At 36.4% G+C, this 72,089-nt stretch overlaps 6 protein-coding genes across 7 annotated transcripts; 3 read left to right on the top strand and 3 right to left on the bottom strand.

The window, feature by feature from the left end:
- Positions 1 to 29,333: 29,333 nt before the first annotated feature.
- LOC137245594 (probable E3 ubiquitin-protein ligase HERC3) lies at positions 29,334 to 31,502 on the bottom strand. 2 transcript variants are annotated; one of them, XM_067776520.1, is made up of 5 exons: positions 31,323 to 31,502; positions 30,728 to 31,263; positions 30,124 to 30,634; positions 29,975 to 30,050; positions 29,334 to 29,919 (listed from the first exon to the last, which is right to left on the bottom strand). In XM_067776520.1, the coding sequence occupies exons 2-5, from the start codon at positions 30,855 to 30,857 to the stop codon at positions 29,461 to 29,463; spliced, it is 1,176 nt and encodes a 391-aa protein (XP_067632621.1). In that variant the 5' UTR covers positions 30,858 to 31,263; positions 31,323 to 31,502; the 3' UTR covers positions 29,334 to 29,460. The 2 variants fall into 2 exon arrangements, with proteins under 2 accessions (XP_067632621.1, XP_067632613.1); XM_067776512.1 differs by having other exon boundaries at positions 30,124 to 30,646; positions 31,323 to 31,501.
- LOC137245603 (ADP-ribosylation factor-like protein 3) lies at positions 31,136 to 35,347 on the top strand. Its single transcript, XM_067776533.1, has 5 exons — positions 31,136 to 31,277; positions 34,292 to 34,420; positions 34,510 to 34,641; positions 34,728 to 34,964; positions 35,042 to 35,347. Exons 1-5 carry the CDS (start codon positions 31,275 to 31,277, stop codon positions 35,078 to 35,080), a joined length of 540 nt encoding a protein of 179 aa, XP_067632634.1. The 5' UTR covers positions 31,136 to 31,274; the 3' UTR covers positions 35,081 to 35,347.
- Positions 35,348 to 36,792: 1,445 nt separating this feature from the next.
- LOC137245590 (uncharacterized) lies at positions 36,793 to 44,091 on the bottom strand. Its single transcript, XM_067776498.1, has 5 exons — positions 42,891 to 44,091; positions 42,676 to 42,824; positions 38,164 to 38,443; positions 37,377 to 37,631; positions 36,793 to 37,164 (listed from the first exon to the last, which is right to left on the bottom strand). Exons 1-5 carry the CDS (start codon positions 43,764 to 43,766, stop codon positions 37,084 to 37,086), a joined length of 1,641 nt encoding a protein of 546 aa, XP_067632599.1. The 5' UTR covers positions 43,767 to 44,091; the 3' UTR covers positions 36,793 to 37,083.
- A 1,693-nt stretch (positions 44,092 to 45,784) lies between these two features.
- St2 (Sulfotransferase 2) lies at positions 45,785 to 50,895 on the top strand. The gene is made up of 4 exons (XM_067776485.1): positions 45,785 to 45,889; positions 47,525 to 48,252; positions 48,321 to 48,435; positions 49,778 to 50,895. Exons 2-4 carry the CDS (start codon positions 47,918 to 47,920, stop codon positions 50,321 to 50,323), a joined length of 996 nt encoding a protein of 331 aa, XP_067632586.1. The 5' UTR covers positions 45,785 to 45,889; positions 47,525 to 47,917; the 3' UTR covers positions 50,324 to 50,895.
- Positions 50,896 to 56,702: 5,807 nt separating this feature from the next.
- Drice (Death related ICE-like caspase) lies at positions 56,703 to 60,680 on the top strand. Its single transcript, XM_067763460.1, has one exon. It carries the CDS (start codon positions 56,967 to 56,969, stop codon positions 57,954 to 57,956), a length of 990 nt encoding a protein of 329 aa, XP_067619561.1. The 5' UTR covers positions 56,703 to 56,966; the 3' UTR covers positions 57,957 to 60,680.
- Positions 60,028 to 61,290, bottom strand: Etfb (Electron transfer flavoprotein beta subunit). The gene is made up of 2 exons (XM_067763461.1): positions 61,124 to 61,290; positions 60,028 to 60,973 (listed from the first exon to the last, which is right to left on the bottom strand). The coding sequence occupies exons 1-2, from the start codon at positions 61,172 to 61,174 to the stop codon at positions 60,263 to 60,265; spliced, it is 762 nt and encodes a 253-aa protein (XP_067619562.1). The 5' UTR covers positions 61,175 to 61,290; the 3' UTR covers positions 60,028 to 60,262.
- Between the last annotated feature and the right edge of the window lie 10,799 nt (positions 61,291 to 72,089).

The following is a 72,089-nucleotide window of genomic DNA, read 5'->3' as shown; positions in this document are numbered from 1 at the left end:
AAAAAATTATGTAATGAGAAAGAAGGCAGAGTTTACTAAAAAAATGTTTAATTAAAGAAAAAAAATTAAGTACTTAAATTGAGAAAAAATTAAGTGAAGTGGACAAACAGTTCCATATAAAAACGCAATAAGTGCACTTAGACTTTTTTCCAGGTTTTAATGTAATCATTGTGGAAATATGAAGATTCTAATGTTCGGATATTTAATGTTGGGACTGCCCTTGAGATCTATGTACGTAATTAATTTGTATTAAATTTGTAAACACTCCATTTCATGAATATATATGACCATATCTACCATAAAATATCGTCTGTGAACAATATAATACTAAGATATAACAAAGCAGAATAAATTAGAAAGAAAAGAAACACAAACAAACACATTGAAGTTATTCACGCAAACATATTTACTAAAATAAAATTAATTTCATAACTTTAAGCGACATAAATTAGGGTTATGGGATCCAAGCATCCGATTAATGGATATATAATCCAACAAAGTTAGCCTAATAATAAATATAGTGGTGGGTAATATACTGCCTATGCAATACGGCCACTATGATGCCGGTTGCCGCTTTGACCAAAAATCAAAAACCTTTTTGGGACGTTTTTTTGTTTCGTTTAATATACAACGTGAAACTTTCCGATTCAGTCAAGTTGCATTTACATAATAATAAACCAATTTGAAATAAGAGAATATATAATAAAATAAAATAAGAAATAAAATAAATTAGCTTAAAAGGCTATATAAAAAATTTAATGTTATATTTTTGTAACTTTTTTTTTTCAGTATAAGACGTACTTTATCTAAAATGAGGCTTAAATCTGCAAATGCAAAAACATTTTCCGGCAAATTTGCCATTAATTGTTATAAATAAATTTAGTTAGTTTCAACAAAAGTTAACTCATTATTTGTGATTTCATGTTTTTTTGAAAACAGCTAAAATAAAAAAAAAAAACAAAGAATCTGTTAAATAAAGACTTATGTATTTACGTGTAAGTGAAATTTGCCACAAAAAATTGGCCGGTCAAAAATTAATTCTATTTAAGATTTTTTGGTACGCTACAAATTATTTTCGAACAATTTTTTAGGATTTTGGTAGAGGCTATTATAGGTAAGTGGCAACAATGTTTTTATCTTTCACCGTGTAGCGCGTACGCTTATGTAGGTTTGTGTCTTAGAGCACTTACATAATTGGTCCAAAGATGGCGCGCTTTTGTGCAAGAAAGTAAATATCGATATTTGGAGAGCTTGTTGGATTTACAAAAAACTTTTTCTTCTAATTATAAACAAATAGAGTAATATTTGTTAACCAAAATAGGCCTATGCACTGCGGCTGATCCATACGAATCGATTCATATAACTTTTATATGATTTTACGTATGCTAAGTATGCGAAACAGCCTGTCAATTGATTGTATGGAAATTTTGTTAGCGTATTAATATATAGATATCTGTGTGACACATAAAAAGGCCCTCTAGTTTTCTTAAAGCCCTCAGTAATTGAATCTGAATCCGGAGAACTTTTAAATTGGTTCTGGTGTTCGAGATATGTATTTGTACTCGAAAACGCCAAAAATAGTATTTTCTGCTATATTTACTGTTTTTTCGCACGAAATAAAAATAAGTAAAAAAGCCTGATTCGATATTCAGATTAAGCGAATCGAAGACCTTTCGGAAAGTATTAGCTCATTTCGAAGTCTCGACTTCTTTAGCTCATTTCGAAGATAATGGCTACCTTATTTTCCAAACCGATTTAATATTAAAATTTCAATACTTTGCTTTGAATGTCTCTGTGCGATATCCTTAAATAACTTTTTAGCATTTAAAGGATTTCAATTTTCATATTAGTTCAAAGAACATATATTTTTTTTTTTTTTTTCAAATCACAATTGCTTCCACCTCTTCAGTATGAAAAAGAATACAAATAATTTTAATGAAAACAATAATAAGTACAGCACACCCAGTTGCTATAGGACGGGTAATATAGTTCGCGAATCTCACGCAAAACATAAAAAAAACGGATATATGCATAATAATGAGAAAGAGTTGTCAGTTACAAAATTTAATACGCATTTACTATCATATAACAAGTCACAAATCAATAAGAAGGATGTACCTTTGGTATTCAAAACAACTCCTGGGTCATTAGTCAATATGGCATCCTTTGTGCTTGATCGCATGAAATTGCCTACGGTTTTTGAATGGTCAAATCATGAGGTTTGTAAATGGATACGTGAATATGGATACCCACAATATCAGGTTAGTACCGAAAATTTTTTAAAATACTATAAAACAATTTTCATACTCTTCTAGAACACTTTCCGGGTAAATAATATCACAGGACTCAAATTGATATTAATTGGAGCGCAGCAATTATGTGCTATGAATATAAAAAATTATGATGACATCAAACACATATCTTATGGCATACGTCAGCTCTATGGCTATCAGCTGGTTAAATTTCAACGAAATAAATCTCTACCACCGGAAAATTATTACGAGCTTTATAAACTTTATCTTACCCAGTCTGGTCCTAGCTACAAATCCATACGTCCAAGTGATCTATGGCGCGAAATGCAGCTTGTACGTCCCAATTCGAAACATCTTCAGCACTGGCAGCTACTTGATATGCGCATGCATCCGAAGAACCTACCAGAACTGTTTGCTGACGCAAGACACAGAACATTGTATAGCTGTAAGAAACCACCACACGTTGCAGTTGCTAAAAAAGTCGAAAGAAATTGTTGCCAATGCTCTATGAACTGTGAATGCCTGCACATGGCAATGGAACCCTTGCCAAATATTGCAAAAGGTTTTACATTTCTAGGTGGCCGTAAATCGAGCTCCAATCGCTGCTTACCGTCATGCACAGAACACTGGCCATTGGAGAAGTTCGAACATGCTTATAAGCATAGTTTTGAAGTACGATCCGTAGCAGGAGCTGCAAAGTTCTTATGACTGTTAGAAAATGTTGCTAATAGTTAATAAAACTTTTTTTATTTTAATATATGTGCATACCTATATAAACATAAAAATATATGGAAATAAAACAAAAAGGTCCGCTGTATTAAATTGGTAGTGCCAATGTGAACAAGTTGAACGCGCCAAATTCCAAAATGCCCTATCTATAACGCTTTGTTTGCAAGAACGGGCTATTGCAGAATCGCTTTCAAATACAGCCAATCTCAGAATGTCTTCTTCAATTAATTCTGATGTCTAAAATTGTCTTAAAGTTTAAATATAATGAACCCAATCGGGCTTGAAAAACGCATTTTTTTTTTTTTTACTTATCAAACACCTTTCAAAGGAGCCAATAAATAACTTTTCATTCAGTTGAAATAATTCACTATTTTTACAATTGAATTTAAATTCAACTTCCGCCATAAATCTTGCACTAAATTTGTGCTTCCGTTTGAAGTTTCTTAAAAGTCGTGCGTACGAATGCATACTAGCATACATAAATACATGTGCATTAGACCGTATCAAATTACCAGATTTTCTTCGTACATATAATTTTGAAAGGGTGCTCGTCAACCCTTGTTGGCAAATTTATTATAATTTTGTTTGGATAACAATTGTATGTAGTAGCATAAAGAATCAAAACTATCAGCATCGTAAACGATATGGATTGGTTCATGTCCGTCCGTCCCTTAACACGTTAACTTAAGCAAAAATTGATATATCCTTACAAAATTTGGTAAACTGGCTTATGTGGACTAGATTGACAATGGAAATGGACGAAGCAGAACTATTCGAAAATTGGAAAAACTGCGATTTTTGGTATCGAAAGCCCGATAATGAAACTTGATATTTGGGTTGATTTTATGACGTACAAGTAAGAAAGTCTAAGTCCAGCTGTGCACTTTAAATGTTATTATTTTTTGCTTTGTGTGGTTAAAAATGTTATAAGGCTGTGCAATAATACATATGTATAAGGTTCTATTCTGAACTCATTTTCGTTCAAAGAAGTAAAAAGTATGCAGAGGCTTCCACTAATGAATTCGAGCGGATAAAAATGCAGTTTGACAGTTGTAGCTATGAAAGAAATGTTTATACCAAATTTCGTTCGGATTGGAAGATTTTTGTTCAACTTATGGCATTAAAAGAATTTTGGAAAGAGTAACAAAAACAAGGGTGGGTCACGCCCATTTTCAAAATTTGTTTAAGTTTTGTTCTTAGCTCAACCATACCACTACTGAAGTAGAATATCAGTCAAATGTAGTAAAATACCATAGAGTTATTGCAAACTTTGTTAAGGTTAGACCTTTAGGAAAAGTGGGCGTGGTCTTTAACCGATTTTGAATATCTTCGCTCAGTTTATACAGTTTGGCAAGAATAGTGTTTCTGCTAAATTTCAACGTTGTATCTTTTACGGCTTTTGATTAACGGCTTGTTAAACTTCTTAACTGCTTAATTTTATAGGGCATAATAGAAATTTGGTACCATTTTGGAAAATCCACGTGAAAACGAGAGAAGGGGAAATTTAAATGTTTCGCAAGTGCTACATCAGAAGCCGTTACAATCACACCATTGCTCAGTTTTGCAGAATTATGGCTCACGGTTTTACATTTACATCTTAGCGAAATTCATTGAAGACTTTTTTAAAAAAAGTTGCTTAAGTTTTAACCATAATTAAATTTGCATAGTACGCAAATAAAAAAAAATTAAGTGGTCGTGGTCCGCTCCTTTTGGTTAAGCTCTTCACAAAACTTTTAATACCAAAGTCGAATAAAAGCGACCAATTTACCGATATTTGATAAAAACATTGTTTCTATGACAGTAGATTCTACAGGAAGATGATATTTTAGCTTTCATATTAGTCAATGTTCATAACATTTCTCTTTAAATGACTCCTCAATACAAATAAGAGAGCACACAACTGGGTATATAATGTTCGGTTTCATCCGAACTTGGACTTTCTTACTTGTTCTTTTATTTCGTTCTGATAAAATTTTAGCATTTTTCATTACCTCACGGTACCGTTGTCATTTTAATCAAAATGGCTCGTCATAAGACAATAAATGTGTTTGTAGTCCATTTTATACGCCAAGTGACAACTAAGTAACATTTAAATGAAACGGCAGTGGACTGCCAGTGCGGAAGAATTTACATCCCAACTTGATTTGCCAACAAAACTGTATAATGCCATGCCCCATAGTACAGGTCTACAAGTAGGATATGCAGCAGCACGCACAAACACAGCCACGCTCACCTGATAAAATGCTTGTTCTTGTTCTTGTTTTTTTGTGGATGCTATTTGGCACCGTTGTACTTCTTGGGTCCAAGAAAAGTTCAGTAGCTGCTAATGAAAACTGGGAAAAATTTTTATTGTAAAATTACAAAGAAATTTCCTTATTTACTTTCAAACGATCACTTAATTACATCTCTCTTTAAAATCCATATGTTTTGGACAATGTTAATTAACAAATTGTGATACTTTATTACCGGGATCGATTGCTAAAACATGACCAAACCGTTGGGGGAAGTATTAATAGACGCGTTTTTGCCTCGCCTCGCTTCCAATAATTCGAATAATTATTCAGCTAAAAATCAAGTTTGATAATTTTCAGAGTATTTTTTTATATACGGTCTATTAATTAAGTAATATTAGCGAATAGAGAACATCTAAAAAAAACGAAAATGCAATAAATTAATTTGCATGTAAACCAATACTTCAGTATGTATTTGTGCGTATCAAAATCATACGAACTTACCTTGGTCTACGCAAAACGCACCAAAAAATACAAACTTCCGCTTCATCATAAGACGGAGCTACGCACTACGGGGTTTGCCACGAATCGCTTGGCACCTGTTCGTACTTACAAAGATTCAAACGCTGAGTTTGTATAAATTCGTACGCATTGCAAAGCTTGTGATATTTTCATTACGCACCAACAACGAGGCGAGTCAATTGCGGAATATAAATTTCACTGGTGAAAACTGCGTTGCACTACAAATACGCATGCAATTACAAATCCACACATTTGTGCATACGAATTTATATATCACACACACGTTTATACATCTCTCCTAGCAGATCCTTCAGCACAACACTTCGTTTTTGAACTGAATTCCGTTATGTGTTGGCGCACAAAACACTTTACTTTTGGCTCGCCAATTCTAGTTAATGTACGGTTGTAGCACCATGAAACCGAAAAGAGAGAACCGTCCCCTTTCAAAATGTTACGGGTTAACTCAAGACCCAGTTTAAGCAAAACTCTTTACAAGATTAAAGGAACCCAGATATGGTTTCAAGAGAGCCTATATTTCCTCCAAAGCCGGCGAACCCCGTTTCTAAAATATTCCAAAGGTATTACTCGGAAAACCCACTTGGGATTGGGTTTGACAGATCCGTCTCCTTAGTATTTCAAAACCTCACATCACTATTTTTATGTGCGTAAAACATTAAGGTGGAACGTCTGCGTAGCGAAAAAATTTTTTCTAATGCGCTCACAAACTCCTAATTCAAAATTTAAAACGGTGAAATTTTTGATACAGACCTGAGATCCGGCAAATGTGGTTCTAACAGGCCCTGCCTTTTGCTGAATTATTTAAAACAGAATTAAAAAATGTCTACCGCTCCCTCATCCACTTTCCATCCTCTTTTCTTTTACAACTTCCACTCCCACTCCCTCCTTCTCATATTTTCGATATTTCTTCTTTATTTGAATGGCTAAAACGTGACAATGTTTCGATTTTTCGCTCATCTGTTCTGGAATATTTTCTCAAAAATGTACAAAGGGGGTTGTTGTATATAAGATTCCTTTCAATCGATTGCTTGCGCTATCTCTGCTATAAGTTCGATAACACCCTTACTCAGAGCTTTCTTGAAGAAAATCCTACTTCAGTTCTATTGAATTTTTGTAAAAAAAAACTTTTTATTAGAACTTTCTTTAGAGAAATCTTACAACAGGGTTTAGAAGGACTGCCAATAAATTAGGTGTCTAAACCATTTTAAGTTGGTCGGTAATATCACAGACTATTCAGAAATTATAATTTAACGTTCACTTTGCTACGAAAGTTTCAAAAACTAGGGATTATAGTTTAGCTACATTCAAAGCATGGTATAAAAAAGAAAGTAGTTCCACTCAAAATTTGTTGACGTTTTTGGGGACTTTTGAAGTTTCATAATGTTTGTTCTTTTGCTATAAGCGTTGCCATACCGTTACTGTTTAAGACGAAATTGTGGTTTTTCGGGACGGAAATGTCCTTCAGGATAAGAGAATACAGTTAAGCATGCAATTTTGTTGAAAAATGATGGATAATGACTCATACATTGGGTAATGACTCATATCTTTATGGCGGCTTGACAGATAAAAAAATACACTAAAAATCCTGTTGTTTTAGCATGCCTCTACAGTGAATATTTCTCAAGGCATGGTATTTAATTTGTTACGTTTATAAAGGCCACATCCATGTCAATTCTAAAACGGCACAGAATGTGTATAGGCCGGGCTTGTGATCCCTGGTAGGGCTTGTGATCCCAAACAAACTCTCATAACTAGTGGCTAACCTGCAGAGAAACAGGGCAATGTTCTCCCTCCTCAAGAGCTACGCTTGAATAATACAATAGATAAAAAATGTAGACTTATAGCCAATTTATGACCATTCAATTTCAAAAAATTGCGTTAAGTATGCTAACCTCTTTAGAAACTTCGGTATCGGTTTATGAGGACCTCCTTTGGGCAATCGATTGAAAACGTGTATGTTTGGTCAACATGTTCTGAGCAAACGTACGAACACTTATTCCCCCTCTTTGTATACTTTGATCCATGTTTTTTCCACCAAAGCAATTTTCGGGAGCTCTAAAAACTTACTAAAAACCTTCTTTTCTAGGCTGGTATTTCGTATTAAATTATTTACAACGCATGCGGTTCTTTTTTTTCTTTTTTATTTAAAATAATTATGAAAGTAATTTCGTCGTATCCGTTAATATGAAATCCATCAAAATTAGAAAAATTCGTAACATTTTTCAATCTGGTAGCTTGTTTTTGGTGAAATTGTCATTGTCCCGCAAACGTCAAGTGGCTAACGTCACACTAAATGGAACTACCTCCATTTTTTGTATCATGATTCAAAGTAAGTTTGAGAGGAATATTGTATATATCACGGATAATATATGGCGACAGACCCCAGTTTATTATTAAAACGTCTGACCCTCCTTAATAGCCACACACGTTTTTAAACCGCACGCACTTTCGAGTGCCCTTAAATTTGTAATGAAATGTTCTGCCACTCAGCACAAACTCACAAAGATTTTTTCCACATACACGCATACTTATACATACATAGGTTGTACATACACACATCTTAGCAATTTTATAAGCATACAAATATAAGTGTTAGGAAATTTTCGATAAAAATCGCATAAAATTTAGTCAGTTTCCCTTTCCTGAGATTGCGTGCAAGTGTGAATGCGAAATTTACACCCTTTCCAAGTATTAATGTGCAACTCAAAAATATGTTGATAAAAATTTACACCAAAATGCAACAACGAATCTATCCAGCGCAATGCGTACACCGGAACAGGAAATCAGAGTAGTTAAGTTCTGTAATTTGTTACATTTTTACTCTTACACATTCGTTTGAACTTCAATGCAAGTGCTGATATATAAATATGTGCTATATATATTTACTAAGTTTTTGAAGGATTATAGCTGCTAAGAAAGTTTTTTTGTGTTTGAGTAAAACTCATGTTGTGGCGTTTAAGTGGTCAACTAATAAACCGCAACCAAGCACACATCACATCGTCAGTTACGATTCGTTAGCTTAGTGATTAAATCACTCCAATTTGTATGGGATTCAATTATTTTTCATGATAGAAAGCTAATCAGAAAAGGTGATGGTCTTCGAAAAGTAGTTTTCGTTTATCAGAATGCTACGGAGCAGTTTTCTATTGCCATGAAAAGATTCTCAGCAAATTCATCTGCGTTGACTGAGTCGGAGTCGGAATAGAAAATGTCGGTCCCGCACCACCAATTCGTGGAGATAATAAAAAGTAGCATGAAGCAAAATGGAAGACACGGTCGGCCTAAAGGTATGGCGAATTGCATCTATATATATAAAAATGAATGTCCGTTTATTTTTATTTTTTATTTTTATAGAATCAAGAACTATCCGGTCGATTTTGTTCAAACTTTCACATAAGTTGCGTATACCTCACGCAGTGATTTGCACATAGGTTTGGTTGCGATCGACGCACAGGGTCTCGAGATATATGCCAAAACGTGGACCCGGGTACCCCTAGAATGTGTTTACACAATATGGATAACAAATGAAAGCTGTTGATGAGTGCTTTAGTAGAGGGTATTTTCATACCACGGGGTGACTAGGGTCTCGAGATATAGGCCAAAACATGGACCCGGATACCCCTAGAATGTGTGTGTATTATGGATATCAAAAGAAAGCTGTTGCTGAGAGCTTTGAAGTAATTTTCATTGTGATATTCGATTTAGTCGCATCAACCTTGCAAAACTGATAAATATGCATGTGAAGCCGAAATAAAGACATGAATTAATAATACCCACATACCTATTTACATACGTCCTATTCAATTTGCCTGAAATTTGGTATATAAATTTCCCTATATTATTATTTACGATGTTTTTTTCCGGGAAGTACACAGGGACGAACCGGGACTGGGATTACGACTAGGGCTGGGACTGAGACCGAGACTCGGAGTGGGACTGGGACTGAGACTCGGGATGCGACTGGAACAAAATACATACCACCCTCTGAGACTGGCAATAACAGATGAAGAAGAATGAGAAAAACTTGAGAAAAGAGAAAAGTGAGAAGGAGAAGGAGACGGAAAAAGAGATAGAATGAGACAAAGATGGAGAGAGATGAAGCGAAAAAGACGGAAGGAGGAGTGAATACAAAGAGGAGGGAGGGCAGAGTTAGACGGAAAAAGCTTATTAAAATGTATGCAGATAGACCAAAGTTAGGACAGAACAACGTCTGCCGGGTCTGCTAGTACCAAAAAAAATAAAATGTTTTTACGTCGTACTTCTTTAAAAATATTTCTTAGTATTTCCACCTAACCTTATTATATACATATATATTATAAGTCAAAGTCGAACATTTTGGACACTACCGAATATAACTATTATTTCTTTAAAAAAAAACTTACATTTACGTCATTATTCCGTCATTACACGGCTTTCAGGCCTAGAAGCAGCAAGTGGCATAGGTCAAATCTTCTAGTATTTGCAAATTAGACGAAGTTATTTTATAACATAAATCCTGGTTTTTGATAATGTTTTTCAGGTTGGTCTTATACAAACTTCTGGTAATACCACGGACTCATTCAGTCCGGTCGGTTCTGACAAATGATTAATCTAGCTCCCAAATACCCCGACTTACCAAATTTCATGAAGATATCTCAAAAGTTGAGGAACTAATTTGCATGCATTCAAACAGAGATACGTACAGATAAACTGGCGTGGCTAAATCAACTCAGCTTCTCATCGTGATTATTTCAATGTACTTGTTGGTGGATATATCTTTTTTCCTTTAAGGACTGACAATTTAGGGCCAAACTAAATATACCATTTCATTTGCATTAACTATAACCACGCCTAGTTTTCCAAAAAATGGGATAATCAATTAACCAAGAATGATAAACTGATTAAATTTGAATAATAAATGGATGATTTGACGGCAGTAACGTTAGGTTAGGTTGAACTGATAACTTTGGAAACACCTTCGGCATTGTTTTGATAATCATTTCAAAATTATTTTCGCGATTTTGGGCAATTTTAGGTTCACATCCCAAAGCTAGAGCCTCTGTTTTTTCAACGACAAGTTGTATTTAAAAATGTTTATATCTTTTTGTTAGAAGAAAAAGCTATACAAATCGCCCCGATCTGTACTTTATTACGACATATCAAAACCACACCATAGATTAACACTAAATTCGCCTTTGATTAAAAATAAAATATCCATCGAAAAGTTACAAATTTGTTTATAACAAAATTAAATAAGGGCATAAGAAATTAAATAAGGACACGGAGAAAGAACTTTTAACTCCACCGAGACTTGATCATTTGGTGCGACTACAAGTCAATTTAAACATGTGAATATCAACGACAAGTTGTACGCTGGGCCGGCCCGGGACGCGCCACCTCAAAACCTCTTTAATTTAAAATATTTAAAAAAAAATAAGCAAACTTCGGAGATGACAACCACCCCCTTTTCCTACGGTAAATGAGGACAAGATAAATTATTTGCTTTTATCAAAGACAAAATCGGAGCAATCACAACTTGGCAGCCATATCACTCCTGACGGATATAAATTTGAAACTGTTAAGGCATTCCATCTGCAGTGGTTTGGCAAAGAGCTTCCCAGTAAAAATCCATTTACCTTGCGCTATGGCTTGGAGTATGCAAAAAACTTATAAGTACCGTCCTGGAAAATTTTAGAAAAAAATTTAAAAAAATTTAAAAGTAGTACGGTAGAGTTCGAAAGAAAGGCACGGCCTAAAAAAAAATTGTGTCAGGCTACAAAGCTGGGAGGTAAGACCCTTATGGAGGTAGACCTTCACTCGGTTGGTTAAAGAAAACTGTCTGTACCAACTGGAAATCGGTAAAATCTTTTTTCCTGTGTGATAAACATTTTTGTATGTATTTATGTATATATGTAAGCATTTCACAACTTTAGCTGCAAAATTTTCATGGGTACAAGGATTTGCCATATAAAGGTTCGATTACCTTATTCTCACGCTTTTGGTTCAAATACGCACTTTAACATTCACTGTACTCCGTTTGCGTCCTTCGCTAGTGAATATGAACCACCTAGTTTTGGTTGGCCGTATTTTAAACTCATCGATGGCATACACATCCGGTGCCTCTCCCTAACATCGCTTATTCCACTTCTTTATAATGAAAATGAACAATTTTTTGTGGCGGAGGGTGCGAAATTGCGCTGATTTCGTTATTGAGTTTGTTGTGTGGCAAAGTTACTTTTTTTGTTGCATATTTTGTGGGGCACATCGAGCCGAGTTAACAATAAAAAGGCCTCACGCATAGTACAAATGTTATGTAATAAACGCGTGTTTTTAGAATGAGATACGGCAACGCACTCCATTTGTGGGCATATTTTATTGTTTGCCCATATTTATTTGCGTAAGTGTGTATGTGTGTGTGTATGTTTGGGTGCGTGTGTGTGAATGCACCTTCGAGGCTCTTTTCACGCCACATTGAAAATTTTCCACAAGAACACCCTTTTGCACAATTGTATGTCAATGCAATTTTCATGCATTCAAACACAAACTCATTCCACGCACTTTCCAGCTAAACTAATTCGCATTACGCCACATACACATGCACACATACAAAGCACACACATATAAATTCCTTAAATGGATTTATACGCTCAAAGAGAAGTTTTCTTTATAAATAAATAAATAAATAATGCGTAAATTGTTGTAATTATAGAAGAGATTATTTTTAAAATATCGGCACGCAAGCACCATGAATTAAATTCACTTGCGTGTATGTGTGTGTGTGTGTGTGTGTGTGTAGGTTTGAGTGCTCACAATATTTGCGTATGAAATACAAATTACTTTAAATTTTATTGACACTAAAAATATGACTAACGCATTCACCACAAATTCCTTAATTTCATCAGCGTGTTCTGCATGGTGGTAATGATAAAGTGAAAGGGGGATGAGGTGTGATTATTGTTTACGCAGTCCTTTATAGTGGGACATACATATCTATAAGTATTAGGCCGAGTCGATATGTGGGGAGGATAAAATCGCACATTGCTCTGTGAAAATCATATTCTAGGGATCAAAATAAGAAACTTTGCCGAAGGAACCATACCTCTAAAACGAATTCTGATGTCCCCCAATTTGGGTCGAACTTTTGGGTAGGGGCAAATTTTGAAAAACCCCACTTTGACCAATCGAGTCCAAATGTATGACCGACCCCCACTAACTTTGGAGGCCCGACCCACCGATTCCAGTGGCACACCCCCTGGAACCCCCCTGGGGGTTCACCATACAAACATTTAAAAAAATCGCCTGTTTTGCACTTTACATGAAAAAATCAGCTAAATGGCTATGTGGTAATAAGGCCAATTGACCTTATGGCCGTTGACCTTGTGTCACCACACCATTACATTAATGCATTGTCATCGGTCCTTGATACGTATGCAAAGCTTCAAATTAATCAGACTTCTAGAAACCGGTGAAAATTAAGCTCAAAAATTCCGTTACATACAGGCCAAGCTAATAAAAGCGTGCTAAAAATGAATTTAACTTAGTAATAGAAAAGAAATTAAAAAAAATTATTAGAAATTAGCGTTTTTACAACCCCCTTTTAAAACCAAGGCATCACTGTGATGCATTTGCATGTCGTAAAATTGCTTGTGTTGTTTTTTTTAAGCCACCACAAGACACAGCAGGTAGAATTGAAATTACCATTTCATTCTTATTACCTCGTCTCGTAGACCATATATAACGCAACAGTTTTTGTGAATGCATTAAGTCGTTGTGAAGAACTCAAAGTGTGAAGTGCTAATTTCAGATAAAAAAATATTTCAAAAAAAATAATAAGTGAAGTGACCATTCCAAATCAAAAAGTTTACAATGAATCCACCATCCTTTACACCGCAAGATGAAGCAACTACATCAACAACTATCGAAAATCCAATGAGTCATATACCCAAGCATGATGTTACTGTTTTTGGTGTGTCTACTGATTTAACTGATCTTAATTTACCAACCCATCTGGATATCTTGAGATATTATCTTTACTTAAGCGAACGTGCTAAAACAGAACAAAAAAAGTTTTCCCATAAATCATTCACTATTGAAGTACAAGATAAGATGATTGGAATTTGGGAAAAACTTGGTATGGAAATAATGCAGAAAAAAATTGTATTTAATAAATTGAATAAATTGCTTGACAAATATCAAGAGCAAATCAAGATAAGAAACGATAGATAAAATTGATGAGAAGTATCATATTAGGATGGTAAAAGAACCTCATCCTGTTATTTTGAGAGAACCCAATTCTGAATTGATTGGTTACGTAATACTGATCCCTTTTGATCCCTAGAATACGATTTTCACAGAGCAATGAGCGATTTTTAAATCGACCCGCCCTAATAAGTATATATGTATGTACACACATACATATATTGTTATAAATTTGAACAATTTCTTTTAAACACGCGATTTGCTTGTCAATTATTTGCTTAAACGCCGGGTAACAATTTTTCTATTGTGTCATTACCACAGTTTCAAATGTAAACAGAAATTAGGAACTTATTTTTAAATTTTAATAGGTTTTCACAACTAAGTACATATTTGCTTGTTCATCATAAATCTTTTATTAGTTGACGCTTAATCGTCTAGTAATTTTTGGCCGTCTCTCAGTAAAGCAGGCTAGAAATTTATTCTAAGCAAAAACTGACACCATATCGGAAACACAATGGGGTATCAAATTTTCTTCCACCTATTTTGCCACTTCACTTTTTTTATTGGCAAAGTCGAGTGCCAGTAAAAATAGCTTATGGACCCCGTTTATAAGGAAAGATATGATTTCTAAGTCGTCAATTTTTCAAGTATCGATAACAGTACAATTATTTGATAAGTTCAACGGGGTGGCATGGAGGAGACCGCGGGAAAGGGACGGGATACAATTTAAAGTGAAATAGCGTACCTAGGAGTCATGAGAAGGGGTAGAGGGACTATGCTGAGATTTAGCGTTTTTTTAGTTCAGTTTTAAGAAATATAATTTAAACTTCGTTGATTTATTAAGTTCAAGGGATGACAATGCAATTACTAACAAATGTATAACAATCGTGTGGTACGAGCTATTAAAACCAGGGCTAAAGAGGGCTCTTATAATGCAAAAAAAAACAAACATTTTTTAAAGCAAATCGCTAAAAAATTGCCAAAATAATATTTGAATTATATATTTTGTTCAACCATTATAGAAAGTCAAGCATCGCTAGTGGCACCTGCACTCAAAATGACTATTTTTTATTTAATCTTTTTTTTTATTATTTTATTATTTTGTGTTAATCGTCTTTCATCCATAACGAATGAAACAAAACAACTACCGAAATTGGTCAAGCTGTTTTTAAATTCCAGCAAGAGCAATTCATTTTTTTTTTTTTTTTTTATGTATGTATATAAATTGTCCCCCAAACCGTCCCGAAGTAATATTTTAATGGTACCGAAGTGATCCCGAAAGCAATATCTCTTGCGATAATTTCAAAAAAGGTCTGAAACAGTTAGTCAAAATAGTCCCGAAATGATCGCAAAAAAATTCCGGTAAATACCCGAACTGTTCACTGCTAACACAACAACAACAACAACCTAAACTGTTCCCTGAGACAACTCCGAATAATTCCAAAATGATCGCGAAGGATTTACGAAGTGATCCTTAAATAGTTTTTCATATAAACGAGGAGGACATAACCTGACATTTCCCTCCAGCACCCCAATAAAACCAGCAAGAAACCGAATTTCGCTAAGCATTGATCTTAAAAACAGTTCCGGAGCAATGCCGAAATGATAATGAAGCGATCCCAATGTAATCCCACATTGATGCCGGAAAAGTGTTTCAAAAATACGACAAAAAAAAAAAAACTTCTCAAAATGATCCCCAAGTGACATAAACGCTTCTCAAAATGATCCCCAAGTGACTCCAAAATAATTCCGAGAGCAATATGGAAATGGTCACAAATTAACAGAAATAGTCCTTGCATGGTCCCAAAAACATACCTAAGCCCGAAATTACATCTGGCGTAGGCTCAAAAGGGCTCATGGTAGATAGACTTTGCAAACTCCAACCGTATTGATATTGATAACTTTTACAATTTTCCATGGCATCGCTTCTATCTTTGGCTAAGGAATTTTGGTACTTCATACATGGTCGCCTCCGCTGTAAAAGCTTCTAATTCTACTTTCCACTCAAAACGACGGTATGATACTTGTGAAAAGGTCGATTTCGGCACATAGCGGTAAAATAAGATTATATGCTTAATACTCAGAACTGCTGAATATTTCTAAAATTAAAAGCTGCTAACTCCTCACATGCCTCGCCCCCGGCAGTGATTTGTCAAACACTCCGAGTGTATTTCTGCCATGAAAAGCTTCTCAGTGAAAATCCATCTGTCAGCATAAGAAATATAGGTCCCGTCCCGTCAATTTGTCGAGAGAAGATCGGCCTTAAATCTCTTCGGAGGCTATCGCGCTTTGCATTTATTTATTTTAGCTTCGCACATTTTCAGGTTTGAGTGCACATTTTCGTGTCTCGCTCACCCATAATACGGTTTCACCACTGGTGTAAGTGGTGTTAAAAATTTTATTATTTGTATGGTAAAAAAGTTTGACTTTAAATCATGTTTTGAAAAAAAAAAATTATACCATTTCAAACTCATTTATTTCGTGGGTAATACTGGTCCCACATTCGTGTGTTTGTAAATTATTTTTGTACTTTTATTTTCCTATATCAAGCATCAAATCCTAGAATAATGTTTTGTTTATTTAGGTTCAAATGCTGTAGAATCATATATGTGACCCGGCCTATGAAAAGCTGGTTTATGACTCAAAAAAAAAAAAGAAAACTACGAAGAAACTGAAGAAATGCATTGTTTATCTTTGACAGCGGTTTCTCGCAAGTTCTTTTTTGAGTCATAAGCCACCTTTTCATAGGCCGGGTCACATATATTGAAACTTCTTTATTGCTGTTACAGACACTCGCGAACATCAAAGGGACGATAAGTTCCTGTTAAATTGTCTTGTTTTTGTTTTCGTTAAGGGAATAAACGTTAATTTAAATTTTTTGTTATCACACTTAGGCCCACTTGCAGAGCGGCAAGTTTTTTTTTATCTCTCCGTTATTTAAAAAAATGTGTCGAAAATGTATGAGTTTAATTCTTCATGTCAGATTATCTCTGAGTTAAAAAGTGAACTTGCCGTACTGCAAGTGGGCCGTATACTGCTATAATCACAAAAATATACATAGGAGTGTTACATACATATATGTATGTGTAAAAATTGTCTTAAATGAAGTCACCAGCTTTTACGACGTGTTCACATGCTTCCAACCCCTTCAATAGGAATGTTACGTATACGCCATGTCTACCAAATCAATCGTACAGTGCTTTTTGTACAGTTACATAGTTTAAAAAGTTGTGCACATTTTAGTATTTCCTCTTTGAAATAATACAATAATGTTTGGTTAGGTTACGTGGTAGCTGCCCTGATAAGTATAGCTCACTTGGACAACACGAAGGTCCGTTGTGATACCACATACACCAAAAATAACGGTGACTTAGATCAAGCTACTTAGAGAATCTTTGGGTAGCAACGATAAAGCTCCGAATAATACCAATCTCAACTTTGGATAAAGCTTCGGGAGATCCAATGAGTCGCGACCGAAGTACTTTCGCCTAGTTGCTGGGAAATCAAGCATAAAATGATTTGATGATTCCACCTCATCATCCTCCATACAGCTGCAGCAGGATGGAGTTTCCAGTATATTGAGACGTACCGCATAGATACCCATGGGACAGTGCCCTGTCAAAACCCCAATTACCATTGATAGGTGAGCCTTAGTGAACCCAATTATTTCAGCAGACCTCCTGCCATCCGCTTTCGGCCAGACGGATCTTGCTACCCTGCAAGACGTGGTGTCCCCCCAACGTTTGCTGAGCTGACTCCAGGCCCAGCTATAGAGGAGCAATACACAGGTGGCCAGCGGAATCCCGAAATCCCTAAAGCCATCTTCATCCGGTTCAGTTGTACCGATGCGGGCTAAGAGATCCGCTTGACAGTTACCCGGGATATCACTATGGCCCGGGACCCAGATAATCTTAATTGTAAAATAATTCGATGCAATCGCAAGCGAGGTCAGGCACTCCCAGACCACCCTCGATCGCACTGTAGTTAAGCTCAAGGCCTTGATAGCCGCTTGGCTATCAGAATAGTTTTTAAATTCCCTAACCGTAGTAGCACTGGATAGCATTCCATCCACCGCATCCTTAATCGCAGCAACTTCCGCTTGGAATACACTGCAGTGATCAGCCAACTTAAACTTACGGCTTACATTTAGCTCTTGACAAAAGACCCCCCACCAACCTTTCCGTCCAGCTTCGACCCATCCGTGAACAAGTTAACCGGTCCCATGCCCAAGATAATTCCTCTTCCCCACTCCTCTCTCAATGGATTGACTGGGATAAAGGTTGTATAGGGAGCAGTTATCGGCATACAGTAGTCCGTTCTGTCCGGGATAAAGTCGAAACTGAGGCTAGAGTGTCCGCAGCCAGAAAGCCGATATCCCATATCACGAAGCCTGACCAACGACCTTGCCGCGGCCGCCTTTCCCGCAATATCTACTGGGTATATGTTCAGCATGACGTTCAGTGCCAAGGTAGGTGTTGTTCTGAGAGCGCCACTGATACCGATCAGCGCCGTCCGTTGCACGGACATTAGCATTTTGGAGGTGCTCACCGTGTCCAGTGCTTTCCACTAGACCAGCACACAATATAGCAGAATCGGTTTGACCACCATCTCATAAAGCTACTACTCCTGGCGATAGTCCCCATCTCTTTCCGATAGCCCTTCTGCAGCAGCACAAGGCAGTGGCGGCCTTCCTGGGCCGATCTTCCACATTGGGTCTCCAGGACAGTTTCTTGTCCAAAACAATCCCCAAATATTTAATCCTATCAGAAAGTACCAACGGTACCCCTCCAATCAAGGGAGTTTGAAATCGAGCATCTTATATCTCCTTGTAAACAGAACCAATTCCGTTTTTCCCGGGTTGACCGCCAATCCACATGATTCAGCCCATCTAGCCCAGTATCCAGGTAGCCCTGCAGAACATCGCGCAGGATGCCCAGAAATTTGCCTCTGACTAGGATAGCGAGATCATCTGCATAGGCAACCACCCGACAACCATTGGCTTCCAGCTCCACAAGAAGCTCGTTGACTACCACAATCCAGAGCAGAGGAGATAGGACACCCCCCTGTGGCGTGCCCCTGCACAACTTCCTCTTAATTATGGCCCCTCCCTACTCCGCTGCGACAATTCTGCTGCATAGAAGTTTGCTAATAAATTCAACCAGAGCCGCTTCGACTCCTAAACCCACCAGAACTCTTTCGATTGCCCCCGGTAAGACATTGTTAAAAGCCCCCTCGATGTCTAGAAAGCCACCCAGAGCATACGCATTGTGTTCCAGGGACCCCTCTATTTGCTTTACAATCGAATGGAGAGCCGTTTCCGTCGATCTGCCCTTGCAGTACACATGCTGTGAAGCCGATTATGTAGTCGCCCTTCAACGATCTCGTGGTTATCTATGCTACGCAGGGAGGCCACGCGAGGGTTGACGCATTACCTTATGAGTAATGCGTTCAGAGCCAGACCGGACCCGAAACGGAAAAATTTTCAACCACACCTACACCACCAACTTAACGGCGACGGAGCCGGAACGTACCTTTAGGCCCGCCACGATTTTAACGGGACGTGGGCAGGTGCAGCATTAGCCTACCAGCCATTTCGGTAGGGTTTCACCCCAAACTACTAAGGTGGCAGAATACCGCACCTACCAGCCCAAAGTCATCAAGTCAAAATTCAATGTCAATAATCAAAAGCCTTAAACAATCCAGTTCGTCACCGTTGTGTACCGATCTTGACTCTTAAAGAGTCCTCCCTCCCCTGAGCTCGGCACAATGACTCAGGGGTGCGGGTTTTATCGAGTTGTCCTCTCTAGATCCGCCATTATCAGTAGAAGCAGGGGCACCTCGAGCAGCACGTGATAACTAATCACGCGTGACATTCGTCACTATGGCCGGTCCAAGACTGATAACAGTCCCTGATCCAGAGCCTGGAACCACTTATGATATCTAAGTCAATTATCTTAGGCCTCAATACAATAAAGTACAAAGATATCCTTCTTATAAGTTTTCTTCACAGTAAGCATTCATTCAATTCAAGCCAATAAACAACGAAACAGAAACTCCGAACAGTTGGGAACCAGTTAACTCTCCAATTCTCGATATTGTTTATCATTTGAGACCCATTTTTGTACATCTTTAATATTCAATTTGTCGTTTATTTGAGAAAAACTTGAGACTTGACATTGATTGGGAAATATTTTCCCTTGAGTCGAGCCTTCAGAGTAGAGTAGAACAAGACCAAATTTTTACTGTATTTAATTAGCGAGATATGTTCATATTGCTCTATACAATTGTTTTTGCTATTTATATTAGAGAAAAATTACAAAGTTTACAAACGGCGATGGTTACTAGGACATGTTTCTGAATCAGCTTTCTTCCAGGGAGATTATAGGATTAGGAAATAAAACTTATAGAATTAGTATGTGTATTAAGCAGAAGCAACAAGAAGGCAATACTTAGAGACCAATTGCAAAGCGAGCAGCGGGGAATTCATATGGCTGAGTGGATAAAGGCTTTATGAAGGTAGTATGAAGTATGAATGTTGGAGATTTCGTGTTCAATACTGATGAAGAAGTGAAATTCAGAAACATGTCCTAGTAACCATCGCCGTTTGTAAACTTTGCAATTTTTCTCTAATATCAATAACAAGAACAAATTTTGTTTAGTCCCTTTAAAGCAAAAGAAAAGTATTTCAACGAGGCAGATATTCTATTTTTGCATCCTCACTTTATTTGGAGTGGGCTTAGTATGTAACATGGCTACCAGAGGAACCCTTCAGAAAGTACTATGATCTATTGTATGGATACTCGTAGTTATTGAAGTTCTGGAAATCCTCAAGGCAGGAGGAATGAGGGTAGCCGGTTACACCTTCAATTTGGTGCTTCTGATCACAGGTAAATTCCTACCAACGATTAGCGAGCTCATGGAAACGGTGGGTAGATCCAACAAAAACAGAACGTATCCTATTCACAAGAAAAACAAAAATTGCTCCTTTCAAAATAACCGAGGTTAAACCGCATAATGATAAATCTCTCTTGTGAAACTTCAAATTAAGCTGGAAAAGTAACGTTAAGGTGAGATTTTGGAAGGTTCCAGGGCTAGCGGGCCTGGCAATATCAGGCGCAGTGAGCAGCACACCTCAGGAAGGATTAAACGTAGTTTTTACTGATGCCTCGACAAGTCTTCGTGCAAGTATTGGCTGTGAAAGGGGCTCTACCATCATAGCGGAACCATACAAATGTAAATACAAATTCTATATATTTGGTTTTTGTAATTCGATGAACTAATCTCAAAAACGTACTGCGCAAGAAGTCGAATCAAATCATATTATAAAAGTACCAAACAGTGAATTTCAGGCCGTTAACTGATAGGTTTCGCCATGTCTAATATCGGCACGCGACCATATTAGATGCCATGACAAGGGGGCAATTTAATGTAATCATAACTGGCAGGAACTATATTGCAATTTCAATATCTCCCTTTACTCGGTCTCTGGAATGAATTTGCATATAAAATGAACAAGAGAGGTTCCGAAATGGACAAAAGTGAGGCGGACAGCTTCGTCCGATGACTTATCTCCTGAGGAAAATCGAATTATATTAGATTAAGTCGGCCAAACGGGTTCATTGCGAGATCTCAAGGTCTGGCTATAGTTGGATAGAAAAGAAACTAATTTCCTTCTCACGCTAAAAAAAAATTTGCAGTGAGAGTAATTACGGGTGCCATCATAGGTCATTGCATCAATGCCCCGACGGATCTTTCAATCCTGCTTAAGCTCATCAGAAAAAGCAAGTGGTTTGCTGAGAACTGTTAGGAGATAATCTGGTTGGACGAATTGGCGGCACCCTTCACACACTGAGGGCATACACAATTGGCAAAATGTCTGCGAGTGGCCATCGATATGTAATAACATGACACAATTATTATATAATTTACAAAATTTACAAAAAATTTTACTTACTTCAATACCATACAAGTTTTAGATTCTGTCGCTTATGTTATTTTTGCGGTTTATCCACAATATTTGGACCATGAGTTAAATCAGGTCAATGTTATTGTTTGAGAATTAGTTTTCTATTTCATTGACGCTGTTTATATACAAAACAATATATTTTCGTTTTCTAAATATTTTTGTTATATCCATAATGCTTTTATGCAAATATCCACTCACTATTCATTTCACTTTCATGCTGCACATCGAATTTATGTAGTCACAAAAATGTTTAGTACATGTATTTAGCAAATTTATTCAAATACATATATGTAATATTAATAAAATTTATAGTCCTAAATATATAATGGCGATTCAGTTAGAAATAAATATTCACTGAGCCCAACAAAATATGCATTAATTAGATTCTGCTCTATTGAAGCTCTCTGCGCACAGCATGTGAAAATTACTAATTTCGCGCCAAATTGACTTCAAATAAGACACTAAAATGTGCGTTGTACATATTCACATACTTCCACATAAACCAATATGAATTTAAAAGCAAACAGCATGTATTTTAAGTCAGCTTAGAAAACAATCATGATTCATGAATAACTAAATGCATATCACATACATACAAATTTATGCTGACATAAACTGCCACGTATGCATGTATATTACGTACAAACAGAGGTACATTCATTCATTCATACCTACATCTAAGCACATGCATACAGCATCTAACCTTAAATAAGCACACAAATCACATGCACCCAGCCATCTAAACAGCCCACCATGCGGCAACTCGGCCAACTGGCTAACGATCCTACGAGCCAAATTGCGCTAACATTACAATGACCATGAACTAAATTCCAAAGTCAATTGGAATATTTTCGTTTAGGCTTGGATACACGTCGGTCGTTGTGTGCATCATTGTTGGCGAATTTTGTGAATGAATTTTCGCGCAGCAACAACAACAAAACCGCAAACAAAAATTCACAATTGTCAGGTATGTACATAAATACATACATATGTACATGTGCCGTAGTAAATGTATATGCATATGTGTAAGTCTAAATCCAGTTATGTGCAACATTTTATACGTTTGTGCATTTGTATGTGTGTTGTTGCATACATTTAATGCTGCATAAACTAAATGCCGCCAGCATTAGCACTAAGCTTCATCTAATTCATTCATACAGCAGCAACAACAACACAACTTGCAGTCACGCGTGCATGCATTTGTGGGTGAAACTAGCAGGAGCTGCAACTACAATGCATGAAAAAGCAACTTGTTGACCAAATTTTGACTACACTCAGCAGCTGATCATTAAATGATGCAACCGATGGGAGTACGTTGCACGTTGCACATTGCTGGTATAGCACATGTGGCATGAATGTTATTGCAATTTTTGTTATTTTGTTTTTTTTTTTTTATTGATGCTAAAGTAATTTTATGTTGTCGTGCATCTGCAATTCGGCATTGGCAAACATCAGACACCGTCTGGCATCTGTTTATGTGTTGTTTGGTTGTTTTAGTTGTCAATGGTGTGGACTGGGCAAAATGTAGGTTGACTGAAAACGAAAGTGCTGCACGACACCAGCAACATAAACGGATTCAATTTGTATAAATTGATTGTTGTTGCTTGACTCAAGCGCCAAGCTGTTTTAGGGAATGGAAAAATGAAGCTTCATTCAAGGACGTGCATATGGATATGTAAGTACAAAAATACGGTGTGTATATTACTGTAAGCTTAATTCAGAAAGGGAAGTCACATTTTAAAATTTACGGGAAAAGCGAAAAACATTTAGTATTCACATAAGCAAAATAAAATCAAATAAAATAATTTAAAAAAAAAAATAAAATAAAATAAAGTTAAGTTCAATTAATAAAACAAATTAAATTAAATTAAATCAAATAAAAAAAATAAAATAAAATAGAATAATAATATTATTTTTGCGACCTTTGCTTTCAAATATATTTATTGACTGGCTCTAGGTCATAAGGAGTAAAAACACAAGCTTGAGTATCAAGCTCCACGTCAAATCAGTCAGACGTGTAAATTCATTTGCCCTTGAGTACAGTTACCGATGCGCAATCGAAAAAAACTTGTGTTTTTACTCCTTATGACCTAGAGCCAATTAATAGTCAATAAATATAAAATAGAATAAAATAAAAAATAAATAAAATAAAATAAAATAAAAACATTGAATAAAATAAAATAAAATTAAATAAATAATCCCCAACATATTAAAATATAAAATACAAAAACAAAGTAAAATGAAATAAAATTTAATATATGGTAACGAATTTACTTGCAAATCCTTTTATTTGCAATCCTCTGCTAAGTTCGAATTACTAAACTGTTGAATAAATAACTCCAATTTGTAATAATGCAAAATGGCCTTTATTAAAGTACTTCACAATAACACTCAAACTGTGCAACGAATAGCTTGCTTAATAATCAAACTGATTGATAGCTCAAATGAAACTCTACTATTCAAAATAATACTGCTCTTGCTCGCTAGATAGCGTCTTAGTCGAAACTGCTTGACAACTCAAATCAAACTGAATTCCAGCGCCTCTACAATTTATACTCTTTGATTTCAACCTTCGCATCTTCTAGGCGCTTCCAGAATCTACTAGTCCAGCAGCTCTCAAACTTCTCAGCTGTAACTACAATTGCACAATTTTATAGTTTTTCTCATTGCATACTTATAGGAGTATCTCAGATATATGCATGTGTTTGTGCATTGACTCTCCGCTGCTCGTATACGTACATGGTACATATATGTAGACGCAATTATTGTTTCGTTTATGTAGATACATAATGATTGAATTGTTGATGTGCATTCACTTCACTGCTTAGCATCGGCTTAGAGACGATAGCATCGCTCATGCTGCTAACATTCGTTACAATATTTATCTAAAATAAATTAAAGTAGTATAAAATAATGTAAAAATGTAAATAAATTAAAATAGAGTCAAACAAAAAAAAAAAAAAAACATCCCTGCGGGCATTATTTCAGTGCACCGTGCCTCCATTGTTATTAGGTTTAATACTTTCAAAGCCTTACTGGATATAAGTTTTAAATAGGAAGTACAACATGAACGGTAATGTGAAAAATCATAAAACATAATTATATGGGGCATACTTACATAAGTCCATTAGAATGCCTTGCTCTCTGTATCAACAACTTTTGATATTTTTCGAGGTAATTACATAATTTTAAGCTGATTAGAGTGATGCATACTCGGATTCAAGGCGTAAGTACCTGTTCGGGTACCATTTGTTGATATTGAAAAAAGTAAAACGCACAAACATCGAGACGAGAAGGTTAAAACGGGAGTGTAATCGGGAAGTAGGTTCAGGGTTCCGTTAACAGTGAATCACCAGCCGATGCCAAGCCGACAGGTGAAATAGGTAAACGATTAATTGGCTCTCGATACCCGTTGGAAGCGGTGAACATTGAACACATAGTTTATTGCTGAATCGAGTGGTAAATTGTGGATGGTTGGTCGGACAACAGAGCGCGGAACTATGAACGCAATGGCTGATCGATACACTACAGTATTTGACGAGGTATTATCATCCATCACCACAAATTCGTTGTCTTACCCTGCTTAGTAAAGTTTTCATCTGAAAGCCTCCGCGGCACTATATGCTTGCAAGATGCTGATAGGATCCCTAGGATGGGGCCTGTCGCCCACGCCATCTCATTGAGTTTTTACGGCAGTTGTGAAGCCCATAATTTACTATGGGTTTCTTTTTTGGTGGCCAGCCACACAAAGAGTACGTATACTAAAAAGTATGGGGTATGCAGATCATCAATTATTGAATCTGGACCTAAAAACTACTCCGACCGAGCATTGAATTCTATTCTGCACATCCCGCCTTCACAACTAACAAAAATATAGCTTTAAAATCTGCAACAAAACTCTCAGGGCAGCTTGACTGCAGCCCTACGGCAAGCGCAATCAAATATAGAACGAACAGACTACATGGACCCGTGCTTGCGCTTCGAAAGACATCTTAGGAGGGCCAAAATAAAGTTGGAACGTTGGTGCAAGGGTGGCAGAACATACTATATACGTGTATACCGATGGTTCCAAATAAATGGAAGGGGTCGGGTCCGCTGTTTACTGTGTCGATCTAGGAATAATAAAATCCTACAGGCAAGCAGATTATTGCAGAGTCGTTCAAGCGGGCATTGTAGCCGCGAAGAAAGCAACAGCAATTCTGGTTTAGCTACAGTCGCATCAATAGATATATTGATAGTAAAGAGGCACTTAAAATAATAATCTCACCCCGTACTTCATCAAGATACGCCCAGAAATGCAAACAAGCATTGGGGAGACTTCGCTTATGCGGGTCACACATCTATTTCAGGTTATAAAAGGATAGAAAGTAACGAAAAAGCCGTTGATTTGGCAAAGGAGGGTGCACCACTGGATAAGTCGAAGGTAAACATCGAAATCCGCTTGGGAGATATCAATGGCGGATGGTTCTTCTTCCCCATATTTAATGTATCGCTGACAACGTCTTTTCAGGTAAGTGGACATTCGACAAAGATGGACCACTGAGACTTTTTAACTATATTTGAAAGGAGAGAGGAAAATAGGTTCGCAAGCTAGGAAATATGACATCGCGTTGCGCGGAGCGAAAGTCAACGAGCTCTGAACCGGGAAGAAGAGTGAAAAAAGTACGAACAGAGAGATTATAGGGAGCTGTTTTACGGTAGCATTATTAGGAATTGTGCGGACGCCGTGATTGATTCCACCAACCATTAGTGGAGCCCACGATGGAGTAGATATACATATGTATGTAGGTGGGGCAAGGCAGTTCATCGATAGAAAAGTTGACACTAGCAACCCTCCTTATTGTAACTGATATAAGGAGGGAGAAGTTTCGGGCAAACTTAAGAGACAGAGACCGGCGAAAGGCGATAACCTTGCTTTAAAGAGGGGAAAAGGACCCAGTCCAGGGTCGTGAGATGGAGTAGCTGCCCCAGCAAGGCATGTACTTACGTAGCTGAAAGACAGAGATAGCCTTATATCGAGGAAGTACATAAGTACCTCGAAACTTGCAGGTCAGAAAGAGGGGAAGAAATAGTGGCAACATGCAGCAATAGGGAGGATGCATAAAGTAGATAAAATATCAAAGTAAGTACATCAAAACTCTACCTTTTTCGGAGAGGTCCAAGAGGATGAATGGCATGACCAAAACGTCCACCCCTGTAGCGCATATTTAAAGTAGCTTGAGAAAAATTCCTTGCTCATGAGCAGTATTTATCTGCACCTTAGGGCTATAACCGCCCAAAGCTGGGTAGAAGGACTTATTAAAATGAAAGGGAAAAGAGGAGGACGTAGACGTAACAACAAAGCTGTTAGGGGGGGGGGGGGGGGGGGGGGGGGATGTCAAGCTCCGACGTAGGCACTGTTGCCTCCGTTAAATAAAAAAAAGTTCAAAAATAAGTTAATTAGTGAGCAACTCCTAAACTATAAAAGCCTTTTTCACAATTTCCTATTAAACTCCATCACTTATTGCATTCTTCCCCCAAAACGAGTCTAATGTAATTCTAAGCAAAACTTCGTGTAAACAATTTCAAAACCCAAAACAGCTTAAGGTCACTTAACAGCTATTAGAGTTGCAACAACAACTTTGTGATACAATTTTGTATATCAGTTAGTCTCCACTGCATTTCAAACTGCATGGAAAATTTGATAATTTCACAAACTTTACCCTTTCTATTACAATCCCAATAACAATTCAACCATAGTGACAACAACACTATACAGTTTAGTCTAAACATGCGACTGATAGTTGAAACTGGCAGCAGAGATGTTTTTGGTTTGATGCAGCAGACGAAAAGTTTTAAACTGTTTACAAAATTTGTCAAACCACAACATTGGATTGTTGTTCTAACAACACCCAAATTAGGAATGTTAGGAATGCCTCAATTTTAGCACTGACGAATGCGAATGCATCAATTAGAAGTAAATTTACTATTTTGTAATGGACTGTCTGGACTATTTCAGAAGAGGATTAAGTTACTCGGCTGGTTAATGTCCATATTGAGTGCCATACTTTGAGCCACAGTCGGGAAACCGAATCTCGGGACTAAGTATGGTCGTCTGCATTACCTGGTTCCAGTATTGGACGATACACTCATCAACTAGGCTGTCTCCTAATCAAAAACAAAAAACCAAATTTATCACGTCGTGCTTGACGGCATGCATAGCACCAAGGGCCTTATTAAGTTACTCAATTCGGAAAAAATTTCTTTCGGATTTGAAAAAAAAAAAAACGTGTGCTGTCAAATCGCAGCTTTCGAGTGGCATTTCCTTTAGAATCGAGTTACAGAATAATGCCCCAGTATTCTAGGTCTGCGGAATCAGCCTTCTTAATATCACATATAAGGTCCTGCTAAGTGTATTGTGCGAAAGATTGAAGCCCACCGTGAATCGGCTGATTTGACCTTATCTGTGCGGCTTCAGACCATCGAACAGATTTTCAAAATGCGCCAAATCTTGAACAAAAACAAATCTGCGAAAAAAGAATCGACACACATCACCTCTTCGTCTAGTTTAAAGCCGCCCTCGACAGCAGGAAAAGGATCTGCCTATATGCCGCTATATCTGAGTTTGGTTTCCCCGCAAAACTTATATGGATGTGCAAAATGACGTTGAGCAAGACTATCAGCTCAGTCAGAATTGGGAAGGACCTCTCCGAGCCGTTCGAAATTAAACGAGGTTTCAGACAGGGTGACCACATATCGGTCGATTTCTATAATTGTTGCTGGAGAAAATGATACTAGCTGCAGAACTTAACCGCTCTTGAACAATGTTCTATAAAAGCGTGCAATTACTGACGTATGCTGATGACATTGATATCATCGGCCTGAACACCCGCGCCGTAAGTTCTGCTTACTCCAAACTGGAAAAAGAAGCAGTAAAGACGGTGAATGAGGACAAAACAAAGTGCCTGCTGTCATTGCGCAAAGAGTCCGCGCATATGCGCCTTGGCAACCACGCTACTGTTGGCAGCCATAATTTCGAAATAGAAGAGACTTCGATAATTTGGGAACCAGCATTAACACTAACAACAACATCAGCTCCGAAGTCCTGCGAAGAGGTGAAGATATGTGGTATAGGAGTTGTTGACTGTTAAATAGTAGATGGAGCCGGAAGCATTCGCTATGTCTAGGAAACGGTGTACATGTGTCCACGGATAGTAGGGATTGCAAACATATTTATTAAGTTGCACATTGTATTGCAAATACCACACAAAATATTGTGCATATTACTTTGAGCTTACATATACCTGTACTACGGACCAAAATCCAAACAACGTCTTACCACGTCTGAAATCAGGCACACCCTGTACAGAAGTTTTAAAACCGTTAAAGAATATATGAAGTTTGGATTTGTGAAGACTGAGAAAATCACCGAATCTTAGTCCGTTATCTAACTAAAAATTTGGTTTATATGTTTTACCGGTTTTATTATATTGAAAATGTAAAATTTTCATACAGATGTTATCAGTACGTTCATAAACAATTTAAGTTAAAGTTGCTGCTGTTGTTGTTGTTAGCAGTGTTAACGTCAACTCCCTTTGTATAATATAGTACACCAAGCCGAGCATATTATATTTATGTCTTTATCATTAGCCTCAATAATAGGAACATTTTCGAATTCATCACAAAATTCTACTTTACGTCCTAAACCCAATTGACCATATGCGTTCCAGCCCGCAGCATACAAAGCGCCACAACTCATTTGTAAAAGCGTATGCCGTGCACCGGCAAATACTCTTACAGGCGGACATTCTGTTTCATTTGAATCAGAACTTTTTACATCATTTCCGGATCGGCTGCATATACAAGGTGGCAGATCCACAACTTGTGGCAATGTAAATACAGTTGGCTGTTTAATATTCCCTGCCGACGTTGATTTAAATATGCGTAAGCCCATTTGGCCATTTGAATTGAAGCCCCAAGCATAAAGATCGCCAAAAGCGGAAATGGCAGCACTATGCCAACCACCAGCTGCAATGGAAGTTATCTGCAAAAATTTATATTACTTTATAAAAGATTATTCAAATTTTCTGAATGACTACTTTAATGCCCGCTAACGCATCTATAAGAAGAGGCGACTCTTCTACACGTAACACATCATGTCCCAATTGTCCGCGACTGAAAATAAAAAATTAGTCATAAATTAAGAAGTTACATTTAAAATTTTGTCTATATTGAAGAGCTTGCTTACAATCCATTGCCCCAACTGTATATATCACCATTCGTGGTAAGCAATAATGCATGTTCGAATCCGCATTGTAATTGTCGCACCCGATAATGTTTTGGAAATTGATAAACTTTACTAGACGCGTTATACACCGCATTAGTGGCACTTACAGCGACGGTGATATTAGCGCCACATGCGATCTGTACAATACGAAAGCAATCACTTTGCTTTGTTTCACCAAAAATTGAGCGCTTCTGTGGCAAAGATTGCACTTCGACATCAAACTTCACTTCCTCCAATTTCGCACTGATTTCGGGTCTAATTTTGTGCAGTTTTCCATTTTCGCACAGCACCAAACAGAATCTATCACAAGTAGATAATTGCGTAATTTTTACAGGTGTTTGTATATATGTTGCAGAGTTTGGTGTGGAGGACAGGAATCCTCGTAATAAAAGCAGATTATCTGTGGCATAAGCTGTGTAACTCCAACTCGGAGCGATAAGCAACGAATTTGGTGCAGAGATTTTAAGGTCCCCTAAAGAAAACTCTAAATAATATGGTACGAAAATACAAAAGTTAGCAAATCAATAGAGAGTGACGCAACCAAAAATACCTTAACCACACACACCTGTAAAAGCATTTCCGGCATGCTGACTAACTCCACCAAATTGGCCAAAGCCATTAAACCCACTTAATACAAATGTTGACATTATGCTCCAGACTAAATAAATCAGTCTCTTCAAAGTTAATATTAGCATAGACTCTCGCGTACGATAGCTGCTGCAATGTACACAGCTGCAAAGATTCGTAGCTTAAAATTAATAAATAGAGCGTTATTATTCTTGCAACCGTTGCTGCTTCTCCTTCGCCCTACTATCTTTTTTAATTTCAGAGTCGCGCCGTTTTCATTATCGGCTCCCTCCGTACCTTCCAGCGTTACTCCCTTGTACATATACACATGCTTAGCTATTGAGGGCATACGTCACTTGATTGGTATGATGCGTTAACCGTTGTTTGCCCTCTCGCTTAGTCGGTTAGTCAATATTCGTTTTCTTTTGGTGGCGGTTGTTATATTTCGCGTAAAACCAAGTATCTTTATAAGCTATTTTCGGCATTCATTTTGTAGTGGAAAACATAATCTAACCTTTCCCAGTGCAGGTGCATCTAAACAAAATATGGTGCGGTATTGATTCCTTCTGTTAATTTAATATTGCAATACTTACCTAGGCTGGTTAATTAGCAAAGGGTCACGATAATGAAAATTGTGAAATCATTCATCAAATTTTAATGGTGATTCGTTTATGAAGGTTGATGTTGCTACGGAAACGCTGGAGCGGAACAGTCCACCGTGGAGCAACGCTTTGTTTTTTGCTTTTGTTTCTCACAATCAGCTGTTCATGAAGTTGTCAAAATTTATAGACCGCATGTGGATTGTATTCGTGAGGTTTTATGGTCAATTTTTAAATGATTATGTTGAATTGTGAATATTTATTTAGCCGTAAACCGGAAATAAAACTTAACCCACCTCCCTGCCCCGTTAACTTTGTTGTAAAAAATGTATGAGTATAACTCCTCATGTTAGGTCAACTGTACTACACTATGAAGTACAACTGCCTAGTTATTTAATTTTTTGTCTACGCTGTTCGCCTTTGGAACCCTCTGCCCCAAAAGCTCAAAGCCATGCAAAATACGCTGCGTTTCACGATTGAGCTCATAAACTACTTACGTCACGCCTCATAAATGTATAGGAAGAATCTTTTAGATATCTCATGTCCGGGAAGTCTACTCCCTATATAAGGGAAAAAAATAATGTAAGGTGGGATAGCCTCCGAAGAGTTTTAGGCCGAGCTTCTCTTACAGTTTGCGTCGTGCTCCTTTTAATTTTTCCTACAAATTGGCGGGGCAGGTCCTACATGTTGTATGCCGACTCCGAACGCCATCTGCAAGCATCTGCCTTGTCACTGAGAAGCAAATCACTGCCGAAGGGCGACCCTGCTTAGAAAAACTTTATTGCAATTGAAAAAAACGTGTTTCTAATATTTTGATGTTGCTTTCCCCGGTGGGTGAACGCAGGATCTTCGGTGTGGTAGGCCGGAGTACGTTACCAACACACCACGATGACGAGTGGGCTTGTTGTCAACATAGCGCTTACGAAGGACGTTGGTCTCTCCGAGTATTTCTCCCAATGCAGTCGGTTCTATGTACCGGAGGGCTTAGGGATGTTTCTCCTATAAACGGTTGTCACTTCAATGTCATCTCCAGATATAGATATTGGTACTGCTGCGCCAGCCGGAAAAATATATGCTAAACACTGCAACACTGTTATCAGTGTGTCTCATTCTGGGCTAACGCCATATGCATAAGTCCCTGAAATGTTTTCAATACATTTAAGACAAACGTACTTCAGTCTGCGCCCACGTTTACCTCTGCCCGATTCAACCTCTTGAAGACACGACTCGCATGGCTCAGTCCAAACGACCAAGGCAAAGCTGCCCATCAGGCCTTAGCTGTTACTGGTGTGTTCTAGCCTTTGACTCCTGTTGCTAGGTGAACCCTGTTCGCAGAGTCCAATATCCTATTTTTGTTGAAGAAGAATCCAGACTTACCTGAGAGTCAGGCTTCAGAGTAACTTAAATCTTACTTACTTATCCAGAATCGACTCCGACTTCTTTCATGTAATGCGTTCTTAAATGAAACCTATTTTCCATTGTAATGTGTAAACATCCATCGTCAGCGCTGAGCTCAACAATTGCGTTTTCTAGCAACCGATGCTAACACTGATATCTGTCCGCCTAATCATACTTCTAATACTGGATCGACCAACCGATTTCATATTCTCCCAACGCAGAATCTTCATTATCTATAAAAAAAAGTTAATTGGGACGGCGGATTAATGCACGATCGTTAATTCCTGCTGCTTTACATGCAGCCAATCCATTCACTACAATGACTAGAGCTGTTCTCCAAGATTGGGAAACTTCGATCAGTTTGATGAAACTCTCAAAGATTGTTTTAATCAATTCTACAATCTTTCGATCTGCAGAATAATTAGTAAATTTTGGGATTTATCACCAACCCTTATGCTTTTCGCTCTTTGAAGTATTGATATTGCTTCCCATATTTTCTCTAACATCCCCTCTATATAGGACTTTCCTGAATTCGCAGTTTCGTGCAGCACTCGATATCCGTACAGCAATTTTCGATGCAAATTTCTTCGCCGTCTACTAATACATGCATACCTACAGAATTTAAATATTTTTTACATACATAACAAACAGATCCTACAGGCTGCCGGATTACTGTAGCGTTTTCCAAGCGGAAATAGTAGCCGTAACCAAAGCAGTAGAAACCCTGGAAGAAAATAGCCCAAGCTGCAATCGTGTTAACTTTTATATTGACAGTCAAGCAGCAATTAATGCAATAATCTCGCATACCACAGCATCTAAATGCGTGTTAGAGTGTAAGCAGTCCCTGGAGTGTAAACAGTCGGGACAGGGAGAAGCATATATCTTTATTGGGTCCCAGAGCATATGGGAATAGATGGGAATGAAAAAGCGGATATATTAGCTAAAAAGGGCGCATCCCTTGAAGCTTGCTCCGAAAACGTTCCAATTAGACTGGGCGAAATTAAGCGAAGGCGAGAGGTGCACATGATCGACCAAGCAGGAAAGCCGTGGGTTCAAGCGCGGGGCTGTAACGTGTCGAATATTATGTGCAGGTCTTACAACCTTAGACAAAGTTGCTTCTAACATTAAAAAGAGAGGACTGTATACTCATGACGGGTATTCTGACTGGACACTGCCTTCTGGCGTCACATGCCTTTAAATTAGGCTTGGTTAGTGATATCAGTTGTAGGAAGTGCGGGCTGTAGGAGGAAACGATCGAGCACGTTCTGTGCTCTTGTCCTGCGCTTGCCAGGCTAAAACTCCAGCTATTAGGAGTGATACAGCTGTCAGATCTAGAAGCAGCAAGTGGCTTAAATCCTAGAAAGCTTCCAGTATTTGCCAAGAGGACGGAGTTATTTTATAACAAATGTCCTGGTTTTTGATTAGGTTTTTCAGTACGGTCGTTAAAAAAACTTCTGGTAACACTACGTACTTATTCAGTCTATGTGAGGTCCTCATGGACCGGCCAGTTCAACCTAACCTAACCTACATACATAAATAATTTTTTGATTCTATTTTCATTTCAGGGTTTGTTGTCATTGTTGCGGAAACTACGTCCCAGTCCAGAGAAAGAAGCCAGAATACTGCTTCTTGGCCTCGATAATGCTGGCAAGACGACAATTTTAAAGCAATTGGCATCAGAAGAAATTTCTACGGTAGACAGTTTAATGAACGTTCATAAACAAACATAATAATTAGTATCTATTCAATTCATTTGTATGTTTGCTTGTCCTGATGTAAGTAGGTAACACCAACAGCTGGTTTCAATATCAAATCCGTAGCAGCCGATGGTTTCAAGCTCAATGTCTGGGACATTGGTGGTCAATGGAAAATACGACCCTACTGGAAAAACTACTTTGCAAACACGGATGTATTGGTACGTGTAAAAGTTGTTGCAAAAGCCAATAGCAACAAAAATCTTCAGCAAAGTCAAAAGACATTAAATGTATTCATATCTTACAGATTTACGTAATTGATTGTACCGATCGTGAACGTTTGTCAGAAACTGGTCGCGAACTCTTCGAATTGTTAATGGACAATCGGTTAAGGCAGGTGCCATTATTGGTACTCGCCAACAAACAGGATTTACCAAATTCTCTCCCCGCATCTGAGGTAGCCGAAGCATTGGAATTAGTGCGTTTAGAGGAGCGCACTTGGCAGATAATAGGCTGCTCAGCCGTCGACGGTACGGGCATCAAAGTGAGTAGCAAACAAAAAAACTAGAAATATTTATATTATATGTGTGACGCCTTTGGCATTGTTCATTATCATTGTAGGAAGGCATGGACTGGGTATGCAAGAATATGAAGAAATGAAGAAACTGATTTTTTTTTTTTAGTTTCTAAGTTGCTTTCAAGTATAAACCATACAGCGCTATTGTTCTATACAATTTAAATACTTCTAAAATTACTGTATGTATTCAAAAATATATATTTACTCAGGCGCTAATTTTTATAATAAGATTATCTCTAATTTACGGCCTCGTAGTATTTAGTGTTACCTAACACAAGTTTAAGAAACCAAAAATGTAAAACTCAAGTACTATATAAAAAAAAAAATAAAAATAGAAAATATTACTAATATTTTTATCACGCGAATCTCGATTTTTATAATAACGCGCATTGGTGTAGGGGTGGAGGTGGATTATTTTAACAAATATCCTTATACTACTAAATATAAAATCGTATTGAAAGCATATAAAGTGAGGAACTTTCATAATTTTGTTGAGGTCAGCAGATTTCATTTTCGGTGATTTTTAGCGTTTATGGACATTAAACCCACATTTTTCTTTTACCAGCAGAAACTGTCTCCATTCCATCAGTACCTCAAAGTTGTTTTGAGTGAAAGATGAACCAAGCAGCTTTTATCGCACTGTTGACGTAATGTTCTAGCTCCTAGTAATGGGAATTATCAATGAACCTTTTCGGTGTTTGTGTCATGATTTTAACTCTCATTCGAATTCACTTGATATAACGGATTCACTTTTTACTATAAGCTATAAAGAAAACTGTCCTATCTTAACTCGTAACAAAATAAAAAAAAAAATATAAAAATACAAATCTTTATATGCTAAAAGCTTTAACTTATTTAACAATTTACTATATGTATAATTTTCAACTGTTAGGTATATAATACTCAGCTGATGATTTTTATTCTGTAGCTGAGCAGTTTTAGATCTCGACGCTTAACAAACCTCCGCCTATCAACAACGCGGTAACTAGTTTTGACTAGGCTAGACCAATTTTTCTTACATCTTTTACGAATCTCGTATAGATATTGAAATAGAGAGTATGATAGCATCAAAATTTGAGAAAAAAAGTTCTATTCCGTTTTTTGTTCAATGGCAAAGCTAGTGTCTTTTTCTTAAAATAATTAGTTATGTAATTAATTTTTGTACTGTCTACCTCATAAGTATTTAAAACCATAAACTTCTTTCCTCTTTCCTCTCTCATAACTCGGGAATATTTTAAGTTTTTCGTTGGTTAACTTTATTAATGTTCCGTAAAAGGATTTCTTCCTACCTTTTACCTTTTCTCAAGGTTGTTAAATCATTTATCCCGCTTGAACTTATAAATATTTTCAGCTTCCAGCCCTGAACGGCCGGGTTTTCAGTACAGGTTCAACTCAGTTTCTCAGTTAAACTACGATTAAACGTATTTTGCAGTTTTTCTGTTTTCTTTAACTGAGCTTAATCGGCCGATCTGGGCCCATATCGTGTGTTACGATTCGTATCGAAATCAAGTTTGCACTCAAACATTAAATCAAAATAGGTCTGAAATCGTGAGTCCGAATAACGACATATGTGAGCTAGAGACTTCGTGTAGAATTTATCATAATTTGTACCAATAGTTTGGCAAATTCATATTTATAAGTTGAGTGAAGAATATATTCCTGGTTTAACTTTAGTTAGCCTATTATATGTTTGGGTTCTTGTTTGTTTTGAAAAAATTCGAACATTACTATATTGTTTAATTATGTGCAAAATGTATATTTCCTCAGACGAAAGTATTCATAGAGATAATGAGATAAACGAATCAACTTAACTAACAAAAAGCCTACCTACTAATTAAAAACTTTGCCTAAGAGATTAAAAACAAATATATATTAATATCTCATACCTATATACTGTTATTTTTACTTAAATCAACTAAACATTTATTTAAATAAAATTAAAACCTAATTTATATTAATTAAAATTAAATAGCAGCAATCATATTGCGTACCGAGTACTGCATTAAAGATCATCACATCCAACATTTATTTGCTTCCTACCCAAGAATGAGTTCACATTGCAGCTAAATACTAAATTCCTCACGTCTTACAATTCATTATGCACGTATTCAGTGGTCACTTTAGCTTCGCCCTCATGAAATCCGCTACAATCGACTGGATATTTGACCTACAATTAATGAACGAAGAGAAACAAACAGACACTCATATAAAAGAATAAATTAAAAATAAACAACTTAAAGAGAAATCATTATCAAATTAGAACAGTCAACAAAGTATGTACATACATACATATAAATATATTAAAAATTAAACTATGTCAAATTCTGCAAGTTAAGTAAGTCAGATCAGCATGTGCTAATTAATACCGGTATAACTTACCTCACAATTGTGTGGCGCATTTATCACACCAAACAATGTCCAGAACGGTGTACCAGTTTCGGTGCTAATGAATATTGCAGCTCCCATGCTACCGATCTTCACGATTTTCGGGCTAACGCCTGAGATGAGGCCACGCGCATTTCCGGCAGAATAATGTTCTGGCGAATTTAGTTGACACAACACATAACGGTCACATTGTGGCGATTTTGTGATAAATCTGTACGCGCGATGTACTTTGAGAACGGGTTCTATTACCTAAGGAGGATATACAAAATATATTATTTCTAAAAAACTGCAAAAAAGGAATCGATTTTCGGTATAAGATAAAAAAAAGAATATTTTAATTATTCATATGTGGACCCTACGCGACATGCCTTGGCCGTGACCAATCGGAACCGAAATTTCTGTTTATTATCAATTTGACCATGGTATTGGCGTTTGATGGAGAATAAAAAAAATCGTCCATTTGTTTTTTGAATGAACACTCTTATGTATAAAAAACACGTCCTAAAATTCAAAACTGTTGCCGAAATTAATAACGGCCTTTTAAGACTGATAATCTTTCAACTTTTTAAACCTCACTTATGCATGATAAACAACTTTTCTCTTCGCTTTATGTTATGCAAATTTTGTGCGGAAAGATTTAAGTAAGTGCGGCTATACATCGAACTCATCTGCCAAAGCGAAGCACTGAACAAAGCTTTCTATGAATTTCCGGTCTTAGCACGAAATTCTTAAGTTCAGTTTCGGTCACTCATAATTATATTACGTTTACTCTTTAACTCACCTCCAAATTGAGTGTATCGGTTAATTTGTCACTCAATTCTGTAGCATTGAACTGCAATAGGCCTCGCGCTTGACCCAGTTTCAGCAATTCTTTAGTATAGCCCACAGCCGGTTTTACATATTGTCGCGATTCGATTTTCACGTTGAGGTGATGTTTGGCCACATGATCACATAGATTTGAAATAGTTTCACTGGCACGACTGGGATCGAAGAAGGTATTCTTTGGATAACCTTGAGATTTGAGAAAACCATTAAACATCACCTGGGCTGTCTGGAAATATCTGTGTGTGAAATGAAGAGAAAAAACAAAAAGAATTAATAAAAGTGAGATAGAAACGAAATACTTGACAGGGAAAGGCAAATAAAAGGTGCTTAGCTATGCAAGTACCTACGTACATATATAGATACAAATCGAAACCATGCATTCGACCTTCCCGAAAAAAATTATTTTCTTCTTCAGAACAAACTAAAACCTTTTGGTAGGCTGACGATAGAGTAGAAGCGTGAAGCGTTGCTAAAATATTAAGAAAGAAAGCTATGAATATTATTTCTTACGGAAAATTTTTAAAGATGTCAGAGTTCCATAAACGCTTCAAGCTTGTAAAATATATGAAAATAAATATTGCTTCTCGCCTAGCATAGCTTATAGCGAGCACTCTGCCTTATGGCAATTTCACACAGTGGCTTAATAAACTAATTAGTCAAGTTTTCTTCATTAAAGCTCTAATTGAACTCAATCCTCCATACAAAATACAAATTCTTATTTATCTCATTATTGCTTTATTGAAAGCCTAATCGAGTGAAAAATTCAGTCGGTTTTGCTTGGTGCTTCGAATTTCATTGTCAATGTAACAAATGACAAACAAACATAAGTTATTTTCAACAATTTACGAAAAATATGTATAAAAACCTGAAAAAATTCAAAATCTAATTTTCGCTGCATTTGCTGCAAAAGATAATATGGCTTTCTCGAAAATAGGCACATATGTATTTGGTTAGGTGCAACATCTATGGGTAGTTGCGCATGCATTTTATTTTTATTTCATTTATAATTAAATGTAGATGAAAGGGAAACTTAATTATTTCAATAAACAGAATTGATTATCGATTAACTTTATGTGCGAAAACGGTATTAGACTTTCGTTAACGGTTTAACAGAATACTACTAACTCCGTTCTAGAAGATTTTTGGCAGCTTTTGTTAAATATTTTCTAATCAGCGTTCTTCTTGTTCCACTCTTACAGCAATTTCTAATTTCTTCCCTTAAAATTGGGTTTCCATAGCCAAAATATGGTAGTTAATATAGAAAGTTCATACTTTAGCATTATATTTGTTACACCCCTCTGAAACCTTTGGAATGTTTGAAAAAAAACCCAGGACAATACCTTAAAGACCTAAAACAAACACCTCCGAAGGGTGATGTCGCTTAGAAAAACTATTTCTAATTGAAATAACTTCTTTCACACCACGGCGGCTGCCCGTATGCTTACGCAAGTTTGTTCGGCACGAGTTTAAGCTGCAGTTTTTAACTTTTTACATAAATTTTACATACATGCATACATGTTTCTTTTTTTGTTTTTTTTTTAAGAAACACGCTAAAAAATTTGGGTTAGATTCGATGATAGGCCTCTTAGAAAAATTAGTTTCACATTTTCTTAATTGTATAAATATTCTAAGGGCTATTGTGGGAAACATCTTTTCACATATGTAGATATATTAAAATAATGTACGCCCTCAAAATTCAACTGTTTCAAAGAATGTAAATATTTTTTCGCAAATTCTGATTTAGTGTGTTCTTGAATAGCTGAGCTTTAGAACATACAATTTCCCCCAAAAGAATTTGTTTATCTCATTAGAATGGTAGACGAGTCAGAAGTTGTAAAATTAAATTTCTTCATACAATTTTTATGGGAAACTGATAACTCTTTTGCGAAATACTCTTATATTAATGTAAGAGGCTCCTGTTTTTAGAGGTCTATTTTGACTTCCAAACCAAACTTTTGCGAATAGTTACGAGGAATACAATTTTTTTCGAAACACCCTAATGCAAATATGTATTAGCAAAGGTGAATGTTAATGATGAAGGGAAGTTTTACCGTTCGCCGGTAACCAAAGTGAAAGTAATATTTTAAGGTATTTGGGTTTTTAATTTTTAAAATTTTTCTGTTTCCGTATTTGTTTTTTTTTTTTCAAATCTGAATAAACTCATTCCACGCAGAAGCTACTTTCTACCATTCACTAACAAAAAAGTGTCAGCATAATTAAAGTTATTATGACTTTCGTCATTACCGAAATATTTGTGTAGTTTTCCGATTTCTTTGGTATTTATGACTGCTTATTATTATCAAATGTCAAGTGGAACATAATTCAGAATATATTAGGTACTTAATCACAGCAAAATAGGTTGAAACTTTAACTAGTTATGCTCATTTTTTAATACAAGGGAATTTTATTAATCGAGCAACTAGTTTGCTAACGCGGATATGTAAACTTGCATGTGCTAGGGATGTTACGGAATAGGAATTGGCTTTTCAAATTTTCTTTATTGCTACTGATCGTCGTACGTCAAAACTTCGATTACAAACGAACGGAACCGCAGTCGGAAACCGAAGTTTATATCAATCGAGACAATAATAAACAACAAATAAAAACAACATTGGAGGAGCAATATATAGGCACTCTGATGTTTGCGAGTGTAGTAGCAATACAGGCGGCCGCCGTGGGGTGATGGTAGCGCACTACGCCCACAACACCGATGATCCTGGGTTCACGCCCCGGGCAAAGCAACATCAAAATTTTAGAAACAAGTTTTTTCAATTAGAAGAAATTTTATCTAAGCGGGGTCGCCCCCCTCCCCCCGGGCAGTATTTGGCAAGCACTCCGATTGTATTTCTGTCATGAAAAGCTTCTCAGTGAAAACTAATCTGTCTTGGAGTCGGCATTAAACAAGAATCTTCCGCTAATTTGTAGGAAGTACTAAAAAGGAGCACGACGCAAAATGGAAGAAAAGCTCGGCTCAAAATCTCTTAGGAGGTTATCACGCCTTACATTTATTTATTTATTGAATCGTATTTTTGATTCTATAGAATATATAGATACTTGAGAATCGATACCTGCAATGAATACCGTATCAATACTCAATACTTTGCATTCGATATCGTGTATATATGTACATACGTAAACTCTTCGCTATGTGGGAAAATATACAAAACAATGCGATAAGTCAATTCTTCTTTGAATAAAACTTTGAGAAATGCAGGGTGAAAAAAGGGTGATAAAAGGGCGGTGTCTATATTCTTCCGAGGATTGCCCAATATAGTTCCAGTATGATCCCTGAAGTTTTCTGACTAGTATCGAAATGAAAGTGTCTCTCTAAATGATAATTAGAACAATTTTGAAATAATCTTGATTATTAGTGCAAACAACTATGACAAAGCTCTGCAAACAATACTGAACTGAACAAATAGCATACATACTTTTTTTATTTCTCTCGCTTCTCTACAAATAGCATTTATTTTTGAGTTTCTATTCCACTATTTGCTCCGCTCTGCATAAGATACGACGTAGCTCGTAGCAGTACATGGGAAATGCTGCCACTCTTTTATGCTACGGCTCTGCTCTATGCTCTGTTCTTGTTCAGAGCCGGAGCAGGTGCAGAGCATATGTTTTCGTTGACACTGGTGGTCTGGAGTAGCAAATGCAAACACTGGGCCCGTATCATGCGTTACGATTCGTATCGAAATCCAGTTTTCACTCAAACATTAAATTAAAATAGCTCTGAAATCGCCAGTCCGAATAACAACATATGTGAACTAGAGAATTCGCGTACTAGTTAGATTTGTGATTTATCATAATTTGAATAAATAGTTTGGCAGTTCAAATTTATAAATCAAGGGAAGAATGGATTCCGATAGGAATTATAACACACCATAAGGGCCCAGGTCGTCACTCTTAGTATTTTTTTTTTTTTTTTTGAGAATATTTTTATGTTTTATTAAATTGGTTGGCTAGTAATTAGTGACAATTAATGCATAAATAAACACCTCTGAAACTAGTTCTTTCACAAAAACAAAAAAGTAAGGTAATTGGGGCTGCACAATGTCGTGCATGACAAGCAGAATGTGTCGCATTAACGCACTACGCCGGTTCTAACAGGCAACAGCCGAACAAGACGGGGAAAGGCACCCGAAAAAGTAGGTCAACGCTTTGGTAAAAGCAAATGTACATGTAAGTCAAGTGGAATATGACAAAAATAAAAGCAAGAATATCAGTAATCGAGTTTGAGTGAAGGAGTAGTATTGAATGCCACTGTTGAGAATATATGTTATTTTTACTCAAACTCAGTTTAGAGTTTTTTTGATTTTAAAGAGGCCTAAACAAAAGCGCGAAGAGTTGCAAATACTTTATGGTGCTTCTGCATAACATTTTTTAATTCAAGTCTTAGCAAAAGAATACGCTAAACTCGATCTTTTGAAACCTGATCAAAATTTGTATAAAACTTTTGAAAACTTACTTGACATAAACTTCCGGATTTGCTAAATAACTTGCCCAATCGGCTAAATAAAGTGTTGCCGACTTTATCCAACGTCTTCGGAATGACTGGTTGTTAAGCGAATCAAATAGCTTGTCGTAGTCCAATTTACCATCACGTCCCTTAAAACCCTAAAAAGTACATGGGATAGCATGTTAGATGAATTTGCGCATTTTGAAAAAGTTTATTAAATCTACCCGCAATATCTTATTCACGCCCGACTTTTCGTAAAGCGCATCGGCGAGTTCCGAGTTCGAGAAATGATCCCAAACGACATGCAAATGCTCTAAAAACGGCGGTAAAACCCATGCATGCCCTTTGTGTTTCTCTTGTGTTTGTTGTCCCTCGGGTCCTGCAAATGAGCCAACTGCTTGCATAACCAAAGGCAAAAGACTCATAAAACCACCATCATCCTCTGATTCTGTGTTAACTTCATTTTCTAGCATATTTGAGCTCTCTTGTACTGACCGTCGCTGTTGATGGTGCTGCTGCTTCTGTTGGTGTTGATTGCCACCACTGCTTTCAGCGCCATTATTTGCATTCATAAAAGCAGAAGCAATTTGAAGTATAGAATCTAAACCAATTCCGCTATCGTTACCGCCATGGTTGCGTGCGCCAGCTGACTCATCTTTCGTATCCGAGTCGCTATTCGTGAACATCTCGATAACATTGCCAATTAGAGCTGGATCGAAGCCACTACCACCCCCGTTACCAGCAGAGCGTGCACCATTCTGGCCGGCAGTAGCTAGTAAGCTACCGATTCCTGATAATATTTGCATGGCACCATTCGCTGCCGCTTTTCCTTGACCGGCGGAGCCACCGCCACCACTATTAGCCTGCATTAAAGTTCCTATGAGCGTAGCGACTCCTGCTAGGCCAGCACCTCCACTCCCACCACCCGCGCCAGCACCGTCACTACCTGCCGTTTGACTATTTAAAGCCTCTTGTATGAACATGGACGCCATGTCAAGCAATGGATTTGAGTCATCTTGCTGTGAAGTCGCTGTATATGTGAAGGATATATTCAAATAAAGCAGCGATAGCATAAATGTATTTCTTCGTAACAGCAACATGTTCGAATTTATGTTGTGAGCTTGCAGTCACTCTACGAAAAACTTTCACAAATTGCACGCTTCAGAAAGTTACTATTTCTACGAACTTACGACACGCTACAACCAATAAAACGTAATAACTTTGTAGATATGTATGTATGAATTACACTTGAGGCACACAAATCATTGGTAAACTTTAAACAAACAGCGACACAAGCGACCACGGAACAAAATCCAAAAAAGGTAGATGATCTTTAGTTATGTAGATTTGCAGAAGTTAGCACCGCGCATGCGTGGAAGTATTCGTACAGTTGGAAAGGTGACAAACAACTGATGTGCGCTGGTATCGTGTAAAGACGTTATACTTTCTTGGGAACTTTATTTCTTCACAACAGGTACGTGAATCACTTTGAGAGTTGAAGGTAGCATATAACCCACACTCAAACTCACAGATGGTGGGTCTGAATTTGAGTGAAACAGCTAGTTTAATAGCTAAATGTATTGAGAACAAAGCTGTTGCTTAACAACCGGCGAAAAGTTGTAACAACAAAGGTACACGTCAGTGCTACTCCAAGCCTCACTTCAATTGAATACAGAAATAAATGCAATCATACGGTTGTGTGCCAGTTTGTTGCAAGTAATTCTTCCAAGCGAATTAATCCAATCAATCGTAGCTCTCCAAGCAGCTCGGGTTTTTTGTTTATTTCTTTTTGGTTTACCTACTTTCTTTAAACAATTTTGCACTTTTTAAGTGTTTCTTTAATGACTTTATTTATGTAGTGTTGCTTGTATGGATTTTGTAAGCCGAAATGGTATATGGGTACGTTACGGTTTACTATGGCTACAGTTCCTAAAGACGGACAAAAGAGCATTGAGTTCACTTTTAGTTACACTCAAAAGTTTTTTGGTATTCATCTCATATTTTAAAAGCCTGAAAAAATAACGTATGCAAATCGTTGACCTACATTTTACACTTACATTGTACCCCCACACTTCAACCAACTAAAGAACTATAGAGCACAAATATCAAAACTAGCCCAAAAAGTCAGCCATTGGTCTCCTTTCGATGCAAGTAACTTGTAAGAAATGCACCAAGCTAATACTACTTACGTAACTAGCTTCGGTTTCACAATAATTTTGATACGTGAAAGAATATAGCAATGACAGAAATTTAATAAAGGGGATAGGCACAGTACATAAAAACTTCTAAAAATAAAAAACAGGCAACAAACCTCGATTGAGATCTCTTTTTGAGAAACTAGAGCCCTCCATGACATCAAAATCGCTCTTAGAAACTTTGACGTTAAAGCGGGAAAGAAAACGGTGTTTGGCCCTACATTCGGAAAATTCCATAATACTATATCTCCCAACAGTCACCGAGCTGATTGGGCCTTATCAGTGCCGCTTCAGAGCTGGTAAATCTACTACAGTTCAAATCCTGATAAAGCCATCGATAAGAGAATCATACATACCACCTTCAAGCTGACTTCAAAGCTTTTTGTACATCGCGAAAATGAGTAGATTTGTGGCTGTTATGTCAGCTGCAAAGCTTGCTGTAAATAATCAAAGAAACAATCAGCACATTAGTACCTTGACAGCCATATCACTGTTGGGGGACATTGTAAGCCACTGGTAACTGCGAAAAAAAAAATCTAACGAGGAATTACTATTGCCCCCACACGCTACTATGGTCTGAATAGGAAATCAAAATACTGGAGTTCGATTCCGACAAACAAACTGACGGTGTCGAGAGATGAAAAACTATCCGAAAGTTGTATGGCAAATGAAGTGTATCATGTTGTTAATAAACGCTTTGTTTTGTGTAACTTTTTATTTTCTTGAAAATAGTTCACACATAGGATTGAGTGTAAGTAACTTTTTTTTAAACCAAAAATTGTTCATAACTAAAATTACCGTTTTATTTTTTATTTTTAGAAGTTTTATATTACTTAGTGAGACAGACTTTCGTTGGTACGTCATTGGCAAATTTACGTTTCAAATTGCGAGTAAATGTTATGATCCAAATGAGAGATGTTTAGCTCAATATTTTCATGATACATATTCAGGGCACGTTAATTAAACAGTTATTAAATTTTTCAAGACGGCAACTACTAGACTCACATGGTTTAGTGCGATGTTCTAAGGTAAGTGAGGAAGTGATTAAGGATGGTAATAATTTTCCGGTAAGACGAGATTTCACTCTGACTCAAAGAGAATGTAGATATATCGTCCACGTAAGCTTAATCTAAAGTCTTATAAAATATGTTAGGAAGAATATTTATCTGATTAAGACAAAGGTCGAACATATATCCCTTATTCTGCGTTTGGCTGAAGAGTTTAAAAAGATCGTAATCGGTTGAGCGCCAATTTCAGAAATTAGCTAACAAGTTTTTATTTAATTGGGGCAATTCTAAATTTTTAAGAGCTGCAAGAAATTGCTTTCTCCACACCTACAGAACATTTGCGTACCTTAGTATTTATGTAGGCTGAACACGGATTTTGGCTAAAAAATACTATTTATAATAAAAAAAATGTATAGGAGATGATCACGTTTTAGTTGACAGTAAATTGCAATTAATTGCAATTGTTTGTATTTTCGTGCATACCGAGATATGCACCTACGTACGTGCAAGCAAAATATTCGTACATAATTATTCACCTCAATTTAAGGTCATCTGCGAATGCAACCGGTTTGCGGTAAAACCAATCGTAGTTGGTTCAAACGTAGCCATGGAAAATCTACACAAATTGCGGATGCGGAGTAAGTACATATCTTGCGGAAAATGTTTTTGCTTTCACCATCATTTTCATAGACTTTCCAGTAAAACACACACATTAAGTACAAACAAGTAAAGGTGTCTAAGTTCGGGTGTAACCGAACATTATATACTCAGCGTGAGCTTCAATTGTACATTTCATTTCAGATAAATTACTTTTCTACATAACACGTGGCACCGCCCGCTTAAAAAAAAATGTCTCCCCATTTCCTCTTACAGTAAAACTTGAACTGAAATTTCGTTGATTCAAAACTATTTTTTGCTAAGTTTTAGCTTATTATTCTAGTCTACGACCCTTTAAAACTTGTTTTATATCTAAGTTGCCGTGGTCTTTAGGCGATCCCGTCCATTTTTACTATAAATATTTTCTGCTATAAGGAAAATATGTGTACACAATTTTATTACGATCCGTTGATGTTTCTTCGAGTTATGGCTCCCGGAATATAGAAAGTTGCTTAGTCATAAAAGGGGCGGTGCCACGCCCATTTTTTAAATTTGAAGTTTTTCCTATTTATAGTTATAAATCCACTTGGGAAACGAAATACCATTGATATAAAGCTCTTTTCTGCAAAGATATAGCTTATTTTATTCGTCCAATTTCTTTTCGTTAATGTTTCTTCAAAACATTCCTTATAGTAAAGGCAACCTCTCTGTCGAATGTTGTTACGATAGGTTTAACAATTTTTGATTTATGATTAATAATATTTATAATAATAATATTAGAAAAAAAAAATTATTGTTCTGGCCTTGAGCTCGAATCGAACCTTGAATATTTGTAAAATTGATTTTATTACAAGTGGGCGGTGCCACGCCCATTTAAAAAAAATTTATCAAATTTTTATCAAGTCTCAATATCAGTCCATATGTCAAATTTCAACATTCTAGGTGTATTATTTACTAAACAATCAGGTTTTTTGTGTTTTCCAAAATGTTATATATAAAATTGGGCGTGGTTATCATCTGATTTCGCTCATTTTCAATATCAATCTATTCTGGGTCCAGATAAGCTCGTGTACCAAATTTGGTGAAGACATCTCAATATTTACTCAAGCTATCGTGTTAACGGACGGACGGACATGGCTCAATCAAAATTAGTTTGACACTGATGATTTTGATATATGGAAGTCTATATCTATCTCGATTCCTTTATACCCGTACAACCAACCGTTATCCAATCAAAGTTAATATACTCTGTGTGCAAAGCACCCTGAGTATAAAAAAAAGCAACAAATATATTGCTGAGCTGCAACATTTCCTGTCCACTATGCGATTCACAATGATTTCTTCCACTTCGAAGTGGAGCTGCAACCAACAATTGAAATAGTTTTTCGCAAGACTTCAACAAAATCGAATGTAGTACACAGGCTTCAGTTGTAAAAGTCAAATACATACGAAATGCAGTTGACATTTAAAGAGTTGGATAAAGATATTTCGACACAGATAGATGCGCTTTTCCCGAAGAAAGAGTGCTTTATTGAAGTCTTGCCCGGACATGTAGTACTGCCGCGCAAGTTTATGAACATAGCGGAGTCCATACGAGATCTTCCCATCTATGAGGATGATGTTTGGATGATCTCCTATCCCCGCACCGGCTCGACATGGGCTCAAGAGATGATTTGGTTGCTTGGCAATAAGCTTAATTTCGAGGGTGCCAAACAGATGCAACAAATACGTTCGCCATTGATTGAGCTGTCGGCACTATTTAGTGAGGATCATTATGAATGGGTCACGTAAGTTGAGATCATGACCATTGTGTAATCGACAGGTGCAGAATTTTTTTTATGTGTGATTTTCTTAGAAACTCAATTGGAAATACTGTTGATGTTGTGCGTAACATGTCGCGGCCACGATTCGGACGTTCGCATCTTCCATGGGATTTGCTGCCACGTGCTTTCGAGACTGTAAAACCAAAAGTAAGTAAGCAAAATTTAACTACTCTCGTTAAAGGTCACATTATTCATATTCGGAAAATTACAACCCAGCTCAGAATTACAATAAGTTCAAATTGTAGGCTTTTAAGATTTTATATTGCACGCTTAGGATTCGTTAGGTTGACCTTAACCGACTTCATTCTAAAGGGAATGTAATGAAAAGTCTCTCAAGGCGCTTATCGGCGCAAAATTTTTATTGGATAGTATGTACCAGAACTTGTGAGTAATATCAATATTGGGTGTTCAGTAACAACTTGTAAATAAATAAATAAAATAACTTTCTTCATAGTTAAATCGTGGGCATATTGCCTGCAATACTACAAATATCGGATAGAAAGTTCGTCAGAGCGACTCACGATAATATTTGAGGGGTGCTTAAGTCCCGTTTTTTTAGTTCGAATTTAAACTACAGTTAAAGCTAATTAGAGTTTAACCTTGTAACTTTGTAACATAAAAAATTGCTGCTCGTCGTAGCTTAAGCGGCCGAAGGAGCAAGGCTAAATTCTAGTAAACTTTAACTGGAGTTTAAACTTGCACTGAAAAACCGGACCTAAAACTGAACGATGTGCTGCACTCTTGGAGGACAGCTCGCCGTAGTTTCTACGGAGGGATCAGCCACTTGTACCCCAAATGACTAAAGCCTGATTAGCATATCATATATCCAGCTTAAAACCCGTCTAGGAAAATTAGCTATGTATTGATTTGCAAGAAGATTACTACTATGGTGCCTTGAAAAGGGGCACTGCGGAGTAATATCTCCTCTGAGGGAAAAAAAAGCTGACTTCTATATATTTATATTCCGTTCTCAGATTAGTGGATAAAATAGAGGCAAGAGTTGCACACGATCAACCAAGAAGGAAAGCCCTATACTTTAAACCAACAAAGTTAGTCTTATGACCAAAAAGGACATAATGTGAGCTCTTGTTGGAAGTTCTTACAGAACACTGAACTTTGACCTTACACGCAATTAGGTGTGGCCAGTGCCAACAGATGTACAAAATACCAGCTGCAGAAGGAATCGGCGAGCATATGTTGCCCTTGTGTCCTGCGCTCACCAGATGATCGACCATATTTCTGATAACAATATGAGCCCATGAAATCTATCTAGGTTTTAGATACCTACCCCTCTCTGAAGTGGAGCAAGATTTTTTTTTCTCAAATGGAAATTCTGAACTTGGATTGTAATTTTCTGAAAATGAATTGGAACTTTTTGAATTTGGTCTGAAAAATGTATATACGAACGTCCCAATATTAAAATAACTGACTTATCTTTAATGTGGCGTACTCAAATTTTAACAAATCCAAAACATTGTCCGTCTTGCAGATCATATACACTGCCCGTAATCCCAAAGATCTTTGTGTATCCTTCTATTACTACTGTAAGTTGGTGCATGGTCTGAGAGGTTCGTTCGAAGATTTTTTAGAGCTGTTTCTAAATGAGCGTTCACCTATGGGTTCATATTGGAATCACGTGTTACCATTTTGGCAACGTCACAATGAGCCGAATATATTATTTTTGAAGTACGAAGATATGAAACGAGATCTGCCAAAAGTGGTACGTAGTTGTGCTGAATTTCTTGAGGTTGATTATCAACTCACCGAAGAGGACTTGACACGAATTTGTGACCATTTGAAGTTTGATAAAATGCAGTCAAATCCTGCTGTGAATCTGGAACCATTGCTGAAAAACTTCGCAGATGGTCAGAATAATAATATCGATTTTAACAATAGCGGTGAAGAAAGTAAATTCATCAGGAAGGGTGAAATTGGCGATTGGCGAAATTATTTTTCAACAGAGTCATCAAAACGTTTCGACGAATGGATTGAACAAAATTGCAAAGAAAGTGAACTATATTTTGATTACGAATAGTACACTTAAACATATTTTGAAGCTAATAAGTTGTTTTGGCAATATATATATTTAAGTCCCTATTCTTCGACCGTATCGTGTTATACGATCCGTTATCTATATCCATTTTTAAATCACAATAGTTCTGAAATGGTGACTCCTTTGAATTACGTATATTTGCTAGTAACCGACGTAATCATGAACCAATGAACTTATTTGTTTAGGAAACGTACTCATTAGATTCATGTTTCACTACTATTTTTATAAATAAAATTGACAGATTCATACTTATCATTTGAGTGAAATCGGGTTTTCATCAGTGATCGTATAAAACTATACGGGCTCTGGTTTGCACTGACTGACAATTGTTCTAGCCCAATTGCGACTGTTGGTATTATTTTTAAATAGGGCCAAAATAACTAAGCTAAAACAATAATTAGGAGTCAAGGGTCAGAATTCGGCGGTTGATATTTAAAAAATAAAACACAACAACTAGAGGAAATATGTAGGCTCATTCCATTTTAAGACACTCGGTCCGCGCAGGACATGATTTTTGATTTCGATGAAATTTTAATATGTTGTTCTTTGGTCAAAATAATGAAAAACGTGTATTTTTTTTTTTTTGCCTCAAAAAAAATTTTTTTCGGATTTATCAGCAATTGAATTCCATAAAATGCAGTCGGTATTTTGTTCACCTATTTTTTTCAACTGTCAATAACTTTGTCAAAAATCAACCGATTCTCATGATTTTTGCTTTGAAATGTTCGTTATTATATTTACTTTTATATAACTTTATAAACAATAGCATTTAGCTTAAAAACAATTTTTGTTCAGTATTTAGTAAAAATGTATGACTTTTTTCAAAAATTAATTTCTCGTTTTTAAAAACGTTACAGAATTACAGTGATTTTGTAACAGGACATGGCAAAGGCTCTTGTGACGGCATTGTAGGTTTAGTGAAATATTTTGCCATATTCTGAAAAATAACAACAAATGAATGTTTTAATAATAAATGTGATATTTTAATTAATTTTAAGCATTTGGCATTGATCGCCTTGTATGCTGATATGTAATTAATTAATATATGGAAAAAAACAAAAAACAATAACCGTTTTTTTGAATTATTAATTTTTGAAAAAAAGTCATACACTTTTACTAAATACTAAAAAAATATTTTTTTGTAACTATATGCAATTGTTTATAAATGTATATAAAATTAAAAGTAATAACAAACATTTCAAAGGTGAAATCATGAGAATCGGTTAATTTTTGACAAAGTTATTATATGCTGTAATGCATTGCATCAATAAATGGGAGAAAAAATGTTTAATATTCAAAAATTCATATCTCGAAAACAACAAGTTTCGGCTAATAGGCATTTAGCCAAGTTGATATATGAACTGTTCACTCAATATAGAAAAAGTTTAAATGAAAAAAAGTATGGTTTTTTGAGAAATTAATTTTTGAAAAGTCATAAATTTTTTAATTTATTTAATAATTTGGGAAAAATTTAAACAACATGACATCAGGACGGACAAGGCGACAGCTGTTTCGATTATACCTTGTAAATCTCTTCAAAGCCTTTTCTCCCGGGAGTGGGATTCGAACCCGCACTCCTACGACAGTTGAAATGGTTACAAACGCATTCAGCTACGTCATGCCTTAGTTGTTGTAAAGTTTTCCCAATTGCCTTCTTTTGCATATATTAATATTCTACACATCACATACTTCGTATATAATTATGTTTTGAAGTTATGCATGTTTGTAAGGCGGTTTCAGAGAAACTGGTATTGTTGCTGATTTTGTTCTATTTATAGAACTACAACGAATTAACCAAATGTTGTTAAAAATTGTAAATTTTTACTAAATACTAAACAAAATTTTTTTTTAAACTATATGCTATTGTTTATAAAGTTATATAACATTTCAAAGAAAAAATTATGAGAATCGGTTAATTTTTGACAAAGTTATTGACAGTTGAAAAAATAGGTGAATAAAATACCGACTGCATTTTATGGAATTCAATCGCCGATAAATCCGAAAAAAAAATTATTTTGAGGCAAAAAAATATACGTGTTTCATTATTTTGATCAAAGAACAACATATTAAAATTTCATCGAAATCAAAAATCATGTCCTGCGCGGACCGGGTGTCTTAAAATGGAATGAGCCTGTAGTAATGTACAATTTTCGTGGCAGAATTAGACTGGGTCGATTTATTAACCGATATCGCGCCATCGATTTTTCGAAAGGAAAAAAAGTTCCACAATGCATACCCAAAAAAAATTATTTACGAGGCTGCGAAATTTCATTTTTTTTTTTACTTTTTTCGACTTTGATCTTTAAGGTTTTTTCATGACCTACTAAAATAATTTTCATTTGATTGTAAAATTTTTATGTATATCCTGTCCGAGCCAAAAATATTCGCTAAAAACGTTGGCGATAACAGTTTTTTATAAAATAAAAACAAAAATATTTTAATATGCATTAACATACATATGAAAATTTGTTTAGTATGTCATGAAAAAAAACCTTAAAAATCAAATTGGAAAAAAGTCAAAAAAATGAAATTTCGAAGGCTCGAAATTTATTTTTTTGGGTATGCGTAGTGGAACTTTTTTCCTGAGGCCAAATCCTCCCGAAAAATCGATGGCGCGATATCGGTTAACTTTCGTCCATACAAATCGACCCACCCGAATAGGCATATTTGTATATGTACAATAAAATCCTGGCCTCTAAATATATGAAGGGGCAAATCAAATCCACTATGGTACTTTTAAGCTGGCAAAAGTCTCGGACTGCTAGGACTCATAAGACGACTATAGGCAACTGTTGAGAACAGGAGCTTAAACTGTTATTCCTTTTATAATATAATTCCTTGCAAAACTATTAATTTTGGACTTTAAATATAAATATATTTGGATCAAGATAAAAATTATTTTCGGATTATATTTTTTTTTTACTTTTATTTTTTAAGAGCAAAATAAAAGTCCGACTTGATAACAAAGAAACGGCTTATCCGAATTAAAAATTTTTTTAATTAAATTAAAAAATAAAAGTCCGGATTTAACTTTCATTTCCGGACTTTTATTTTTAAAAGTCCGAGATTAACTAGTTCTATCGGATTCAAGAAATAAAAATACAGATTTTACTTTTATATGTGGACTTTTATGGAAAAAGTTCGAAAAATAAAAAGGATGCATGATATTGCTATAGGGATACCTGGGAACTCAAACATTTGACCAGGACTTTTCCGACTCCGAAAAAAAAATAATTATTATTTTCCGTCCCTGGATGAGAATCTACAAACGGGAGATGAGTGAAAGAAATCCTCTTGGAAAAACGTCAGTAAAGGCTTTGAATGCTTTTGAGAATTAAGGAAAGTCCTGTCTACGGGCAAAGAAGTTCATGTACTGATCAAAGAATAGGATAATGATGTTTTTTTTTTTTTTGATTATTCCTTCGCTAGGCAGAAATGCCTTGATATATCATAGATGAGTATATGAAGTCGAGCACAAATGAAAGATTGTTTTCTTCATCTGGACAGACGTACGCCAAAGGCATGTCGATAGGCATTGCTCTGTATAGGGTCCCTATATGCATAGAGAAAGCCTTGGAAGGCAAGAACTATTCATTATGGCGGATTTACATAAATACTTTTTTCGCGTTGATTTGCTTTGGCGCTTGGACAGAGCCTACGACTTCAAGACAAAACTCCACCCCAGTAAGCAACCCAGTGACAGCCTTTTTTGGAAACAAACAAAGGGGTGACTCCATGGAGTTTCGAGCGGGTGGAGGAAGACTTTATCACCCTTTGTTGTTGTTCTATTAGCAACAAAGATATTCGCCAAATGTTTTGGAGTGTTAACGATGTTGATAGTTCCTTGGCGGATATAATCCGGTACGCTCCAGTAAGGTACTTGCCTGACTACCTCGAAATAAACCATTTAGTTTGTCCTTCCGATCTTACACTTTCTCTCCAGCGGATCACCTATTAAATATGGGCTAGAACAGCTGAGCAGTTATTGCGCGCAAGCGACGCCTTGAACCCCGCTCCGGATACTGTAACAGGTTTAACCCCGACATATTTAAAATAGTTCCTGCATGCTGTGTGCCCCCACATGGCACCAACCATCTTTGCAATTGTAAAGTGGAACCAGCAGCTCTAACAGCGGCTTCCCTACGAACCAATCCTGCTGAAAACTTGTTAGTGGCGTACCTATTAGATGGATAGGATGAAGTACTATTTGCACAACAGAAACAAGCTCAACGGAGCATTCCACGTTCATGTTGGCGGATCTCATCATAGTTCCTGAAAAAATGACACCTTACTCGTCCTGGAGGCACCGCCGCTCCCTTTGGTTTGAAGAATCGAAAAACCCGCTTCACCCCGATATCAATTATCCGAAGGAGATCATTTAAACACTAAGACCTTTTGCCCCTTCGGATTATTGATACTTATTTCAAAAAACGTCTTTTGAAACCTCTCCATTTGCTTCAACTGCAAATATCTCCCGACAGATATCAAATTTTTCTTTTCCGCCTTCGGATTATTGTTATCGAGATCAATACGCATTTGTAGGACGAAGCTACCAGAAAAATTCATAGCATCACCACCGCGCTAAATGCCATCACCACCCAGATAAATTGCGGTTTGAATCAAAACCCCCACCATAGAACAGTACTCGTAGCGCTAGACCTATCAAAAGCGTTTGATACGGTCAACCATGGCACGTTACTGCAAGAATTGGAAGGGTCTACCCTTCCTCCATGTCTTAAAAGGTGGACCGCAAATTATCTGGGTGGTCGGCTGGCATCGGTGCAATTTAGAAACGAAACATCAAAACCAAGAAGAATTAAACAAAGGATGCCACAGGGTGGTGTCCTATCCCCAATTTGTTTAATTTCTACATATCTAAGTTACCTTCACCACCAGAAGGAGTCACTATCGTTTCATACGCCGATGACTGGGCAATAATGGCCACAGGCCCAGGCCCACAGATCGATGAGCTCTGCAACAGAATAAACGGCTACCTCCCTGATCTCTCCAGTTTTTTCGCCTCGCGAAACCTGGCATTATCACCGACTAAATCTTCCGCGACCTTATTTACAACATGGACGTCCCAAATGTCGACCATTTACGCGTCTTTTGACACCTCTCTCGATATTTCTTGACGCGTATTAGCAGTCGACCCCTCAACTAGACTATTACCGCAAATATCTCCGGACAGATATCAAATTTTTCTTTTCCGCCTTCGGATTATTGTTATCGAGATCAATACGCATTTGTAGGACGAAGCTATGTTTAACCCCCCTAAAAGCCAAATTAAACTTCCTTAACCCTAACGCCATAGTCGTAACCATACCCATATCCATAACTATCTCAATGTGATCGATTAATGGTGCCTTAACCTAAAAATCGTGAAAAATTCATAAAAATGAAGAAAACGCAAAAAATTACAAACATATTCCACAAAAAATAAATCTATTAGTCATAACGTATCCAAAACAATGAAGAAAATCTACAAAAAGTTATTAAATTCACCAACTCAAATATTTTTAGGTTATGGATATGGCGAGGAACCAAAAACTAATTGATTGGCTATGGCGTTAGCGTTATGGTATGGCACAATTAATCGAGGTAATAGTCTAGTTGAGGGGTCGACTGCTAATACGCTACCAAAAATATAGAAAGAGTTGTCAAACGACGCGTCTTGACATCAGTATTAATAATCCGAAGGCGGAAAATAAAAATTTTAACGCGTTCAAAAGATATTAACGAAAAATTGAAAAAAGACCCGCGGGTTTCTCCGAAACCGAGGGTCGGATCCATAGTATTTTTGCGCAGAACACCTTTCTGCGTTGGCGGCCTTCGGCCGCGCTTATAAAAAATAACCCTGGGCTACGCCATGCCAAGTCCGAGTGTGTGGTATAACCGTGGCTACCGCCACGGTGATGCACAATTTTTTTTTGGGTACTAACACAACAACAACCACATGGAAATCGCCAACTTCAACTGCAAATATCTCCGGACATATATAAAATTTTTCTTTTCCGCCTTCAGATTATTGTTCTCGAGATTAATACGCGTCTTTTGACACCTCACTCGATATTTTTGGTAGCGTATTAGCAGTCGACCCCTCAACTAGACTTTTACCCTAATCGATTACATTCCTTTCCATAAGGTAGGTTCGATCAGCTGATTTATTTAGTTATGGCTTTGTGGTTATAAGTCACCATTAATTCGCCCTTAAGTCTCCTGGTACTAACCCAAATGATCTGCCGCATTATGGGCCAACTCTCTAACCGTATCTGGTTCATGTACCATTGGAACACGAGGATTGTTTAAATGCAAGCCAAATGCAACCCTGAGTTTAATAATTTGACAGCTGCATAAAAAAAGGTAAATGCAAGCGTCGAACGCAACGCGCAGGCAAAAAACATCAAAATACAACAAATAACACAAACGATCGGACGCTTAAAACTCGCTGTTTTCCTACTCAAACTAAACAAAGTGCATTTCAAGTACACCAAAAATATCGTGACTCATCTCCTTGAGGAGTCCCAAAAGTGAAAAATTCATTTTACAACACAGATCCTAGTTTTGTTACAACACGAAGCGCTGATAAAACAACAACAACGAAGGTGCATCAAATAATTTCACAATGAGCGTCTCCGAAGATCAAGTGGGTACAACTAACGATTTAACAGACGCTTTCGGATCGCTTAACTCTTCTTCGTCCGGTGCTCAAGTTGGTGGTAGTAGTTATTATACTGGAGCCGGTGGCAACGCTGTAGGTGCTTCAGGTAGTGGTGCTATCGGTCAATTAGCTAATGGTTATGGCAGTAGTTATCATAGTTACACTGCACGCATGGTAACGGACCGTCATGCAGCTGAATATAATATGCGGCACAAGAATCGTGGAATGGCACTAATTTTCAACCACGAAAATTTTGAGGTGCCCACATTGAAATCTCGTGCAGGCACCAATGTTGATTGTGACAATTTAGCTCGTGTGCTCAAGCAACTGGATTTTGATGTAAAAGTTTTCAAAGATTGCAGCTTGAAACTATTGAAGCAACATGTGGAATGGGCTGGACAACAGGATCATCGTGACAATGACTGCATTTTAATTGCAATACTCTCACATGGCGAACTGGGATATATCTATGCGAAGGATGTTCAATATAAATTAGATCAAATATGGGCATACTTTACACCACAGCACTGCCCTAGCTTGGGTGGTAAACCGAAATTATTTTTCATACAAGCTTGTCAAGGTGACCGACTCGATCCGGGTGTAACAATGAAACGTGCAGGCCAAACTGAGACCGATGGTGAATCGTCGATGAGCTACAAAATTCCCTTGCATGCAGACTTTTTGATTGCTTACTCAACCATACCTGGTTTCTATTCCTGGCGGAACACTACACGTGGATCTTGGTTTATGCAATCACTATGCGCCGAGTTGGCAGCCAATGGTAAACGTTTGGATATTCTCACTTTATTGACGTTTGTGTGCCAGCGTGTGGCTGTTGACTTTGAATCTTGTACGCCAGATAACCCAGATATGCACCAACAAAAGCAGATTCCATGCATTACCACAATGCTTACTCGAATTCTACGTTTCAGTGATAAAACAGCATTGCGATAAGTCTATTCGGGTATATTAAACGACGAACAAATTGAGGATTGGCAATTAATGCAACTTTTCAACGAAACTAAATTTTAGCTAAACTATTTTCTTATATTAGGATAAAAGATATGTATATCTCCATTAGGCAATATATAATTATGATTTATTAATCAATGCATGTAGGTATCTCACTATCGTTAGTATAGTATGACCAAGAAGAATATAACCTGTTCTGTTCTAAGTCCATAGTACAGCATATCTGCTTCATTTAGAAGCTGGTTATATATTCTGGTTGCCATTTTCTAATTCAGCCTTCTGGAACAACTGAATCTCACTGATCCAAGTTAGAGTCAATTTATTTATCTGTTTTTTGTTACGAATTTCTCGTGTGAAGTATACTACTTATTCCCTTTCTATACTATACCAATGATAAACTCATGCAAATGTATGTATGTACTTCTTAACTTTGATAGCATTATTATAAAGACAAATGTGCATTTATGAATGTCTTATTTTCTGTGCACCATCATATTTTCGCCGCCCTTCTTTAGGGAATGCTGCCAAGGATAAATAATTATGCATAAAGGAAAATACTGCTTATATAGTAGTTTTAGGATTAGTTTTACATTTTTTTATATTCAAGTAATTTTTATAAAAACTAAATATTTTAGTAAAACATTTTTACTGCATATACAAAAATACAGACTATTGACTAAAGTTAATTGCCATGTAAGTCGCTCATCAATACAAATAAAGTGAGTATATCAAATATCGGATACGGATTTTCACATTCTAAAAATTCCTTAAATGTATTGTGCGTCGACCCTGAGCTCGATGAACTGCCATTTATGGGAAGGACGCAACATTCTTTCGTTTTTGTAGCATTTAATAAAATGACAATGATATTGAATTCATTATGTACTTACATTTGTTAGTATTTATGCATGGATATACACTAGACCGTGTAGAAAAACAAAAGTTCTTCTCCATAGCGAAGTTGTAACGGCAAAAGAACATTCACTGATGGTTTTATGGAGTGTTGCGGATATTGGTATATCTTTGCTGGGTATGACTATGGTCTAGCCCGACTACCGCGGTCGATTTTTTTTTTACTCTTTTGACTGGCTACCCAATGGAAAGTAGTTCCGCAAGTAACCGCAAAAAATGTTCTGGTAACCCTCATGAGGAAGTTATTAATTTTCTCCTCACGACATACCTGCAAATTGCCTTTTCAAAAATGCTTCGTATGAAACCGATTTTTAGTGTGTTTAATACGGTTTAATGTAGATGCATACATTTGCTAAGTGGCACGACACCAAATTTGTTCAAATCTTTCTAAACAAGCATTGTACTCTAGTTTATAGGAATAAAAACAGGTTTGTGTTGGTATAGGAATAGTAGGAAGTGGAATTTTAAAGCGGTTAAATACTAAAAAATAAATCACTCATCGCAGTTCAGACGTTCCTGATTCACCAATGATTGCATTTGACTCCATTGACTGAAATATTGGCCCCTCACTATTCACAGCACTTCCAACGATTCGACAGAGGCTACTAGATTGGGTTTGAAAGTGTCTCGCGAGGTGTCCCTCCGACTGCATTTAATCGGAAGTGAATGCTTTCGAGTTATATGCTATGGCATTAACATCACGAATCATGGTGGTATGTTTGCTACAACGCTGTAGCTTCTACAAATATTAAATGTTAGCTGGGATTATTTCAAACAAGCAAAACGACAAAAACCGCTCCATCAATATCTTGGGCAGGGTTGGCGGATAGAAAGACATGTCCAGATATAAATGGGCACGTTCCTCCAGGGAATCGTTATAAGAATACTCTAAAAGGGGTCTTTAGGGAAAGCTGCAGTTTAAACAGGGTTCCACTTTAAAAGGTTGCTAATAGAGGGATTGGTTAGACAGTAAAATTGAAAGATCGAGCGTTCGTCACACATTGCGCATGACAGGGAAAGAGGGACTGACTATTAGATTGTTTGCAGAATCTAACATATTGAAGATACAGTTAGCTGTGATTTTTAGTGGTTACAGTCAAGCATTATCCTATAAAGCGTTAAGTTAGTTGCTCCTTTGGAATACGGATTTGTACATTTATTTAAAATATCCAATTAATAAGGTACATATGTATATATATTCAGAAAAAATAAGGTATAAAATAAAAAGAGCTTGGGAAATTTGTTATTTGAATCAATTCCAGTTATTGAAATTATCTATAACCTAGAATAAAACAAAACGTAGGAAAGCATCAGAATATTAACTATAAAAATACATTTTTTGGATAGACACAGGTTTTCAATTTATTTTAATATCTTTAAATATGTCCACCTTCTTTAAGTTTGCTAACGAGAGCATCTACATCTGGTACCACAGCACCTGCTTGACGTACGGGTGGTTCTTCAACCGAGATAATATCAATGCGTGGTGCTATATCAACTCCCAAGTCTTTAGGTGTCGTTTTTTTTATGGGCTTTTTCTTGGCTTTCATAATATTTGGCAACGTTGCATACCGTGGTGTATTCAAACGCAAATCGGCGCTTAACACAGCGGGAACTTTAGTTTTTATCGTTTCTAGGCCACCATCAATTTCACGCTTGATAGTCAAACCTGTATCGCTCTTTTCAATTTTATTACAAAACGTGCCCTGAGGCCAATCCAGCACTGCAGCAGTCATCTGTGCCGTCTGATTACTATCATCATCAATAGCTTGCTTGCCCAATATTACCAGATCCGCTTTCTCATCCAAGGCTAATTTAGCCAGTATTTTTGAGACATGTAATGGTTGCAACAAATCGTAATCTTTGCCGGATACTTCAACATGAACACCACGATCAGCACCCATTGCCAGGGCAGTACGTAGTACTTCTTGTGATTGTGTTGGACCCACAGAGACGGCGATTACTTCAGCAGCAAGTTTTTTTTCCTTCATTTTAATAGCTTCCTCAACCGCGATCTCGTCGAATGGGTTCATGGAGTGTTTAACGCCTTCGGTTACAACACCTGTTTTGTCGGGCTTCACGCGTATCTTAAAATGTAGTAGAATCGGGATTACAAAGGTCGAAAAATATGTAAATATAGATGCTCGGTCACTGATTACGCAAAAAAAATCAAGTGATAAGGATTTCTAATGGTGCATATGTTGCATTTCATATGTTTATTGATTCGATTTTCTTACCTTCACAGCATAGTCGATCACTCGCTTAACACCAACCAAGACACGAGCCATTTTATCGTTTGATTAAATTAAAAACAAGCAAACAAATATTTAATCAATTTTACAAATTATTCCTGACGGACGTAAATGATCGAATTAAGCAGCACCCTGGGACTTGACAAGTCCAAAGGTTGGCGATCGCTTACAGCACTGCCAGTAGAAGAAAAAAGTACTAAAGGTTCTGCCAGATGTAATAATTCCTTTTAAAACCTCATAGCCACACTTCGTTTAAAGCGGAGCGTAGAACGGGAACGTAAACGAAATGCAGAATAGGGGTGAATACCAAAAGCTAGAAAATAATTAGGTAGGTCCTAGGTACTAGTCATCCCACTCCTCATCAATCTAGGGCGTTGATCAGACATTTAATAAAAGCATTCGGCGTGTGAAATTTCTAAAAATGTTAGGCATAGCTTGACCTTATTAACGTTCAGTTGGCCTTATATATGACTATCAATAGAAATTTGAGGCGTCCACGCTTTTATTTAATTGTGTAATCAACTCCCTGGATTGATGAGGAGTGTGATGACTAGTACCTAGGACTTACCTAATTATTTTCTAGCTTTTAGTATTATTACTACTTCATGTAAGTATTGTTTTCAATAAAACCGTTTAACTTAACATTTTTTTATTATTATTTTATTTTCTTGTTTTTAGTCTTTATTTAATAAATATATAATATTCAAATTATTTCATTCAATAGCAGTTTAAACCTAAATTTATTTAATGCAAAATCAATATCTATAGAATACAGCAAATTAAACCCCCTCATTGCCCTAGCAATTGGAGAATTGGAAGCATAAGTCGTTCTAAATCTATCTACCCAGAAAAAATCGTGACATCGAAGGGTTCGCGATGGTACATTGAACCGTATACGTTCTAAAAGATAGGGCGAGTCAACCGTCCCATTGATGATATCATATAAAAACGTCAATGAAAGCATTGATCTTCTACTCACTAAAGATTTAAGGTTAATTAAAAGACACCTAGAACTGTATGTTGGAACAGGGTCCTGAAAACGCAAAGACCAGAGGGCAAATCGCAAAAAAAATTTTTTGATTACGCTCAAGTCGGTCTATATGGCAGGCATGGTACGGCCTCCAAATGAAAACAGCATATTCTAGTTTAGACCGCACTAGGGTTGTAAATAAAAGTTTTAAAGTATAAAAATCACTAAAATCCATACTGAAACGGCGAATGAACGCGAGTGTGGAATAAGACTTCGCAATGACATAATTAATCTGACTGTGAAATAGAAACTTCGCATCAAATACTACACCAAGATCTGATATTTCATCAACAACCCTCAGCGTAGAGTCCCCAATATGATAAGAAACAGGAAGAACATTTCGAGTTTTAGCAAAGGTAATACTAAAACATTTACTTATATTTAAAAGCAGACGATTCCGTTTACACCAGTCCATTACGTTATCAAGATCAGCTTGGAGCATAGTGGACTCAGATTGAGTCGTGATTGTTACAAAAATTTTCAAGTCATCAGCATACAATAAGAATTCAGCATAACTGAAACAATGACGTATGTCATTAGGGGGACTCATGTAACCGTACAAATGCCTTATAAAGTGTGTAAACGTATAAATTTATCTAGTGCGTAAACGAGCTGTCAAATTTTGTATGGAAAATCATTTACACAATTTGTATAAATTTACGCGCACATTTCATTGTGTAAATGCGGTAAACTCAAAGGAATGCAACCTTACAGACATTACAGCAGGCATTTTCATCAGAAATCTCCAACATCAGCAAGTAAGGGGGTTTTAGTTTTGATTTTTCACTTAATCTTGGCATTTTTTAATTTGTATAACAATCAAAAAAATTTTGTTTGGCAATAATACAGCTGATAAATAATCAAGTTTATCAAGAGTATTACTAGGTGCGTTCATATAACAGCGTGTGTAAATGGATATAATTTTACACCTTATAAGTTTATATGCTTTCATGAGTCCCCCTATTAATAAAGATGACAAATAATAAGGGACCCAACACACTCCCTTGGTGTACACCAGAAGTGGCAGTAAACGACCGCGAAGAAATACCATCCACCACAACAACACAGCTACGATCTGCCAAGTAAGATCTCACCCAAGATAGCATACTAGAATGGAAGCCCAAGCCAGCAAGTTTAGATATTAGTAATGAATGGTTGACTTTGTCAAAAGCCTTCGAAAAATCGGTATAGATAGTATCAACTTGTGCCCTCCTATTAAATGAAGAAATACAGTATTCAGAAAATACTGCTAGATTAGTTACAGTTGATCTGCCAGGCATGAATCCATGCTGATTAGGTGAAATCAAGGTCTTTACTGCGAAGAATATTTTATCGTTAACTACAATTTCAAACAATTTCGAGACAGTGGAGAGTTTAGAAATAGGACGGTAGTTGGCAACATTACTTTTATTACCACTCTTGAATATCGGGGTAATACACGTTACCTTCCAAGCGTTTATGAAGTCTCCATTCCTGAGAGATTTATTAAAAATTAATAAGATTGGATACGCAACTGCTGCAATATTTTTAAACAAAAAAGAACAGAACCCATCTACATCCATTTGCACTGACGACTTGATCACCGAGATGCCACAAATGACATCTTCAAGAGTCAGGGACAATTGACCAAAATTAATAGGGGTGTCATTTTCCGTATCTAGTTCCTCGGTGAGAAACGTCCCAGTCTCAAAATTCGCCCCGAAAAAATCAGCAAAGAGGTTGACAGCTTCGCCGAGGGAATACGCAGAGTTTCCATTGTAAGAAACTTGAGATGGGATACTTGCACACGACTTTTTAGCCTTAACGTAACGCCAAAAAGATTTAGGGTTTAACTTAATATCCCTTTCAAATTTAGCAACATACTCTTTATGAAGTTTCTTACTCAAAGATTTAAACTTACTTGAGTATAATAAATATTTATCATTATGAAGACGCATCTTCGATAATTTATACCTTTTAAAAAATTTATTCCTTAAATTTTTAAGTCTTTTCAACTTTCTTGTATACCAAGGTATTTTGTAACATTTCCTTTTCACTCGTGGAGTTAAAGTGGAGCAAATTACATTGACTTTAACTTTGAAAAGATCAAAGCATTCATTTACACTCTTCCCAGAAAATATAGTATCCCCATCATGCAAATTGATTATATCGCTAATGGCATTAAAGTTGCAATTTTTGAAACAGTAATTATCCGGTAGCAAATCTAAGTCGACATTTCTAAATTCGTAAAACTCCAATTGCAGGACAAGAGAAATATGATGCAAGCCGGGGCATAAAAGAGGGTCGAGACATTCTTCCAAAGAAAAACTCATATCTTCACTTAAAAAAATTAGATCTAATGTTTTAAACAGTTTAATTAAAATTGAATTAATTTGGTAATAAGTTGTCAACAACATACGTTTCGGAAAAGCTAGTTACATTGTTGGGGTACAAAGTTAAACTCACCCACTGGCGCCCAGCTCACATCTATATTGAAATCACCTAAAATACAAAAATTACACTCTGATTTCGTAGAAACTAAGTCTATAAGATTATCAGTATGTGCTTTATACAAACTCATTCTATTTAGTTCATTATTACAAGGACTCTTTCCTGACAATTTGCTACAATATAAGTCCTCAATATATAATCCTTCCAAAGAATTTACTCGACTCTGCCCATGTCCCTCCTCCAACTCCAAAATATTTTGATGTTACTTCTACAGGAATGTATGTAATATTTGTTGAAAATATTAGTACGTTCAAAGAAAAACTGTTTTTATTTTGTACGTCACTAAATGTGACATGAGTATTTATGTTAATCTCTTATTTTAACCTAAACTAGGTCTTAAAGACCGTAAGAATAAATAAATAAATAAATATGAGCCAAATTGGACATCATGGGTCGCTTTCTATTTATGTATGTATTATGTGTTCCAAATATGGACCAAATCGGACAACAAATAAGACTTATTTGAATATCTCGATCCTTGTGCCACCTAGCGGCGATTTTTTCACAAGTCGCATTCTATTCTTGTATTATGTATTCCACAAATATGCTTTTTTTAAATATCTCGATCCTTGTGCCACCTAGTGGCGATTTTTCACAGGTCGCTTTCTATTCTTGTATTATGTGTTCCACAAATATGATTTTTTTAAATATCTCGATCCTTGTGCCCCCTGTTGTTGTTGTTGTTGTAGCGATAAGGTTGCTCCCCGAAGGCTTTGGGGAGTGTTATCGATGTGATGGTCCTTTGCCGGATACAAATCCGGTACGCTCCGGTACAATAGCACCATTAAGGTGCTAGCCCGACCATCTCGGGAACGATTTATGTGGCCACACTAAACCTTCAGGCCATTCCCTCCCTCACTACCCCCAAGTTCCATGAGGAGCTTGGGGTGGCCAGAGCCTCGTCTATTAGTGAAACAGGATTCGCCGCGGATAGGTGAGGTTGACAATTGAGTTTGGAGAAGCTATATATTGCGCTGGCAACCTGAAATGTTGCGCTACACAGCCCCTTTAATCTTAAACATTGGCTAGTCATTGTCGGTTGGGGCGGGTCCTTGCCAACCTTACTGTTCCTGCGCCATAAACAGAAAAAAATGTCATATCATGCCTATCAAACTAGCAGCTGTCAAATTCAAAAAAACCGACAGAAGCGCAGACACCGACTCAAAACGCTTATAAATTCAAATTCAAAAAAAAACTAAACGCAAAGAAAAATTACCGAACCGGACATGGCCGGTTACTAACGCTGAAATTCAAAAAAAAGCTGCTGAAAAATAAAATTGCAAAAAAAAAAAGCTGAAAATTAAAATGAAAACAGGAAAGGGCCGAATATATATAGGGGGCGCCGCGGGTGGTGCTGCGACGCCCGGTGCTTTGCCCACCCTCAAAATCCATGGCCTCCGACCGACCTATTTTTCGGTGGCCCCTTACCTGTAGACCCTACGTGACTTATAAATAAATGGCGACGCCAGCATTCCCATTTTAAATACTAATTTATTTATAATTCATTTCTATTAACGTATGTAAGCAACAAAAAAAAAATTAGATAATGCAGGTTTCTTAACCGGGGCTGCAGCATTGTTAAAATACGAATAGCTAATTACGCTATGAAAATGTAGGTAAGTGTGTGTGCTGTATAAAGTGAGAGAAAAAAAAAATGATCCAACAGATCACACTCTATTGGGCCGAAATCAAAACGAAATCTAATATGAATACTTAAGTCTGACTAAGCTCGTTATGTTGGGGGTTCTTTTCTCTTCTCTTACTTTTGCTCGTAATATTTTAAATTATACAATTATTACAATATACAATTATATAAGAACTTACTTTTGGGTGTCACAAAATATCAATTTGGTATAATGGCATAGTATAATGAGAATAATAGGGGGACTCATGAAAGCATATAAACTTATAAGGTGTAAAATTATATCAATTTACACACGCGGTTATATGAACGCACCTAGTAATACTCTTGATAAACTTGACTGTTTATCAGCTGTATTATTGCCAAACAAAATTTTTTGATTGTTATACAAATTAAAAATGCCAAGATTAAGTGAAAAATCAAAACTAAAACGCCTTTACTTGCTGATGTTGGAGATTTCTGATGAAAATGCCTGCTGTAATGTCTGCAAGGTTGAATTCCTTTGAGTTTACCGCGTTTACACAATGAAATGTGCGCGTAAATTTATACAAATTGTGTAAATGATTTTTCATACAAAATTTGACAGCTCGTTTACGCACTAGATAAATTTATACGGCATTTATACGGTTACATGAGTACCCCTAATGTGTAATATGTACTAAGAAAATTTGTTATAAAAGCAATAAAGATCAAATTGTGATAGTACTATGTATTATATGCACGTAAGTTAGTGCAACAGAAAATACACTACTGTACCGATAACATCATCCCATGTATGATATAGAATCAGTAGTTTACATAAAAAGTATGGTCCTCTTTAAACATTGTCTATCTATCTATTAACCATTATCAGAAACCAAAACATTGTAAGCAAAGATAAGATTTCTATTTAAACATAAACCAAATACAAACATAAACAAAACATAAACAAAACCAAATAAAATATTATCAGCGAACAAAAGATTCCTATTCAACCATTGTAAGCATAGATAAGATTTCTACTTAAACATTATCAGCAAGATCCTTTTTTTGAACATTATCAGCAGCCACTAAACAAAAGAATTCATTAAAGTACATATAGATACAAATAAAGTATATTGTTTTATTTAAAATCGAAAGTACATACTTAACTGGGGGCTCAATAAGTGAATAAGTGAATAATAAAAGGAACTCCTAAAAAATCTAATTCCACACGTCCTGAAAAAGAGGACAAGGAGAACCAGAAAATAAAACTGGACCTCTTCCGCAAAAAACGATTACAAGTGTTTGACCAAAGCAGGGGAATCATTATGGAAGCAAGGTTAGTAACCTTGGAACAAGCTCATGCCGCTATAGAAGCACAATTAGCCCAGCTGCGGCAAGCGCAAGTACCTAATATCGAAGAATTCCAACCGATAAGTCCCAGGATAAACAATGCAAATGAAATAAATCTGAGACTATTCGAACGGCTACCAGTGTTCAACGGAGACACATCCAAATACAGGACATGGAGGGCAACCATTATATCAGCAATGAGTCCCATAGAAGCCTTTATTAATACCAAACCATATTACGATGCATTATTTATAATACGTCACACGAAGATCGAAGGAGAACCAGCAACTCTTCTACAGAATCATGGCACAGTGTTCCACTTACAAGCAATACTCAATCGCCTAGATTACAGCTACGCCGATACTAGAAGCTATAACGCCCTCATAGAGGAAATGAAAAGACAAATACAAGGAAAACAGACGCTATCCGAATTCCACAGCAAGATCTGTCAAATCTTTAATTTAGCAATGACTAAATTTGAAATTGATTACCCAGGGAATACTCACTCTCTACAGCAGGTCACAAAAGAAATGGCCATAGATTGCTTCCGCAATGGCATAAATGATGAATTTACTCAACACACATTATATGCAGCAAAACCAAGAGATTTAGAAAGTGCATAGGCAATTGCCACGGAGATTCTTTATAAAAGGCAGAATAATCCGATACGACGAGAAGCGTATAACTACCCTAAACAGCCACAAAATGAAAGGAGGTATCAACCAGGAGTTCAACCTATTCCCCATATGGGAAGATCAAACCCGACACCAATGGACGTGGATACATCAATAGGAAGATTCCGGCAATCCACCAATAATCAGCATCAACAACAGCAATCGTATCAACAGAATCCTTTCAGAAACAACTATGAACGACAAAGAGCAGGATATGCACCTTTTAATCCCAATAGAGGAGAACCATTTAAACGAAACCACCAACCAACGTCATCAAGATATAATATAGTACCGCAGAAACTACAAAGGATCAATCAAATAACGGATAATAATAGTGATCAGTCATTAAAGGTAAATATAGATGAAAGTGAATTTGAAAATAGAGCTACTTTTTTAGACGAGTAAATAATCTGCCGTGTCTTCAGATTATTTTACATGATAATAAAAAACTTTTAGTTTTAATAGACACAGGCTCGACATTAAATTATATTAGGAAAAATATTCCAAATGGAAAGACCTTTCCAGTTAAACAATTTGTTAGTAGAACTCTGAATGGTTCAAACACAATAAACTCAGCTAAGAAGATAAGAATGCTAGGACAAGAATTAGTATTTTTTGAAATCGAAGAATTAAAAGAATTTGATATGATATTAGGAGAACAATCCTTGAGAGAAATGAAGGCTAAGATAGATCTGTTCGAATATAAAATGATGTATGTCAGGAGAACAGAGCGGAAGAAAAAAGAAATGGATGTCAGTCAAGTAAATTTCACAATAGATGAGAGCAAATATAAAAAAGAGGTTGAAGAAATTATGAGAATTAATGAGGAAACAAATCCTATTTTACCATTTACAACAACAATTGAAGCCACGATTCGCACTAAAACTGAAGAGCCAATATGGACGAAACAGTACCCTTACCCCTTTTCAGACAATAATTTCATAAATAAAGAAATAAATAAAATGCTAGAGAATAATATAATTAAACCCAGTAAGAGTCCCTATAACTCACCCGTTGGGACTGTACCAAAGAAAGGAACTGACGAGTTAGGAAACCTTAAGAGAAGAATGGTCATAGACTTCCAGAAATTGAATAGCGAAACCATTACCGATAGATATCCCATACCTGATGTCAACATGACAATACAGAATTAAGGTAAAGCAACTGTTTTTACAACCCTAGATTTGGAAGCAGGTTTCCATCAGATAAAAATCAAGGAGTCAGACACCGAAAAGACAGCCTTTAGCATAAACGGAGCAAAATATGAATTCTTAAGGCTGCCGTTTGGACTAAAGAATGCACCTTCAATATTTCAAAGATGCGTAGATGACATATTAAGAAATTACATAGGAAAATTCGTACATGTATATATAGACGATTTGTTAATATATTCATCCTCACATGATGAACATATGGAACACATAAGAATTGTTATAAATGCACTGCGTCAAGCAAATATGGAGATTTCATATGAAAAATCTAATTTTTTCAAAGACAGCACTGAATATTTAGGACATATTATTAAGCATAACAGAATAACTGTAGACCCACAAAAAATTGAGACCATAAAAAACTACCCTGTTCCTATGAATCTGAAAGAATTAAGATAATTTTTAGGGCTAGCAGGATATTATAGAAAATTCATCAAAGACTACGCCAAGATTACCAAACCCCTAACATTGTTTTTAAGAGGAGAAAACGGTATCGTAAAGAAAAAGCAAAGTGAAAGAATGCAAATAAAATTAGATGAGGAAGCCATAAAAGCGATGAATATATTAAAAAAGGAATTACAAGCACTAGTCGAACTCTTTCAACCCGATTTCAATAAACCCTTTGATTTAACCACGGACGCAAGTAATTTTGCCATAGGAGCTGTGTTATCCCAAGGTAGAAATCCCATTTGTTTTATGTCCAGAACACTAAGCGAGACGGAACAAAAATATAGCACAAACGAAAAAGAGTTATTAGCCATAATTTGGGCACTACAAAAACTCAGAAACTATTTATATGGACGATCAGACCTTACAATCTATACGGATCATCAGTCCTTAACCTACTCTATTTCAGAGAAGAACCCTAATAATAAACTAAAAAGGTGGAAAAACCAAATAACAGAATACGGTGCCAAATTGGTATACAAACCAGGTTCTCAAAACATCGTTGCGGATGCACTAAGTCGGCAACAAATTAATCAATTAACCGACTCAGAATCGCAGCACTCTCAACTCAGCTCACCCACTGAAACCATAAGAAGGGTAGGCACTAGCTTAAACCATTTTAATAATCAAATTATTATCCAAACTAACAATGGATTAGTAAGAATAGGAAGTAAAAACATATTCGGAAAATTTAGACATACCATATACTTCACAACTATAGAACAATTGATAAGTGATATTAAAGGCGTACTACACCCAAACAATATTAACGCCATAATCACTACCGAAGAAATTCTATACAAAATAAAAACTACACTAGTACAAACTTTCCCAACCACTACTTTTGTAATAACAAATGCATTAGTCAGAGACATCACTGACGAAAATGAACAGAATGAGATAGTTGAACAAATACACAGAAGAGCACATAGAAATTATAGAAATAATATAAAAGAACTGTCTGAGAGCTATTACTGGCCTAACATGCGAGATATGGCAAAGAAGGCAGCACAAATATGTGAGATATGTAAAAAATGTAAATACGACAGACGTCCTAATAAATTACTTTACGGAAAAACACCAATACCAAATTAAGTAGGTACACATCTGCACATGGATACATTTTTTATGGACAACCAAATATATATAACTACAGTAGATAGATACTCAAAATTCTGCTATATAAGAAAAATACCAGATAAGAAAAACTCATACATATATTTGAATGAAATACTATCCCAAATATTCCCATACGCAACGAACTTAACAACTGATAACGACCCGACATATGTTAATGTAGTAGCAAAATCCTTATACGATCGACTACATATATAGCACACAGCAGTGCCACCACAACATTCGACAACGAACGGTCAAGTAGAGCGGACGCACAGCACAATAGTGGAGCTAACTAACTTACTAGTAAAGGAAACCAAAGGTAAACAAGAAGAGGTAATATTCGAAGCAGTACGACAGTACAATAAAACCATTCACTCGGTCACAGGACATAAACCCGAGGACGTTTTTTTCAACAGGGGAGGATACGACTATACAGTCATCAGAAACAGAATTCGTTATAAGCAAGAAAGAGATATCACCCAACAGAAGGCACCGAACAAACAAATTAATTACGAGAAAGATGATATTATTTACGTTAAGAGAAGCCGAAGAAATAAAAAACACGATAGATTTATGAAAAAAATAATTGAACAGGATAACGGTAAAACAGTCACAACAACTGATAAAAGAATAATACACAAAGATAACATCCGTACGAACTAGAAATGAATCTCACAATAATAATAATCTTGCTGTGCATAAACAGAATTAGTTCAGACACAAGTATTACAGACCTGAAAGAAAAGATTATATATTAATAGAAACGAATCCAGCTTTTATATTTGATAGCTATGATTATTTATATCATATTACAAATTTAACTAGAATATTAACACCTTACCAAAATATATTAAACTCAAAATATAATTTAGATACAAATCCTGAAGTGAAAATATTACACCGAAAAATTGAAATATTAATAAAACAGATTAATCCAGTTACTAGATTTAAAAGAGGATTAAACGCTTTAGGAACAATATTAAAATGGATAACAGGTACACCAGACCACGATGATGAAGTAGAG

This window comes from Eurosta solidaginis, chromosome 1 (assembly GCF_040869045.1).
Source record: "Eurosta solidaginis isolate ZX-2024a chromosome 1, ASM4086904v1, whole genome shotgun sequence".
Lineage (NCBI taxonomy): Eukaryota > Metazoa > Arthropoda > Insecta > Diptera > Tephritidae > Eurosta > Eurosta solidaginis.
This window is presented reverse-complemented; position numbering and strand designations above follow the sequence as displayed.

Bases quoted from the DNA above. Each gene is read 5' to 3' on its own strand.
- LOC137245594 (XM_067776512.1), bottom strand. From the start codon at position 30,857: ATGCTAATATTAACTTTGAAGAGACTGATTTATTTAGTCTGGAGCATA. The intron at 30,647-30,727 runs GTGTGTGTGGTT...CATATTATTTAG, and splicing joins TGCCGGAAATGCTTTTACAG to AGTTTTCTTTAGGGGACCTT. The intron at 30,051-30,123 runs GTAAGCAAGCTC...TTTTATTTTCAG, and splicing joins TACAGTTGGGGCAATGGATT to TCGCGGACAATTGGGACATG.
- LOC137245603 (XM_067776533.1), top strand. The intron at 34,421-34,509 runs GTAGACAGTTTA...TGATGTAAGTAG, and splicing joins CATCAGAAGAAATTTCTACG to GTAACACCAACAGCTGGTTT. The intron at 34,642-34,727 runs GTACGTGTAAAA...CATATCTTACAG, and splicing joins TTGCAAACACGGATGTATTG to ATTTACGTAATTGATTGTAC.
- LOC137245590 (XM_067776498.1), bottom strand. From the start codon at position 43,766: ATGTTGCTGTTACGAAGAAATACATTTATGCTATCGCTGCTTTATTTG. The intron at 37,632-38,163 runs GTGAGTTAAAGA...TATCCTCCTTAG, and splicing joins CCGATACACTCAATTTGGAG to GTAATAGAACCCGTTCTCAA. The intron at 37,165-37,376 runs GTAAGTTATACC...CATTAATTGTAG, and splicing joins ATGCGCCACACAATTGTGAG to GTCAAATATCCAGTCGATTG.
- St2 (XM_067776485.1), top strand. From the start codon at position 47,918: ATGCAGTTGACATTTAAAGAGTTGGATAAAGATATTTCGACACAGATA. The intron at 48,253-48,320 runs GTAAGTTGAGAT...TGATTTTCTTAG, and splicing joins GATCATTATGAATGGGTCAC to AAACTCAATTGGAAATACTG. The intron at 48,436-49,777 runs GTAAGTAAGCAA...TCCGTCTTGCAG, and splicing joins TCGAGACTGTAAAACCAAAA to ATCATATACACTGCCCGTAA.
- Drice (XM_067763460.1), top strand. From the start codon at position 56,967: ATGAGCGTCTCCGAAGATCAAGTGGGTACAACTAACGATTTAACAGAC.
- Etfb (XM_067763461.1), bottom strand. From the start codon at position 61,174: ATGGCTCGTGTCTTGGTTGGTGTTAAGCGAGTGATCGACTATGCTGTG. The intron at 60,974-61,123 runs GTAAGAAAATCG...CTACATTTTAAG, and splicing joins TGATCGACTATGCTGTGAAG to ATACGCGTGAAGCCCGACAA.